This window comes from Epinephelus lanceolatus, chromosome 16, assembly GCF_041903045.1.
Source record: "Epinephelus lanceolatus isolate andai-2023 chromosome 16, ASM4190304v1, whole genome shotgun sequence".
Classification (NCBI taxonomy): Eukaryota; Metazoa; Chordata; class Actinopteri; order Perciformes; family Serranidae; genus Epinephelus; species Epinephelus lanceolatus.
In genome coordinates this window covers 644,350-706,801 of record NC_135749.1, presented here as the reverse complement: position 1 = coordinate 706,801, position 62,452 = coordinate 644,350, and the positions used below count along the sequence as shown (strand labels likewise).

The window sequence follows — 62,452 nt, the reverse complement described above, 5'->3', positions numbered from 1 at the left end:
GTCATACTTCTACTGTTATTATACACATATGACTATTGTCACACATGTATACTGCCAGATATTAATACATACTTTCAACATATTGTACCACAGTAGCCAGAACTATAACTATAATATTATTACTTTCATTAATGTTGTTATAAGCTACTGTCATTACCTGCATCTCTCTCTCTCTCTCTGTCTCTCTCTCTCTCTCTCTCTCTCTCTCTCTCTCTCTCTCTCTCTCTGTCTCTCTCTCTCTGTCTCTCTCTCTGTCTCATTGTGTCATATGGATTACTGTTAATTTATTATGCTGATCTGTTCTGTACGACATCTATTGCACGTCTGTCCGTCCTGGAAGAGGGATCCCTCCTCAGTTGCTCTTCCTGAGGTTTCTACCGTTTTTTTTCCCTGTTAAAGGGTTTTTTGGGGAGTTTTTCCTGATCAGCTGTGAGGGTCTTAAGGACAGAGGGATGTCATATGCTGTAAAGCCCTGTGAGGCAAATTGTGATTTGTGATATTGGGCTTTATAAATAAAATTGATTGATTGATTGATTGATTTATTAATCACATGAAACGGTACTGCTGCTGACTGACTGCTCTATCTCAGCCTGTTGCTATGCGCGCTATATACGTCATCGCACCAGAAGGGCAAGGAAACGAGCATGTGCAGAGAGAACGGAATCGCTGGAATCGGGTAGGAGGTGTATACAGGACAGAAAAATTCTTCCATTCGGGTTCTGAAAAGGAATATTCCACCCCTGTGCAGCCGATAAGATTTTCTTTCAGGTTGGCTGTTTTCATTCGTTGAGGTGTTTACAAGGAGCGCTTCTATTCGGGTATGGCTTCCAACCTGAATGCAAAAGGAAAACATGGCTCCGCGTAAACGCATGTAGTGTGTTCAACGTTAGCTAAGTACGTCATCCAGTGGTCAAGACTACCTAGCTAGTTGCCAAGAGTAGTAATAACAGGCTGACCAAACGTCCTCTTTTGCCCGGACATGTCCACATTTGACGTCCTGTCTGGGGGGTGTTTATAAATTATGATAATGTCCGGTTTTCCTTGTGTGTGTGTGTGTTTGAGTGCATATTTCTGTCCGAACCCGACAGTCATTCTGTTTTGTTATGTCCAAAACCGAACCGAGCCCGACATTATTTAATGACTAAAGCACTGAGTTTGTGTCACACAGTTGTCATGGTTACAGGCTATTTAACAAGCCGGGCGTGCGCTGTGGGTGCTCCGCGGAGAGGGAGACCTCCGTGTTGGGGAGATGGCCGCCACAGAAACTTTAGCCCAATTCCAATCCGATCCCTTACACACTCACTGACTTAGAGGCGCGTTCATGTGAAGTGTGTGAGTGTGTGAGGGCTGTCCCATTGTCAAATCTTGGAGTCAGTGAGTCAGTGAGTGAGCCCTTTATGCCCCCTTACCGTAGGTCAGCATCGATGCGGACTTACGGTAAGGAAATTACCCACAGTTCATAGCGCTGTGACGTCAAATGCAGGGGTTGCCCTCGGAACACCAGAAGTGTTATAAAAAAAAACGAACGCACGGTCAGCAGATATGCAAACGTAATGGAAGGAGAGCGAAAAAAGAAGTTTACTTCTAAGTATCAATGTTGCTATTTACAACTATATGTAGTTTGTAATTATTGTAATTATTGTAGTATGATGTTTCCGTCACATCTGATCCAAGAACATTTTTTGTGTCTACAAACAGGGACAGAACAACAAACCATCACCTTCATCAGACTGAGGATGGAACATGAGGCGCAGTTTACTGGGCACAGGAATGCCTCTAGTCAGGGTTTTGAGTAAGTACTCACCTAGCGAACTTTAGAAATGTCAGTTAATGACAATGTTGCCAAAGGATGAATTAAACACAATTATATATATATAAAGCTTGGAATAGTCGGAAATAGGTAATTTATGCACAGTGGCTCTGAGGTTGCATATTTCCTTGTTATGTTCACATACTATATATTGTTCATTGTTTGTTTATGGATTTATTGATTTATGTAGCCTATGTGTGTAGTGTCTGTGTGATGGCACAACTACACGTGTGTGTGTGTGTGTGTGTGTGTGTGTGTGTGTGTGTGTGTGTGTGTGGTGGGGGTGTGGTGGGGGTGTGGTGGGGGTGTCAGGGGTATAGTAATAATATAATGGAGCCATTATCCTGCTTTTGTCATCAGTCTGGTCATAAAGGCGATGGGTCTCCAAAATGAGGTAACCTCAGCCCAGGCCTCAAAAAAATGGGAGAATTTGAAGAAAAGATAAAGATAAAGGGTAAACAGAGTATTATCTTGTGTTATCTGGTGAATGGGCCCCTGGATCACATGTATTTCTGTATCTGGGTGTTTTCCTTTACACTGGTGGTGAAGCTTCGAGAATTATCTGGCTCCAGTCCTATAAATAACCATTAAGGTTTCATCAGAATATGAAATGTGTGAACTGACCCTTGTCTTTCTTTACACAGGACCTGATATTACCGCGAACAGGGTCAGGGACCGAGTGTGGTGAGAGCACATCCGGAAACTGGCCCTATTGTGAGGAGATGCATAAGGTGATGGGGCAGAAGGACTCCATAAAACCTCTGAACCCCATCGCCACCGCCATTGACACGGATGCTGAAGAGGAGGCAACGGCGCCCGCTGCCTCATCCAGCTCCTCTGCGGGGCCATCCACTGCCCCTTCTTCTGGGCCATCCGCCACGCCAGACCCACTGCCTGGGTCCTCAAAACAAACCCCAACAAAAAGAAAAAATGAGGTCCTGAGTATTTGAAGGATTATGGGGAAAGGCAGGAGAAGAGGCAGAGGGAGCTGGACACCAGGGAGGAGGAGAGGGAGAAGAAAAGAGGCTCAGATGGACACCCTCATAGGGATTCTTGGTAAGTTGGTAGAGAAGCACAAATAGTTATTTGTGCTTCTCTACCAACTTGCCATATTTGTGTTGTTTGTTTCATTATAATTTAATTTTTCAGTGACAATAATGGATGCATTTTATTTTTGTTTAAAACAATATTTCAGTTGTATTAATGTGAAATAAAGAGTGCTTTGCATCCATCTCAGTGCAGTGTCCCTTGAATTGCAAAACAAATGTGTTGAAATGTCATTCTTGAGTATTCAAAAACTTCACAGAATGCAGGTATGTGATAATTCAGAGTTTTATTATACACAAAAAATAAAGTAACAACGTAAACTGAAAAAGGGGATTTCCCACATTCCAACAATAAAGTCAACAATCTTGTTACTTTAAAATCAACATGACTCAAAATAGATCAGCTATTTTAGCTATGTAACCATTACTCAACAAAAAACACATTAACCAAATAAATCAACAACAAAAAAAGAATCAACCCATGGTGTAGTCATGATCTACTAATGCATCATGATGCTGTTGGGGTGCTGACACTTGAGCACACAGCCTGGCTCTGATGTGGTCCACACTGCTTTTCTAAACAATGAAACATTACATTAACAAGGATTTAAGATGGTGCATAAACACACATGAAGTCAGAGGAATACCAGTGGTTATATTCCACACACAAAGAATATATATATATATATATATATATATATATATATATATATATATATATATATGTATATATATATCACTTACAGCACTTTTGATGCTAGTTTAGAAAAAACATGCACATGGTAAAAACACAGTAAATTCATTATTCCAAACTTACCTCTTGCCCATTTTGCAACACAAGTGCTTGGATAAGGATTGACTGATCAGGGAGTCTGTCCCTCACACACCTTGTGCGTGCTGACAATAACAGATAAATGATGAACAACATTTTGTAGAGAGGGATAAGTGCTGTCCCATTCCTGTTTGTAGCATCCGGAGCCCTTTCAGACTCCCACACTCAATCACTTACAGCTGACGTCAGTTAAGTCAGTGAGGGTTCAGGGCTTGAGTCTTTGGGGTTTGTCAGACTCTGAACTTTCCCCCAAGATTTTGGACGAAGGTTGAAATTAGGAGTGACCCTGACTATTATTTAATTTTTGAATGGACAGTTACATTGTTTAAAAAAAATTAACGGACAGTAACATTCTTTTAAATATCTATTTATTTAATGTTTTATTTATTATTTTCTAATGACAGGAACGTGGCGGGCAGCAGGGGGCGCGTCATGACTGACAGGTTTTGGACCAATGAGAGAGCTACATTACGTCACCTCTTAGCGCTGTGGACCAATCGGAGAGCAGCTTTCCGGTATTTTCTCTTGATGTCCCGCCTTTCATTTGACAGTAGAGGGATGGTCAAGTTTCACAGGGAGTACCGGAAACAGTAATGCTGCCTTCACAATAAAAGCACCAGATAATAACGGATACATTAAAATGGAGTGATTTATGTCTCAGTTGCGTCACAAAGAAATAAATGTGACCGAGTTTCCTTTTGAGACGAATCCTTGTTTTCTGTTGACTTTGAAATGTTCCGCTTCTGACACAGAGGAACTTTTATTTTGGAGTCTATGACCGGAAACGCGAGTTACTTCTTCGATATTGACGCTGAGTGTCGCGCAGAGGCTGCCCTCGGTGTGTGACGGGGTACCGTCTCCTGTTCATACGTTTTAATTTCTACCATCTAAAATCATTAACCGTTTCACTCCAACATGGCGGCCGCCCCCCGCCTTTTTCCCGCCGTCACGGTTGCGCTGTTGTTTTGTTTTCCCGCCGCGGTGCGCTCGCGCAGAGATGTGCTCGAGCTCGGCGACGCGGACTTCGACTACCTGGCAACGGGGCACGAGACCATGCTGGTGAAATTCTACGCTCCATGGTAACGAGGTGGGGGGGGGGGGGGGGGGGTGGATAATGGCGGACACCTGTCTTTCATCATCTGTCCTCCAGTCATCCTTCTGCCCCCCCCCCCCCCCCCTTTTCCTTTCCTTTCCTTTCCCTCTGTCCCATACGTCCTTACGTCCTCCTTTCTACTCCATCCATGTTTCCTTACTGCTTGTATTTCTTTCCTTTCCTGCTTCCTTGTCTGCTCTCAGGTGTGGACACTGTAAGAAATTGTCTCCAGAGTTTGAGAAAGCAGCGACAAGACTGAAGGGGACTGTCCAGCTGGCCAAGGTAACGTCCCTCTCACCTGTCTCACCTGTCTCTGTCTCACTTGTCTCTGTGTCATCTGTCTCACCTGTCTCTGTCTCACCTGTCTCTGTCTCACCTGTCTCAGGTGGACTGTACAGCTCACTCAGAGACGTGTGCTCGTTTCGGGGTGTCGGGTTACCCCACGCTGAAGATCTTCAGGAATGGAAGAGACTCCGCCCCCTATGATGGACCTCGCACCGCAGGTATCACACGCAAACACACACACACATACACAAACAAACAAGTAAACAAATAAACAGTCACTGTGTGTGTGTGTGTGTGTGTGTGCGCGCGCGCGCGCAGATGGAATCTATCACTACATGAAGAAGCAGACAGGTCCAGACTCCGCCCACCTGAAGACTGACGAAGACCTCCAGACCTTCATCAGCCACTATGACGCCAGTATCATAGGTACGCTGTGATGATGTCACACATCACATGACCTCAGGTGCCATCAGAAGGTCAGCGGTGGTCTTCTGACTGTGTGTGTGTGTGTGTGTGTGTGTGTCTCAGGTTTGTTCTCAGGTGAGGACAGCCCTCATCTGGCTGAGTTCCTGCGAGCTGCTGGTCTGCTCAGAGAACAGTTCAGGTTCGCTCACACCGTCGACCTGAAGCTCGGAGAGAAGTACGGGGTTAGTTCCGAGTGAGTACACACACACGCACACACACAAGTGATCACATGACCTCCTTCAAAGTGTCACACGTACGTCCCTTTGCAAACGTAATTTTTTGTAGCCTTACGTCATCTGACTTTACGTGACAGTACTTTTGCTAACGTAACTTTACTTGGCCTTACTTCATCTGACTTTACGTGATAGTGTTTTTGCTAGCATATTTTTATGTAGCCTTACGTCATCTGACTTTACATGTCAGTACTTTTGTTAACGTAACTTTATGTAGCCTTACGTCATCTGACTTTACGTGTCAGTACTTTTGCTCACGTAACTTTATGTAGCCTTACTTCTTCTGACTTTACGTGTCAGTACTTTTGCTAACGTAACTTTATGTAGCCTTACGTCATCTGACTTTACGTGTCAGTACTTTTGTTTACGTAACTTTATGTAGCCTTACTTCATCTGATTTTACGTGACAGTACTTTTGCTAACCTAACTTTATGTAGCCTTACTGCATCTGACTTTACGTGACAGTACTTTTGCTAACGTAACTTTATGTAGCCTTACTTCATCTGATTTTACGTGACAGTACTTTTGCTAACCTAACTTTATGTAGCCTTACTGCACCTGACTTTACGTGACAGTACTTTTGCTAATGTAACTTTATGTAGCCTTACTTCATCTGATTTTACGTGACAGTACTTTTGCTAACCTAACTTTATGTAGCCTTACTTCATCTGACTTTACGGGACAGTACTTTTGCTATCGTAACTTTATGTAGCCTTACTTCATCTGATTTTACGTGACAGTACTTTAGCTAACGTAACTTTACTTAGCCTTACTTCTCCTGACTTTACATGTCAGTACTTTTGCTATCGTAACTTTATGTAGCCTTACTTCTTCTGACTTTACATGTCAGTACTTTTGCTAACGTAACTTTATGTAGCCTTACTGCATCTGACTTTACGGGACAGTACTTTTGCTATCGTAACTTTATGTAGCCTTACTTCATCTGATTTTACGTGACAGTACTTTAGCTAACGTAACTTTACTTAGCCTTACTTCATCTGACTTTACGGGACAGTACTTTTGCTAACGTAACTTTACTTAGCCTTACTTCATCTGACTTTACGTGATAGTTGTTTTGCTAGTGACAGTACTTTTGCTAACCTAACTTTGTGTAGCCTTACTGCATCTGACTTTACGTGACAGTACTTTTGCTAATGTAACTTTATGTAGCCTTACTTCATCTGATTTTACGTGACAGTACTTTTGCTAACCTAACTTTATGTAGCCTTACTGCATCTGACTTTACGTGACAGTACTTTTGCTAACGTAACTTTATGTAGCCTTACTTCATCTGATTTTACGTGACAGTACTTTTGCTAACCTAACTTTATGTAGCCTTACTGCACCTGACTTTACGTGACAGTACTTTTGCTAATGTAACTTTATGTAGCCTTACTTCATCTGATTTTACGTGACAGTACTTTTGCTAACCTAACTTTATGTAGCCTTACTGCATCTGACTTTACGGGACGGTACTTTTGCTAACGTAACTTTATGTAGCCTTACTTCATCAGGCTTTACGTGTCAGTACTTTTGCTCATGTAACTTTTTGTAGCCTTACTTCACCTGACTTTACCTGACAGTACTTTTGCTAATGTAACTTTACTTGGCCTTACTTCATCTGACTTCACCTTATAGTGCTTTTGCTAGCGTATTTTTATGTAGCCTAACATTATCTGACTACGTGTCAGTACTTTTGCAAACTTAATGTTACAATGTTTCAGGAGCGTGTTGCTGTTCCGTCCTCCCAGACTGGATAATAAGTTTGAGGACAGTGTGGTCGTCTTCAGAGACTACCTGACCATCGGATCTCTGAGACGCTTCATTAGAGACAACATGTGAGTGTCTCTCAGTGTCCTCAGTCCAGTTTGACAACAGCAGCACCTGGTGGAGATCCGAGGACCTGTCTTTGTCTACCTGTCTGTCCCCAGATATGGACTGTGTCCTCACATGACTGCAGAGAACAGAGACCGTCTGAGAGTCCGAGATCTGCTGACGGCGTACTATGACCTGGACTACCACCACAACGTCCGTGGGTCCAACTACTGGAGGAACAGGTAAACAAATGAAAAGATAAACATATACAGGAAACACATGAACAGGTTAACATATACAGGAAACACATGAACAGGTAAACATATACAGGAAACACATGAACAGGTAAACATATACAGGAAACACATGGACAGGTTAACATATACAGGAAACACATGGACAGGTTAACATATACAGGAGACACATGAACAGGTTAACATATACAGGAAACACACGGACAGGTTAACATATACAGGAAACACACGGACAGGTAAACATAAACAGGAAACACATGGACAGGTTAACATATACAGGAAACACATAGACAGGTAAACATATACAGGAAACACACGGACAGGTAAACATAAACAGGAAACACATGAACAGCACAACATGAAACACGTGGACAGGTAAACATATACAGGAAACACGTGGACAGGTAAACATAAACAGGAAACACATGGACAGGTTAACATATACAGGAAACACACGGACAGGTAAACATATACAGGAAACACACGGACAGGTAAACATATACAGGAAACACACGGACAGGTTAACACGGTCAGTGTCAGTTACTATGGCAACTGACTGTGAACCTAACCTGGTCGGGAGCAGGTTTTCTTCAATGAACCTCGAGTTTCTAGCTGTCTCCTCCCTCTTACGCCACACACGCAGTGTGATTCATTCATTCATTTAGTGTTGCGCGGGTTTCAGCAAGTTCGATCATCTGTCCTCAAGGTAAAGTCGGATCCTGAAGTGTGTTCTTGTTTTAAAATTACTTTTTTCGACCATGGCATGTCCGTTCTTGGAGGACCCTGTGGACGAAGAGGCAGTGTTACTGAGGAGGGAGTTACGCATTCGTCAGGAGATTATTCACAGGCCCAGAACTGACGTATTATCATTTCCAGAACATTTTCTTTTTGAACGGTACCGTTTCACATCACAGTCCATCATTTATATCCATAACCTCATCCGTCGTGACATAACCAACGTCACCAACCGTGGACGTGCACTTTCATCTACCCTGATTCTTTGTGTTGCTCTAGTTTTCTGTATAATATCGGAGATGCAGAAAATATCAGTGCGGCCACTGTCTGCAGAGCCGTAAGAAAAGTGTCCCTAGCTCTGAAACGTACGTCTATTAAACTTTTTTGTTGTGTTCCCTGGACATAAACCTGTGAGGGTCATCAAGGAGGAGTTCCACAGGACTGCAGGTGAATGATGTAGAAATCAGTTCAAATTTATGATTATAAATCATATTCGGTTAATGACATGGTGCTGCAACCTCAGACTGGGATTAGTCATTTTAATTTCTTTTAGGATTTCCCGGTGTGATAGAGTGCACTGATGGAACCCACATTCCCATCATTGCTCCTTCACACAATGAAGGAGACCATGTGAATATGAAGTCCATTCACAGCATTAATGTGCAGGTAGATTGACTGTCTCAAAATGTCAGACTGCATCACACTGCAAAAACTCAAAATCATACCAAGAATATGTGTCTTATTTCTAGTCAAAACAAATCACACCTAAAAGTAACTTGTTTTTAGACCATTTTCACTTGAAAAATAATGAGGTGGGATTGCATCTAAGTGAACTAAATTTTAGCTTTAACACCATTCCACCTGTTTGCATCTGCAGCCTAACATTATTGTGATTGCATAAATGTATAAAATAAATTTAAACTTAGGCTACGCATTGACTCGAGCAGTAATTTTCTCCCACGCTGATTCCGATGACGGCTTTTTTAAGTCGTGGTGCACGCGCTTAACTCAGAGTGTACAAACTCTAAACAGGTAAACATATACAGGAAACACACGGACAGGTAAACATATACAGGAAACACACGGACAGGTTAACATATACAGGAAACACATGGACAGGTTAACATATACAGGAAACACACGGACAGGTAAACATATACAGGAAACACACGGACAGGTAAACATATACAGGAAACACACGGACAGGTAAACATATACAGGAAACACACGGACAGGTAAACATATACAGGAAACACACGGACAGGTTAACATATACAGGAAACACATGGACAGGTTAACATATACAGGAAACACACGGACAGGTAAACATATACAGGAAACACACGGACAGGTAAACATATACAGGAAACACACGGACAGGTAAACATATACAGGAAACACATAGACAGGTAAACATATACAGGAAACACACGGACAGGTAAACATAAACAGGAAACACATGGACAGGTTAACATATACAGGAAACACATAGACAGGTAAACATATACAGGAAACACACGGACAGGTAAACATAAACAGGAAACACATGAACAGGTAAACATATACAGGAAACACATGGACAGGTAAACATATACAGGAAACACATGGACAGGTTAACATATACAGGAAACACATGGACAGGTAAACATATACAGGAAACACATGGACAGGTTAACATATACAGGAAACACATGGACAGGTTAACATATACAGGAAACACATGGACAGGTAAACATAAACAGGAAACACACGGATAGGTAAACATATACAGGAAACACACGGACAGGTAAACATATACAGGAAACACTTGGACAGGTAAACATAAACAGGAAACACACGGACAGGTAAACATATACAGGAAACACACGGACAGGTAAACATAAACGGGAAACACACGGACAGGTAAACATAAACGGGAAACACACGGACAGGTAAACATAAACGGGAAACACATGGACAGGTTAACATATACAGGAAACACATGGACAGGTTAACATATACAGGAAACACGTGGACAGGTTAACATATACAGGAAACACACGGATAGGTAAACATAAACAGGAAACACACGGACAGGTAAACATATACAGGAAACACACGGACAGGTAAACATAAACGGGAAACACACGGACAGGTAAACATATACAGGAAACACACGGACAGGTAAACATAAACGGGAAACACACGGACAGGTAAACATATACAGGAAACACGTGGACAGGTAAACATATACAGGAAACACACGGACAGGTAAACATATACAGGAAACACACGGACAGGTAAACATATACAGGAAACACACGGACAGGTTAACATATACAGGAAACACATGGACAGGTTAACATATACAGGAAACACACGGACAGGTAAACATATACAGGAAACACACGGACAGGTTAACATATACAGGAAACACACGGACAGGTAAACATATACAGGAAACACACGGACAGGTAAACATATACAGGAAACACACGGACAGGTAAACATATACAGGAAACACACGGACAGGTTAACATATACAGGAAACACACGGACAGGTTAACATATACAGGAAACACACGGACAGGTAAACATATACAGGAAACACACGGACAGGTAAACATATACAGGAAACACACGGACAGGTTAACATATACAGGAAACACACGGACAGGTTAACATATACAGGAAACACACGGACAGGTAAACATATACAGGAAACACACGGACAGGTAAACATATACAGGAAACACACGGACAGGTAAACATATACAGGAAACACACGGACAGGTAAACATATACAGGAAACACACGGACAGGTTAACATATACAGGAAACACATGGACAGGTTAACATATACAGGAAACACACGGACAGGTAAACATATACAGGAAACACACGGACAGGTAAACATAAACGGGAAACACACGGACAGGTAAACATATACAGGAAACACGTGGACAGGTAAACATATACAGGAAACACGTGGACAGGTAAACATATACAGGAAACACACGGACAGGTAAACATATACAGGAAACACACGGACAGGTAAACATATACAGGAAACACACGGACAGGTTAACATATACAGGAAACACACGGACAGGTTAACATATACAGGAAACACACGGACAGGTAAACATATACAGGAAACACACGGACAGGTTAACATATACAGGAAACACACGGACAGGTTAACATATACAGGAAACACACGGACAGGTAAACATATACAGGAAACACACGGACAGGTAAACATATACAGGAAACACACGGACAGGTTAACATATACAGGAAACACACGGACAGGTTAACATATACAGGAAACACATGAACAGGTAAACATATACAGGAAACACACGGACAGGTAAACATATACAGGAAACACACGGACAGGTTAACATATACAGGAAACACACGGACAGGTTAACATATACAGGAAACACACGGACAGGTAAACATATACAGGAAACACACGGACAGGTAAACATATACAGGAAACACACGGACAGGTAAACATATACAGGAAACACACGGACAGGTTAACATATACAGGAAACACATGGACAGGTTAACATATACAGGAAACACACGGACAGGTAAACATATACAGGAAACACACGGACAGGTAAACATATACAGGAAACACACGGACAGGTAAACATATACAGGAAACACATAGACAGGTAAACATATACAGGAAACACACGGACAGGTAAACATAAACAGGAAACACATGAACAGGTAAACATAAACAGGAAACACATGGACAGGTAAACGTATACAGGAAACACATGAACAGGTAAACATATACAGGAAACACACGGACAGGTTAACATATACAGGAAACACACGGACAGGTTAACATATACAGGAAACACACGGACAGGTTAACATATACAGGAAACACACGGACAGGTAAACATATACAGGAAACACACGGACAGGTAAACATAAACAGGAAACACATGGACAGGTAAACATATACAGGAAACACACGGACAGGTAAACATATACAGGAAACACACGGACAGGTAAACATAAACAGGAAACACATGGACAGGTTAACATATACAGGAAACACATAGACAGGTAAACATATACAGGAAACACGGACAGGTAAACATAAACAGGAAACACATGAACAGGTAAACATAAACAGGAAACACATGGACAGGTAAACATAAACAGGAAACACATGGACAGGTAAACATATACAGGAAACACATGAACAGGTAAACATATACAGGAAACACATGGACAGGTTAACATATACAGGAAACACATGGACAGGTTAACATATACAGGAAACACATGGACAGGTAAACATATACAGGAAACACAGGAACAGGTTAACATATACAGGAAACACATGGACAGGTTAACATATACAGGAAACACATGGACAGGTTAACATATACAGGAAACACATGGACAGGTAAACATATACAGGAAACACATGGACAGGTTAACATATACAGGAAACACACGAACAGGTAAACATATACAGGAAACACATGGACAGGTTAACATATACAGGAAACACATGGACAGGTAAACATATACAGGAAACACATGGACAAGTAAACATATACAGGAAACACATGGACAGGTTAACATATACAGGAAACACATGGACAGGTAAACATATACAGGAAACACATGGACAAGTAAACATATACAGGAAACACATGGACAGGTTAACATATACAGGAAACACTTGGACAGGTAAACATAAACAGGAAACACACGGACAGGTAAACATATACAGGAAACACACGGACAGGTAAACATAAACGGGAAACACACGGACAGGTAAACATAAACGGGAAACACACGGACAGGTAAACATAAACGGGAAACACATGGACAGGTTAACATATACAGGAAACACATGGACAGGTTAACATATACAGGAAACACGTGGACAGGTTAACATATACAGGAAACACACGGATAGGTAAACATATACAGGAAACACGTGGACAGGTTAACATAAACAGGAAACACACGGACAGGTTAACATATACAGGAAACACATGGACAGGTTAACATATACAGGAAACACGTGGACAGGTTAACATAAACAGGAAACACACGGACAGGTAAACATATACAGGAAACACACGGACAGGTAAACATAAACGGGAAACACACGGACAGGTAAACATATACAGGAAACACGTGGACAGGTAAACATATACAGGAAACACATGGACAGGTAAACATATACAGGAAACACATGGACAGGTAAACGTATACAGGAAACACATGAACAGGTAAACATATACAGGAAACACGTGGACAGGTAAACATATACAGGAAACACGTGGACAGGTTAACATATACAGGAAACACACGGACAGGTAAACATATACAGGAAACACGTGGACAGGTAAACATATACAGGAAACACACGGACAGGTAAACATATACAGGAAACACACGGACAGGTAAACATATACAGGAAACACACGGACAGGTAAACATATACAGGAAACACGTGGACAGGTAAACATATACAGGAAACACACGGACAGGTAAACATATACAGGAAACACACGGACAGGTAAACATGAACAGGAAACACATGGACAGGTAAACATATACAGGAAACACATGGACAGGTAAACATATACAGGAAACACACGGACAGGTAAACATATACAGGAAATACGTGGACAGGTAAACATGAACAGGAAACACATGGACAGGTAAACATATACAGGAAACACATGGACAGGTAAACATATACAGGAAACACACGGACAGGTAAACATATACAGGAAACACGTGGACAGGTAAACATGAACAGGAAACACATGGACAGGTAAACGTATACAGGAAACACATGGACAGGTAAAGACACTTTTTGTGGTTGAGCCCCGCCCCTTCTGTCTTGTTGCCAGGGTGTTGAGAGTGGCGTCAAAATATTCTGGGAGGGGCCTGACATTCTCAGTAGCCAATAAGAAGGACTTCCTGTCTGAGCTGGAGGACGACTTCGGTCTGGGGACGTCGGACGGAGGAGAGCTGCCATTTGTCACTATCCGGACCAAACTGGGCCACAAGTACACCATGAGGGAGGAGTTCACGTATGTAACCAGGCCAAACCAGGCTAAAATAATACACCATGAGGGAGGAGTTCACGTTTGCTTACCTGTATGACATCACACATGTTGAGCCAATCTGGTCACAGTAGTGTGTGTGTGTGTGTGTGTGTGTGTGTGTGTGTCAGGAGGGATGGGCGGTCCTTGGAGAGGTTCCTGGACGAGTTCTTCGCAGGTCATCTGAAACGTTTTGTGAAGTCTGAGCCCATCCCTGAGAGGAACACTGCTGCTGTCAAGGTGAGACTCTGAGCCACGCTCCCTTTAATATCATTAACATTTACACCCTCAGCAGGAAGCAGAGAGGATGATGAGAGTCAAACAGCCGACACCGTGGTCACATAGTCAGTGTCTGTCTTGTCTCTGACCTGTGACCTGTGACCTGTGTTTGCAGGTGGTCGTTGCCGAGTCTTTCGATGAGGTTGTCAATGATCCAAATAAGGACGTCCTGATTCAGTTCTTCTCTCCGTCCTGTCCTCACTGTAAGAAACTGGAGCCGGTCTACAGAGACCTCGCTGACACAGTATGTACATCATCTTCAAGTTAGCTTGCAAACAAGGTAGGCTATGCTAACAAGGAAATGTGTCAGTGAACTAGAATATTAACGAGTTCGCTTGCTAACCAGATTGGCTATGCTAATAAGTATATATTTTAGCCTATTTGAAAGCTTACTTGTTAACATGGTCTTACTAGCTAATGAGCTAATATTCTAGTATATAAGCACGTTCACATGTTAGCATAGCCTACTTAGTTAGCAAGCTAACTAGCTAATATGCTAGTCTATTAGCAAGTTCACTTGTTAGAATAGCCTATATAGTAAGCAAGCTAACTGGCTAATAATCTAGTCTGTTAGCATGTTCACTTGTTAGCATAGCCTACCTAGTTAGCAAGCTAACTGGCTAATATTCTAGTCTATTAGCATGTTCACTTGTTAGCATAGCCTACCTAGTTAGCAAGCTAACTGGCTAATATTCTAGTCTATTAGAATATTTACTTAATAGCATAATCTACTTGGATAGTTTTTTTTAGAGCTATTGTTTGGATTAAAACCTCTGTCTGTCCCTCTGTCCGTCAGCTGTCTTCTGATCCAAACATTGTCATTGCCAAGATGAACGCTGCAGATAACGATGTTCCACTGGGATACGACATCCAGGGGTGAGACATCAGCAACTGCTTCCTCCTGTCTCCGTCTCTCCGTCTCTGTCTCTGAAACTGTCCCTCTGTCCCTTCACAGGTATCCCACCATTTACTTTGCTCCCGTGGGCCGGAAGGACGAGCCAATCAGATACGAGGTTAACAACTTCCTGTCCACAGTCCATCATCTCCGTCTCACTCATTGTGTCACATTACATCTGGTCACATGATGTCCTCCTCTGTGTGTCCTCAGGGGGGTCGAGAGCTCAAAGACTTCCTGAAGTTCCTGAAGAGCAAGGCGAGTCATAGTGTGGTGTCCACTGGGTCCAGGGATGAACTCTGACATGTCCATCCAGGCCGATCAGGTCCAACGGAAGCAGCTGGTCTCCATGACAACGGACATTAAATCTCATCTCCATTGCTACTCAGTCCAAGCTGGTACGTTCTGGTACCACCGGAAGGAGGTGGAGCTACATCACTGCAGACCACTGATTGGTTGGAGAGAGTTGTCACTTTGGTGACATGAGACATCCTGCACGAGCCCACCATTTTGTTTTTGTTTATTTAGTTTTTTATTTATTTTCATCATTTAACAAACATTACGCCGCAAATTTGGGATTTCCCCATAATGTTGGATTTTAGCACATTAGCTAACATTAGCTTCAATTGCAAAACAAATACGGGAGTTTCCCATAATGTAAGCTTTTTAGCCAAGCTAACGTTAGCATCAGTAGCAAAACAAATATTGGATTACCCCATAATGTTAGCTTTTCAGTGCTTGAGCTAACGTTAGCTTCAATGGCAAAACAAATATTGAATTTCCCTGGAATGTTAGCTTTTTAACGCATTAGCTAACATTAGCTTCAGTGGCAAAACATATTGGACATACTCTACGATGACCTAAGAGAAACATTCTTTGACAAAGTATCAACACATGTAGGTCTGTCCCAGGATAAACAAATAATTAAATGGTTATTTGATAATCATATATTTGCAATATCCAATTATATCCATAAAGTGTGGAACAGAAGAAAGCAACAACTTATGCATACAGATAGATCCTGGCTCTAAAGATTGTCCTTTTTATTTTGTTTCATTTATTTTTGTAAATAAAATTTTATGTCGTCTTTACTGTTCTATGTTGGCATGAAGGCACTGGAAAATGTTTTGTTTAAAATGTGTCTGAATAATCCCATGAGGGATGCGCTGTCTTGGGCAGCCAGACACGTAAATAAAATTTCATTCTTCTTTTATTGGATTTCCCAGTAATGTTAGCCTTTAGCGCATTAGCTAACATTAGCTTCAATGGCAAAACATAATGGATTTCCCAGTAATTGTTAGCCTTTAGCGCATTAGCTAACATTAGCTTCAATTGCAAAACAAATATTGGATTTCCCAGTAATGTTAACTTTTAGCGCATTAGCTAACATTAGCTTCAATAGCAAAACAAAGGAGGAGACAAGCTTTTATTTTGTCTTTTTCAAATGGAACTTCCTATCACTGTGCCCAGTGTTCTTTATATTCCTATTTATTTTATATAAAAAAGAAAATACTTTATTGATTTCATCCTGTGTGTAAATTGTTTGTGTTTTCTTATTTATTGATGGAACTGTAGTGGAACATCAAACTGATGCACAAATCTTCTCAGAGCCTTACGGCTGCCAGTTCCCACTGAGGAGGAGCGTTCAATAAAACTCTGACAGCTGGTTTGTGTTTGTCGTCGTGTCCCTGCTACACTCAGCTGGTTGTGACTCGTTAGCATGTCATTGTTGTGTGTGGAGAGATCTGTGTGTGAGTAGAATCTGAAATAAATTCCTTCTAGTAAATACATTTATTTTTATATGTCGTTAGGGAATGTTCATTATCTTTTTTGGGGGGAGGGGTGGTGCAAATATAGGTGAGGCATGTCAAATAATATTTTAAGCACCAGGGTGGACTTATGGTTTTTAATTCTGGCTCAGGGTCGGGGCATACACATTTAAATACTTTTAATTTCAAAGTTTTTCATAGTTTTTCCCAACAATTTTTGATAATTTTGTTTGTTTGTGATGATTTTTTCTGTAAAAACTAAAATGTGTTCTTGTAAAAATTTTTGGTGCGTTCTTTTTTTTTGTTTTTTAATTTTGATTCATTTTCTCTTTCTGATGAATTTGTTTTGTAAGTTTTGGGGCTCTTGGGGGCTTTTTATACATTTTGTTAAAATTTCCTTTAAAAATGTATGTCTATGTTTTTGTGGTGATCTTTTTTCCATTGAACATTTTTGCATTTTTTGAGGGGGGGGGGGGGGGGGGGTTAATGTTTCCTTTAAACAAATTTGGCAATTTTTTTTAAATGTAAATGTGTGGGTTTGGAAGGCAGATCTTCTTTTAAAATGTATTACAGCCAGATACAGTAAAAACACAAAGGCTTCCATCAGGAAAAAAATCATAACTGAATCTGAGCTGAAAATAGTGATATTTCATTAAGATCATTTTATTCTATGTCTCATTTAAAATGTGTCAAAAAATAAATCACCTCCCTCTCATAAATAAACAACGGTCCCTTACATAAAAATCATGTAACAGATGTGATGATGTTACTGGTGACAGTGACACAAAATATGAAATACATCAGTATTTAAATACATGCCAGTTTCCTTTTAAAATGCATTTGTATGCATTTATGAATAGATTTTCAAATTGAATAAATGTATATTTACTTACTTTTCTAAGTTGTTGTTTGTAAGTTATGTTTTAAATCTAAATCCACTGATATCTTGTTTTTATTTCGAACAGAATAATAAAAACTTCTGACGAACAACATGACGGCTGTAAAATCATGGAGAGTGTAAATGAGGTGTTGGTGTTTCCATAGACGTGTCTGTGGGTGTTTCACCATAAAAGGCTGAGCCTGTCTCCGCTCATTTCAGCTCATTGACTCAATTGGCGGACGCGCCTGTCAGTCACAGTGATCCTCTCAGCTGATTGGTTGGGCTGTGGTTGATTTCCCGCCCCTGCCGCTAAGACCTCCCTCTCTCTCCCTCCCAGAACCTTCCAGGCCGAAGCAGTCCGACACGCGCCGTCACGATGATGGGCCAGCAGGTTTTAGTGCTCAGTAAGTACCGAAAATCTTCAATCTTCATCTTGAAACATGTCTGCGTTAACACCGGGGGCTCCGCGGTACCGGGACTCTGCCCGGTTTACAGCGGCCCTGCTGCGACACAAAGCGGACACCGGCAGTTCCCCCAGCCGCGGAGCATGTGCTTCCTCCCACCGTGCGCTAACAGTTAGCATCGTCAGCTCGTGTTCCCAATGAGGCGATATGCTAGGCTAATAAATCCCTTTACTCAGCATAGAGATAGAGTTAGCCTGCTAACATGCTAACAGCGTCAGTATCTTTGTGTTTAATGCTAATTCATTAGCATGTAGCTTTAATGTCACCGCGGTGTTTTAATGAAGAAATAGAGTACAGGTCGTGACCGGATGTGACTCAGCACTTTTTGATTATAATGTAACAGACTGAAGATAAAAACGAGCTAATGTTAATGTTAGCCGGCGGTGCTAATGTTAGCTAACAGCGGATAATGTGTCCGCAGTTTAACGTTCTTTTGTTGAGGCAGCACACACACCCTCACTGATCGATCACATCTCATATCGATGTTATTGATTCAGTGTGTTATCACATATTTCATATTAATGCGTATAAACGCTGCGTGTCCTTTTTCTGAAGCTGCTCGTTCATTGAAGATCAAACTTTGTTAATCCCACACAGAGTGACATGAGAAACAAATGAGACAAAATAAACTCTATTGATTCTCAGAGACGTTCAGCAGCACAGACTGAAATATCAACAATAAAGATGAGATTATAATGAACGGTCCAGCCAGAGCACATTTTATATAACAGCGTCATTTAAAGTGCTGAAGGAGCAGATAATGCATCATAAAAATACAATTTCAAATATTAAATATTGTACAATTACAAATGTAGAATATACCTAAATATAATAGGTGGACGCCACGTGCAGGAGTGACTTGGCGTATCCTTGATACAGTTTGTACCACATCCTCTGTCCACTAGAGGGAGCTGGAGAACGCACTAATGATATGTTTTTATACATCAAATACCCACCACAGCATTTAAGTCTCAGATAAATCAAATGATAAATGTCTGATAAGACGTACTTCCTGTCAACGCACGGTGGCGCTGTGAGTATCAGGAAATGTGGTCATACAGATGTGTTCAGGGCGGGACTAATATGAATCACGTGAAGTTTGGTGGAGATCCGACTTTTTACACCAAAGTTGTAGCAGTTTCATGGCGAGACCTCAAAATTCAACGCTCCGCAGCGGGCGTGCCATTCAACATTGGGATGGTCTTGTTATAACTTTTGGTCACAACGTAGTCACGCTAACATCTGAAGCCAGTCGGATTAAATCTGAAGGACAAGTTTGTAAAAACACAACACATGGGAAACACCAACAATGACCACGAAATTCAAAATGGCCGACTTCATGTTGAGTTTAGGCAATGGGTCCAAGAGAATTTTATTGTGCATTTGGGCATGATGCAGGTATGTGCCGATTTTCATGCATGTTGGTAAAACACATGTGGGGGGGGGGCTGCACTTTAATGGGCGTGGCCAAGTCATTTCGCCACGCCCACCGACGAAACTCACATCACTTGCTATGAAGTCTCGCACCCTATGAAGCCTAGACCTGGACTACACCTCACACCACTATGAAGCCTAGACCTGGACTACACCTCGCACTGAGGTCGGTGCTCGGGCCCTAAATATAATATATAAAATATAAAAAATGTAAAATGCACATAAATGAACAGCGAACACAAAATATATAGAATATTAAAATATAAATATTGAAGTTACATAAGATATAAATATAAGATATAGTTTAAAATATTGATATATAAATAGAAATATGTAAATATATAATATACATAAATAAAAAATTCATAAAAGATATAAAATATACCATTGAGAAAAAAATGTAAAATGTATGAACAAAGTTAAGGACACAGATTTACAATTAAAGAGAAGAGAAAAAAACAAAAGGTCAAATTAATTATTGAATGATTTAAAAACATCCGCATAAACAGTTCAGAGCGGAGGAGCAAAGATAAACTAGATATTTCAGTCAGTCAGCGGTCGTTACAGGGCGGGGCAGGGGGAGGAAAACAGGAAGTGTTCAGAGTCATCAACACACTTCCTCTCCAGGTAACGAGTGTCATTAATAAATGTGTCAACTTCCTGTGTGTGTTTCCTGTGCAGACCAGAACATCAAGAGAGAGTCGGGACGTAAAGTTCAGACAGGAAACATCAATGCTGCCAAGGTCAGTGAGCCAGAGGGGGTGGAGTCTACCTGAGGGTCATGACACACCTGCTGCACACACTGACTGCAGTTTGAGTCGTTGGGTTTCTCCGTAACGTTAGCTTGTTAGCACGTTAGCTTATTGTTTTGCTGTTGGAGCTAACATTAGCTAATGTGCTAAAAAGTTTGCATTGCAGTGTAATCCGATATTTGTTTTGCTATTGAAGCTAACGTTAGCTAATGTGTGTGTTTCAGACCATAGCAGATGTGATCAGGACGTGCCTCGGCCCTCGGGCCATGATGAAGGTGAGATCATCATCATCACACAAACATTCACCCACACCCTGACAGTGTCATTGATTCATTGAGTAATCGTGTGTGTGTGTGTGTGTGTGTGTGTGTGTGTGTGTGTGTGTGTAGATGCTGCTCGACCCCATGGGAGGAATCGTGATGACCAATGATGGAAACGCCATCCTCAGAGAGGTCAGCAGATGTTTATATGTTTACATTAAACATACAGGGCATGCCTGATGATGATGTCATTGCTGAGGACCTGCATCTCCATGGTAACAGATCCAGGTCCAGCATCCAGCAGCCAAGTCCATGATTGAGATCAGCCGCACGCAGGACGAGGAGGTGGGAGACGGGACCACGTCTGTCATCATCCTGGGTGAGTCTGCCGATGACATCATGAGAGGAAGTGATATCAGATCCTTTCAGATTAAAATCGACTATCCTCACAGGGTTCACTGTCCTCACAGTGTGGACATGTAGACTGTCCTCACAGTGTTCACTGTCCTCACAGTGTGGTCATGTAGACTGTCCTCACAGTGTTCATTGTCCTCACAGTGTTCACTGTCCTCACAGTGTGGACATGTAGACTGTCCTCACAGTGTTCATTGTCCTCACAGTGTTCACTGTCCTCACAGTGTGAACATGTAGACTGTCCTCACAGTGTGAACATGTTGACTGTCCTCACAGTGTGGACATGTTGACTGTCCTCACAGTGTGGACATGTTGACTGTCCTCACAGTGTGGACATGTTGACTGTCCTCACAGTGTGGACATGTTGACTGTCCTCACAGTGTGGACATGTTGACTGTCCTCACAGTGTTCACTGTCCTCACAGTGTGAACATGTAGACTGTCCTCACAGTGTGGACATGTTGACTGTCCTCACAGTGTTCACTGTCCTCACAGTGTGGACATGTTGACTGTCCTCACAGTGTGGACATGTTGACTGTCCTCACAGTGTTCACTGTCCTCACAGTGTGAACATGTAGACTGTCCTCACAGTGTGGACATGTTGACTGTCCTCACAGTGTGGACATGTTGACTGTCCTCACAGTGTGGACATGTTGACTGTCCTCACAGTGTGGACATGTTGACTGTCCTCACAGTGTTCACTGTCCTCACAGTGTGAACATGTAGACTGTCCTCACAGTGTGGACATGTTGACTGTCCTCACAGTGTTCACTGTCCTCACAGTGTGGACATGTTGACTGTCCTCACAGTGTGGACATGTAGACTGTCCTCACAGTGTGAACATGTAGACTGTCCTCACAGTGTGGACATGTTGACTGTCCTCACAGTGTGAACATGTAGACTGTCCTCACAGTGTGGACATGTTGACTGTCCTCACAGTGTGAACATGTAGACTGTCCTCACAGTGTGGACATGTTGACTGTCCTCACAGTGTGAACATGTAGACTGTCCTCACAGTGTGGACATGTTGACTGTCCTCACAGTGTTCACTGTCCTCACAGTGTGGACATGTTGACTGTCCTCACAGTGTGAACATGTAGACTGTCCTCACAGTGTGAACATGTAGACTGTCCTCACAGTGTGGACATGTTGACTGTCCTCACAGTGTGGACATGTTGACTGTCCTCACAGTGTGGACATGTTGACTGTCCTCACAGTGTGGACATGTTGACTGTCCTCACAGTGTTCACTGTCCTCACAGTGTGAACATGTAGACTGTCCTCACAGTGTGGACATGTTGACTGTCCTCACAGTGTTCACTGTCCTCACAGTGTGGACATGTTGACTGTCCTCACAGTGTGGACATGTAGACTGTCCTCACAGTGTGAACATGTAGACTGTCCTCACAGTGTGGACATGTTGACTGTCCTCACAGTGTGAACATGTAGACTGTCCTCACAGTGTGGACATGTAGACTGTCCTCACAGTGTGAACATGTAGACTGTCCTCACAGTGTGGACATGTAGACTGTCCTCACAGTGTGGACATGTTGACTGTCCTCACAGTGTGGACATGTTGACTGTCCTCACAGTGTGGACATGTTGACTGTCCTCACAGTGTGGACATGTTGACTGTCCTCACAGTGTGGACATGTAGACTGTCTTCACAGTGTATTTTGTGTGTTAAACAATGTGTGTTGTGTTCTTCTGTAACGTGTGTGCGTACATGCAGCGGGGGAGATGCTGGCGGTAGCAGAGCAGTTCCTGGAGCAGCAGATGCACCCGACGGTGATCATTGGCGCCTACAGACGGGCTCTGGAGGACATGTTGGACACTCTGAAGGACATCAGGTACACACAGAGGCTTTTATTGTGAAAGGGCAGCAGAAGGGAGACGGTGTTAAAATACTGATGATGATGTCACACCCCAGCATCCCTGTGGACACGGTGGACCGCTCCATGATGCTGAAGATCGTCCACTCGGCTATCAACACCAAAGCGGTGAGCCGCTGGTCAGAGCTGGCGTGCAGCATTGCGCTGGACGCCGTCCGCACCGTGGAGCTGGAAGACAATGGACGCAAGGAGATCGACATCAAGAAGTATGCCAAAGTGGAGAAGGTAACCACTTTCTGTCTGTCCAGCACTGATGATCACCATTGGATGCATCTGCTGACACTTCCTGTCACGTGTTGTTGTGGTGTGTTCAGGTTCCTGGCGGGATCATCGAGGACTCGTGTGTCCTGAAAGGCGTGATGGTCAACAAAGATGTGACACACCCGAGGATGAGACGCGTCATCAAAGAGCCACGCATCGTCCTGCTGGACTGTTCCCTGGAGTACAAGAAGGGCGAGAGCCAGGTGAGACACACCTGAATTCATGTAAACAACAGCTAATGATGCTAAAAATGCTAACAACAAATTAGAAACGACTGCTGGACCTGAAGCGGTCTGAGTTGACTGAGGGGTGTCCGACTTTAAAGGGACAGTCCTGCTGTATCAGGGGTGTGTGTAGTGTGTATTACACGTGTGTGTGTGTGTGTGTGTGTGTGTGTGTGTGTGTGTGTGTTTGCAGACAGACATAGAGATCAGTAAGGAGGAGGACTTCGCCCGAATCCTGCAGATGGAGGAAGAATACATCCAGCAGATCTGTGAGGACATCATCCGCCTCAAACCAGACCTGCTGTTCACTGAGAAGGGCATCTCAGGTACACACACACACACACACACACACACACACACACTGTTAGCACATTAGGTAATATTAGAGCCAACAATATTGGATTTCACTCTGGTAACTTTTTAGCATTAGCTGAACACGCATCATCTTCCTCCATTGTCTTAAACAAGGCAACAGAACTTGTTAGCTAGCGCTAGCTAATGTCTGTGGAGCTAGTGTTTTGCCTCCCGCTAAGCCCCGCCCATCAGTAGAAGGGTTAATATTATCCCTCATAACATACCGTGCCCTGACAAAATCATGTCGCTTAAACACAGAGGAAACAAAATGGTGGATTAAAGAAGACAATAAAGATAATCCCTCTCATGTGTCCTTTCAGATTTGGCGCAGCACTACCTGATGAAGGCCAACATCACTGCCATCCGCCGCGTGAGGAAGACCGACAACAACCGCATCGCCAGGTAACCTGCTCACCTGCAGCCAATCAGCTGTCAGCAGACAGCATGTGTCTGTAACCTGTCTCTGTCTTTCAGGGCGTGCGGCGCTCGCATTGTCAGCCGAACCGACGAACTGCGCGAGGAAGACGTTGGTACGGGGGCGGGGCTGTTTGAGGTCAAGAAGATCGGCGATGAGTATTTCACCTTCGTCACTGAGTGTAAAGACCCAAAGGCCTGCACCATCCTGCTGAGAGGAGCCAGCAAGGAGATCCTCGCTGTGAGAACCTTTTCCTTACTTTAATCTTTAATGTTCTTCAAACTCACTTAAGCTGCTTTCACCCACACTTGAGCTGCTTTCACTCACACTTGAGCTGCTGTCACTCACACTTGAGCTGCTGTCAGCCACACTTGAGCTGCTGTCACCCACACTTGAGCTGCTGTCACCCACACTTGAGCTGCGTTCACTCACACTTGAGCTGCTGTCACTCACACTTGAGCTGCTGTCAGCCACACTTGAGCTGCTGTCACCCACACTTGAGCTGCTGTCACTCACACTTGAGCTGCTGTCACTCACACTTGAGCTGCTCTCACCCACACTTGAGCTGCTCTCACCCACACTTGAGCTGCTGTCACCCACACTTGAGCTGCTGTCACTCACACTTGAGCTGCTCTCACCCACACTTGAGCTGCTCTCACTCACACTTGAGCTGCTCTCACCCACACTTGAGCTGCTGTCACTCACACTTGAGCTGCTGTCACCCACACTTGAGCTGCTCTCACTCACACTTGAGCTGCTGTCACTCACACTTGAGCTGCTGTCACCCACACTTGAGCTGCTGTCACTCACACTTGAGCTGCTGTCACTCACACTTGAGCTGCTGTCACCCACACTTGAGCTGCTGTCACCCACACTTGAGCTGCTCTCACTCACACTTGAGCTGCTGTCACTCACACTTGAGCTGCTCTCACCCACACTTGAGCTGCTCTCACTCACACTTGAGCTGCTGTCACTCACACTTGAGCTGCTGTCACCCACACTTGAGCTGCTCTCACCCACACTTGAGCTGCTCTCACCCACACTTGAGCTGCTGTCACCCACACTTGAGCTGCTGTCACCCACACTTGAGCTGCTGTCACCCACACTTGAGCTGCTGTCACTCACACTTGAGCTGCTGTCACTCACACTTGAGCTGCTCTCACCCACACTTGAGCTGCTCTCACCCACACTTGAGCTGCTCTCACCCACACTTGAGCTGCTGTCACTCACACTTGAGCTGCTGTCACCCACACTTGAGCTGCTGTCACCCACACTTGAGCTGCTGTCACTCACACTTGAGCTGCTGTCACTCACACTTGAGCTGCTCTCACCCACACTTGAGCTGCTCTCACCCACACTTGAGCTGCTCTCACCCACACTTGAGCTGCTGTCAGCCACACTTGAGCTACTCTCACCCACACTTCAGCTGCTGTCAGCCACACTTGAGCTGCTCTCACCCACACTTGAGCTGCTCTCACCCACACTTGAGCTGCTCTCACCCACACTTGAGCTGCTCTCACCCACACTTCAGCTGCTTTCACCCGCACTTCAGATCTTTCGTATTTCCCACCTGTGTCTGACACTTGCACTTCCTTCAGTTGAGCGCTTGTGTGTTGCTTTCCTTCAGGAAGTGGAGAGGAACCTTCAGGATGCCATGCAGGTGTGTCGTAATGTCCTGCTGGACCCCTTCCTGTTGCCAGGGGGCGGTGCCACAGAGATGGCGGTGTCTAAGCGTCTGATGGAGCGTTCCCGCGCTCTGACCGGTGTGGAACAGTGGCCATACCGCGCAGTGGCTCAGGCCCTGGAGGTGATCCCCCGAACCCTGATTCAGAACTGTGGAGCCTCCACCATCAGAGTGCTGACATCACTGAGGGTAACACACAACTTTATTTAGTTCATTCTTCTCAAATGCAGTTGTTGTATTAACAGTTTATTAATGATGTCATTTGTGTGTGTGTGTGTGTGTGTGTGTGTGTGTGTGTGTGCGCGCAGGCCAAACACACTCAGGAGAACAGTGTGTGTTGGGGCGTGGACGGGGAAACAGGTTGTCTGTCTGACATGAACACTCTGGGGATCTGGGAGCCGCTTGCCGTCAAAGCTCAGACCTACAAGACCGCTGTCGAGGTCAGAAGCCCCTGCCATCCTGAGGCTGATGATGTCATCGTGACACTGACCGACACACACACTAACCCCTCCTTTCTCTGTCTCTGTTGCCCAGACGGCCATCTTGTTGCTGCGCATTGATGACATTGTCTCTGGTCACAAGAAGAAAGACAAAGATGACCAGATGGGCGGACCAGGTGCCGAGTAGATCCGGATCGATCCGGATCAACGTCAGAGTCACTCCAGTGTGTGTGTGTGTGTGTGTGTGTGTGTGTGTGTGTGTGGACCAGACGACTCTCTGAAACTTCCTGAACCTGTTAATAAAGTTAACGTTGGTTAAATGTCCAGATGTTTGTACTGAAACTTCATTTATAACCATCACAGTATTTACAACGTTTTTAACTTTATTTACAACATCTATATCTTGATTTACGAGGTCTAACTTAATTTACGAGGTCTAACTTTACGAGGTCTATAACTTTATTTACAAGGTCTAACTTTACGAGGTCTATAACTTTATTTACGAGGTCTAACTATGAGGTCTATAACTTTATTTACGAGGTCTAACTTTATGAGGTCTATGACGTTATTTACGAGGTCTAACTTAATTTACAAGGTCTAACTTAATTTATGAGGTCTATAACTTTATTTATGAGGTCTAACTTAATTTACGAGGTCTAACTTTATGAGGTCTATAACTTTATTTACGAGGTCTAACTTTATTTACGAGGTCTAACTTAATTTACGAGGTCTAACTTTATGAGGTCTGTAACTTTATTTACGAGGTCTAACTTTATGAGGTCTATGACGTTATTTACGAGGTCTATAACTTTGTTTATGAGGTCTATAACTTTATCTACAAGGTCTATAACTGAGGTCTGTAACTTTATTTACAAGGTCTATAACTTTGTTTATGAGGTCTATAACTTTATTTACGAGGTCTATAACTTTGTTTATGAGGTCTGTAACTTTATTTACGAGGTCTATAACTTTGTTTATGAGGTCTATAACTTTATTTACAAGGTCTATAACTTTGAGGTCTGTAACTTTATTTACAAGGTCTTTAACTTTGTTTATGAGGTCTGTAACTTCATTTACAAGGTCTATAACTTTGTTTATGAGGTTTATAACTTTATTTACAAGGTCTATAACTTTATTTACAAGGACTATAACGATTTATAAGGTCTGTAACTTTATTTAGATGTATAACTTTATTTTTGACGTCTATAAGTTCATTTATAACCATCAGAGTACTGACATCACTCTGGGTATCACAAATCTTTATAACATCTGTAACTTTATGCCCCTCCTCTAAGTCAAAAAAAAAAGATGATTTGACAAGTCTCCCTCTTTTTTTTTTTGATTGTTTTTTCATTCAGAAATAACGAACAGTCCCTTAATGTGTCAGACACGAAACAGGAAGTAGAATTATTTCTGGAAAAAAAATAAAAATTTAATCTCCTTGCTGAGGTCACTTCAGATTTTATTTATTTATTTATGTTAATCTAAAATTTGTTTCGTCGTGTCTTATTCCGCTTCTTCGCTTTTATGCCGGGATTATTTAAAAAGTAAAAAAATAAATGATAATAATAAAAAGCGGTCAGCTGACAGGAAGGACGGGGGCGAGTCATATGACCCGCGGCGCCGCTTGGTCACAACAAAGATGGTGGCGGCGGTGAAGAAGTGGAGCTACGGAGCTTCTGGACTCATATTATTGTTGTCTGTCTTCAGTTTGAGTCAAAGTGCGTCCAGCGGGGACACAACGTACCGGAGACAGGTGAGAACGCTTTGTGTAACGTGTCCATATTTAAAGGACAGCGCGAGGACACAGACAGAGGGACCGGAAGTGAAACTGTTTTTATTTCAGCTCAGACAGAAAACAATTCACAGGTTATAATTTAAATTCTGGTTTTCGAAAAACTGTTTTTAGATGTTGAATTTCTTCAAACTGTTGTTTTATTATTTTATTAATTTAAATTTAAAGTTTGAATCAGTAGTTTTAACCTAATTTTATCTGTGCTGTTCAGACTATTTTTATTTCATTTTATTTTTATTTTTATAAACTTTAGTTATCAATTTTTTTTTATTTTGCTTTTTCAAAAAAAAAAAAGTTTGTCTCAATGTATTTTTTTGGTCTTGTTAAACTTGATATACAGTAGTTTCAGAGGTGGAAGAAGTACTCAGATATTACACAATGCATTTATATATGTAAAACAAAATGGCGACTATCTCTGTCAAGCCAGTCTGCAGCTGACACAAAAGTGGACAAGGTCCAAAACCTGATCAGATTAAATGGTTAAAACTTTTTGTTATCTATCATTAATAATGTTTGTCGTAGGGCTGCAGCTATCTATTCTCTTAGTAATCGAGTATTCTATCAATTATTCTGGTGATTAATCGAGTAATCAGATAAGAAATACTGTGTGTGTTTACTACATTACTTTAGCTTTATCTTGAAGACAATATATAAAAGAGAAAATAAGAAAAGTCTCTGAAATGAGAGAAATGAGCAAAACGTCAGTCACGCAAATGACCGATTTCATACGCACTCATGCTACGCCGCTATTTCTCATGCTGTCAGGAGTAATCATTGTTGGGAAGTATGGGCCGTTCCATATAGACCTTACCGCTGGTAAGACGATAGGAAAGACAGGAAGCTGTGCAAAATTACGCAGCGACACGTCATGACACGCCTCTTTGAGGAGGTTCTAACAGTAGCGGTCTCGTACGAACTCAGAGGACCACGAGTTTGGAAAGACTGAGGAAAGCAAAGATGGCTGCGCCCTATATTTACCATAAGTGGCTCTGCTCTTTACTATTATTTTTACTGTTTAGCAAATTTGAGTCTTCATGTGAATGACTCGTACACATTACAATGGCTTATGTGAATTTTTTATGATGTGCTGTTGTGCGTGGAATGTCGTATGTGTTGTTTATCCGTTGGTGTTGGTGAAAGTAGCTAGCAGTGATACTAATAATAAAGGCTCTGCTACTGCAATAGCGACAGCTGCTTTCTTGGAGGCATCCATCTTTGTTTATGTTTAGGTTGTAAATGGTACAAATGGAAACGGGGACGCAAACCGCCAATTTAAGCAAGAAGTTACGACATTTTACGACATCATCTTGAGTCTCACCGCTCGTAGCAACGTAAATGGATCACAGCACCAGCTCACTACAAGGTGCGACTTTACAAATGTAACAGCATTCTCAGTGCGTGGTGGTGACGTCACTACTTTCTGAGTCAAATATATTTTCAGCAGTGAAGTTAATTGATTGAACGAGTCACACAGTAGCGTCCATAAAAGTTATACTCTTTTTCCCACGAAAACTCTGAAATGCAGCAAACTTCTTTCCTGTGGAAGTCTGGATAAAAGTAAGGATGGTAGAACTGAGGATCAGTGATGTGACTGACAACAGCGCCACACCGAGGCATGAGATGACAGAGTTGCTGTTGCAACTCATAATGTAATAATGGCTCATAATGTAATAACAGTTCATAATGTAATAACAGTTCATCATGTAATAACAGCTCATAATGCAATAACAGCTCATAATGTAGTAACAGCTCATAATGTAATAACAGCTCATAATGTAATAATGGCTCATAATGTAATAACAGTTCATAATGTAATAACAGTTCATCATGTAATAACAGCTCATAATGCAATAACAGCTCATAATGTAGTAACAGCTCATAATGTAATAACAGCTCATAATGTAATAATGGCTCATAATGTAATAACAGTTCATAATGCAATAACAGTTCATAATGTAATAACAGTTCATAATGTTATAACAGCTCATAATGTAATAACAGCTCATAATGTAGTAACAGCTCATAATGTAATAACAGTTCATCATGTAATAACAGCTCATAATGTAATAACAGCTCATAATGCAATAACAGTTCATAATGTTATAACAGCTCATAATGTTATAACAGCTCATCATGTAATAACAGTTCATAATGTTATAACAGCTCATAATGTAATAACAGTTCATAATGTAGTAACAGTTCATAATGTAATAACAGTTCATAATGTAATAACAGCTCATAATGTAGTAACAGCTATAATGTAATAACAGCTCATAATGTAGAAACAGCTCATAATGTAGTAACAGCTCATAATGTAATAACAGCTTATAATGTAGTAACAACTATAATGTAATAACAGCTCATAATGTAATAACAGCTCATAATGTAGTAACAGCTCATAATGTAGTTACAGTTCATAATGTAATAACAGTTCGTAATGTAATAACAGCTCAATGTAATAACAGCTCATAATGTAGTAACAGCTCATAATGTAATAACAGCTCATAATGTAATAACAGTTCATCATGTAATAACAGCTCATAATGCAATAACAGCTCATAATGTAGTAACAGCTCATAATGTAATAACAGCTCATAATGTAATAATGGCTCATAATGTAATAACAGTTCATAATGTAATAACAGTTCATCATGTAATAACAGCTCATAATGCAATAACAGCTCATAATGTAGTAACAGCTCATAATGTAATAACAGCTCATAATGTAATAATGGCTCATAATGTAATAACAGTTCATAATGCAATAACAGTTCATAATGTAATAACAGTTCATAATGTTGTAACAGCTCATAATGTAATAACAGCTCATAATGTAGTAACAGCTCATAATGTAATAACAGCTCAATGTAATAACAGCTCATAATGTAGTAACAGTTCATAATGTAATAACAGCTCATAATGTAATAACAGCTCATAATGCAATAACAGCTCATAATGTAATAACAGCTCATAATGCAATAACAGCTCATAATGCAATAACAGTTCATAATGTTATAACAGCTCATAATGTTATAACAGCTCATAATGTAATAACAGTTCATAATGTAATAACAGCTCATAATGTAATAACAGTTCATAATGTAATAACAGTTCATAATGTAATAACAGCTCATAATGTAATAACAGTTCATAATGTAATAACAGTTCATAATGTAATAATAGCTCATAATGTAGTAACAGCTATAATGTAGTAACAACTATAATGTAATAACAGCTCATAATGTAGAAACAGCTCATAATGTAATAACAGCTCATAATGTAATAACAGCTCATAATGTAGTAACAACTATAATGTAATAACAGCTCATAATGTAATAACAGCTCATAATGTAGTAACAGCTCATAATGTAGTTACAGTTCATAATGTAATAACAGTTCGTAATGTAATAACAGCTCAATGTAATAACAGCTCATAATGTAATAACAGCTCATAATGTAATAACAGCTCATAATGTAATAACAGCTCATAATGTAGTTACAGTTCATAATGTAATAACAGCTAATAATGTAATAACAGTTCATAATGTAGTTACAGCTCATAATGTAATAACAGTTCATAATGTAATAACAGCTCATAATGTAATAACAGCTCATAATGTAGTAACAGCTCATAATGTAATAACAGTTCATAATGTAATAACAGTTCATAACAGTTCATAATGTGCATAACGTTGATTATGAGCCATTTTTGCATTATAAGTTGCTCGTCCCGTATTGAAAAATAAAACATAGCGTCCTTCACTGATTCAGTACGGGATGCAGTTTGTCCCCTATTTCTGTGGAAAGAGTTTAACGACACATATTGGAGAAATATTAAATCAAGAGGAGAATGTCACATAATGGCAGGTCTGTCACTCAGCGTCGCCATAGTATCGTTGCCATAGTTACGGAGACTCCGCTCAGGACCACTGTTAGCCCGCTCACTGACCCGCTGCCTGACTGATAAAGTTATCTGAAGGTCCCTCTACGCCCGGATATTAAACTTATGGAGCTTATGGATTCATAAAGCCTCACGTGCACTTATATCTCAGTCATTGTGGAGCTGGGCGCACATGCACGAGGTTTGTTTACTCTAACACAGTGAGACACAAACACCCTTCAATCAGTTTGCATATCGATATCTGTGCCCGCTCCAACGCTCAGTAGATCTGTCAGTTAAAAATACAGCAGAGAAGAAGAAGTGCAGTTTTACAGACTGTCTCGCACCAACGTGGTTCTCCGACAGATCAGCTGTCTTTACACATGACCATTACGCACGGCTGTGGCTATTAATAGCGCCCGTGCCACTAATGCATCACATGTACCTGCAAACCATCATGGCAGTGATATTTCAATCTTCACTATAATCGTCAGATTATTGACGATTAATTTATAGCTCTACAGGGGAGGTAACGTGAGCGGCTTGTCTAACAGAAATAAACATTTACAAGAAACTCGGTGCGCTGTATAGTTGTATAGTTGTACTGAATTAAACGAAGCTTCAGGGCAAACCATTTTCCTAATCGAACTATTCGAGTTACTCGAGGAATTGTTTCAGCCCTAGTTTGTCGTTTGATACGGCAGTAGCTCCGTCCATAGGGACTTGGATTGGGAACCGGAGGGTCGCCGGTTCAAGTCCCCACCCGGACCTAAATATGGAGCATGGACTGGTGGCTGGAGAGGTGTCAGTTGACCTCCTGGGTGGTGCTGAGGTGCCCTTGAGCAAGGCACCGAACCCCCCAACCGCATGGGGCGCCTGTCCATGAGCAGCCCACTCTGACATCTCTCCACTTAATACATGTAAAAAGCTCCTGTTTGTGCGTGTGTGTGTGTGTGTGTGTGTGTGTGTGTATATGTATGAAAAGACTGAATTTCCCTCTTGGGGATTAATAATATAAATAAAAGTGAAATTTAAAAAACATAAAGTTTTAACAACAATAATTCAATTCAGTTTTATTTATAAAGCCCAATATCACAAATCACAATTTGCCTCACAGGGCTTTACAGCATACGACATCCCTCTGTCCTTAAGACCCTCACAGCGGACACAATAACAAGACAAGTTGCTGTTAATTAGGAAGTACTCATTTGGGGACGCTGGGACTTAATTATTTTACTTGATTTTTGACGACTGACGGAGGTTAAGTTTTTCTTCTCTCCTTCAGTTGTCGGTACAGTTGAACCCCGGCGCCCCGGCACCACCTCAGGGTTTCGACCTGCTGCACATGAGAGCCGTTGGAGTCAACGACACGCTGCACTTCCTGTTGTGCAGCCTGGGGGCGCCAACACTGCTGCTCGTCCACACGAACACTTCTTCATCTACGGTGAAGGTCAGCACTCATCTTCTTCAGGTGTTCACCTCTGATCCAGGATTGACGGCGCTCTGATGATGTCATGTTTTTTTCTCTCAGGTGAACTGGAGTCAGTTTTCAGATCGTAATGTCAGCAGCAGCCTGAAGGTGGAGCCAGAAAGCAGCATCATCTACAGCACCGCCGTCGTCTTCAGCAGGGTCAGAAACTTCCACCTTAAATCTGCTAATGTCATTCAGTCCACCTTAAAGGGATAGTGCACCCAAAAATGTAAATTCAGCCATTATCTACTCACCCATATGCCGAGGGAGGCTCAGGTGAAGTTTTAGAGTCCTCACATCACTTGCAGAGATCCAAGGGGAGAGGAGGTAGCAACACAACTCCACCTAATGGAGGCTGACGGCGCCCCAGATTCAAACGTCCAAAAACACATAATTGAAACCACAAAATATCTCCATACTGCTCGTCCGTAGTGATCCAAGTGTCCTGAAGCCCCGACATAAAAAGTTGTTTGGAAAAACCTCATTTGAACTCTGTTTTTAGCCTCATTGTAGCCTGTAGCTCTGACTGCCTCTCTGGGCACCGCGCTCACGTGTGGGCGCTTGCGTGAGACCGTGAGACATGGACACTGCCTTCATGTGTGTTCACGTGCTTTCGCTGGTCTCATGCGCAAGTGCACACATGTGAGCATGGTGTACAGAGAGGCTTATGTGTATAATAACAGTAGAAGTATGACTAATGACTAATGATGGCAGCAGCAGCAGGAGGCATCTGGCAGGACCACGGCAGCAGCACAACCACACACGTCACGCTGTCCAGGCACCGCTGTGATATGAGTTAATCTGAGAGACAGTGGAGCACAAAGGCTCCGGAGAAGAAGCCGAGTTAGTGACATCCAGAATGGCCGAGTTAGCAAGATGCAGTAATAGAATACGAGAGAGAGAGAGAGAGAGAGAGAGAGAGAGAGAGAGAGAGAGGGAGCCCGGTGTATTATAGGGGGTTCCCTGGCAGACTAGTAGCAGTCCAACATAAGTAGTGGTATAACAGTAGTTACTTTGTGTAACTACTGATGCTCAGGCTCAACCTTTTTGAAAGGTTGTGGAGAGATGTTTGGATGTCATTCACCAGCATCTTCTACTGTGGCCCTCTTTACAGGTTGGATGGTACTGACTTCTGGTCTATTAACAATGTATAAAATGCTGCACCCTGCTTTCGTCCCCCCAGCCCGCAACATGAATGTTTACTGTTGCCATGGCAGCAGATGCTGTTTCAGTAGCTAACATTAGCTTAGCGCAATCTACATATTAACAATGAACAATACAACTACAATATTACATTTCTAAACAAAAAGAGCTACCAACACCAACAGCTGTTCTATCAAAGACCTTAACCAGGGTGTTGCCACTTGTCATATCTTACAACAGTTAACGTAATCTCACTGAAACGATGTAACCTAACTAAACACGGTGCGGTCAGCACAGACATTACAACTACATTAGTAAGAGTACACTAATAATAAGATGTGAAGTGCTTTGTGACTTTAATCCTACTCGAAAGAATAAATGAAAACTATAAAGGATGAGTTAGCTGATAACTGCCAACTGAAGAAGCAGCCAAGCCACCGTGCCTTTCATACTCAAACAGAAATGTATAGAAAAGTGTGTGCCAGATACATAGAACAAATAAACACACACTAATACTCACTGTATGACATTAACATAAAACAATGAATGCACGTTACTTATCGCTGATTATTATTAAAACAACAACAAAAAACAGCTCATAGAAAGACTGCGTGCTCTTACTTTCACATGCGGAAATGACGTCATCAGCTGGGTGATCACGTGCTATCCGAAGATGGCCGAGTGATACAAGTGCATTTTCGTTCGGACCGGCGGAAAGTTTGTCTCGAAAATCCGTGTGTGTAAAAAGTAAATCTACACGTGTAGAACTGAGATCCACAAATGTTTTTTTGATTCACAAATAAAAACTGAGTTCACAAATGCCTGTTCGAAAGTTGTAAATGTTAGGAAGATATATTCACAAATGCTTTTCATTTATTTGCAAATTAATTTATTGTATTCACAGATATTTTTTGTATTTGTGGAATGTTTTTTATATTTACAGATTCCACATTTACACACAGATTGTCGATCTGTTCACACAACTAATTATGAAACGTGTGCAGATCAAGAAATATTTGTAGATCACCCTCTGTGCATTTACAGGTATTAATGAGACAAATATAACTCCATAAGGATTTTCTATGAGTCTGTGGTGGCCAGTGCTATCCTCTATGCTGTTGTGTGCTGGGGCAGCAGGCTGAGGGTGGCGGACGCCAACAGACTCAACAAATTGATCCACAAGGCCAGTGACGTTGTGGGAACGGAGTGTGACTCTCTGATGGTGGTGTCAGAGAGGAGGATGCTGTCTAAGCTACGAACTGTCTTGGACAATGTCTCACACCCACTCCACCATGTGCTGGTCAGGCACAAGAGTACTTTCAGTGGGAGACTCATACCACCTGAACAACTCAAGATGGCTGACAGCATGAAGTGCTGAGCTACCTCGTGCACCAAACTTTCCTGTTTATGCCATACAACTCTGCCTGATCGGTGTTTAAATCAGCAACTCTCAAACTGGATTTACTTGTCGATGAACCCATTGAGGATCTAGAAGCCTTTATCGACGAGTTATTCTACGGTATGTCCAACAAGAAACCCGATCCCAAACGCACCAGGTCAGAGATGGGTTCAAGCGATATTGAGGATACAACTCTTCAGGACATTCAAAAGTCCTCAACATCCATCAAGGATCAATTACAGAAGCTTGACTTACTGGATAAGTTGGCAAAAGATGTTGAAGATCTAAAACAATCCGTCGAGTTTAACAACTGCTTGATTGAGACTTTAAAGGCTGACAATGCATCCCTCAGGTCTGAGGTAAATACCTTGAAACGCCTGACAAATGATCTCCTTGATGATAATGCCAGGATGGCAAACGACATACTGGATTTACAGTGCAGAAGCATGAGGGATAATGTTATAATACATGGAATGCCTGAAGTTAAGGGGAAAACTTACCAGAAGACTGAGGAGCTTGTAATGAGCTTCTTAGTTGACAACCTGAGAATGAAGACGGAGGAAGCTACATCCATCCGTCCATCGCCTCGGAAAACCCAACGTCAAACAGCAAAAGCCCCGTCCTATCTTGGCTAAAGTTTGTGACTCCAAGATGAAATCTGCCGTCATGTCCAAAGGTAAGGAGCTGAAAGGGTCTCACTACTCCATCAGCGATCAGTTTCCACCAGAGATCCTCAGGCGACGAAGGCTGCTTTACCCAATCATGGCGGAGACGAGGAAGAGTAAGAAAAAACGCTCGTCTCACCGTTGATAAACTCCTCATTGATGGTAAGATCTTCAGGGACCCCAAGGTAACTTACTTACTTTGTGGAGGCTCAGGCGAGGGAAACATCACGCCTGAAACTTAAGCTTGGATGCCGAGTCTCCTGCATGTTTTTCCTGCTCATGTTTTCAAACACTGGCACATGTCGATGACATTGTTGCGACCATCGTCGCTATGACAACGCAGCAACGCTGCCTTCTGTACCACTGGTCTCTCAACTGTATATCCAGACTCACCACGCCGATATTATCTCATGTCTTACTAGTACTATTATTAATTTTTAGTTATTTCTCTCAGCCCTGCTTGGTGACTGTTAAACATTTGGCATGGGAATTGCCTAGTGGTTTTTGATTTGTTCACTTTTTAGGCCCATTGATTGGTGTGCCCTGGCTCATGATGGCTGTGGCTGCAGGGCCTGTTTTTGTTTTTGTTCTTTGTGTGTTGTCTTTATTGTTGTCTGTTTTGTGTGTATGCATCTCATACATCTCTTCTATGAAATTAGTACAGTCGTCTGCAATGTTTTCAGTTAGCCTGCTGCTAGAGACACAGTCTTTTTCTATTAGTGATGGTAGCCTGTCTCCACTAATTCCTGTCTTCAAAAATGGATCATTGTAAAGGTTTAAAAATTATACATCTTAACATCAGAAGTCTCTTGCCCAAAATTGACTTACTCCGTGCATGGGTGGTGCAGCATAATCTACACATTATAACGATATCTGAAACATGGCTCAGCAACAGAATTCAAGACAGTAAAATTAATCTTGCAAATTATGTATTTTATAGATCCGATAGGGGCTCCAGAGGCGGTGGCTTGGTTACATATGTTTCATCTAACTTAGTGTCTGAGTTCATTCTACCTGTAACTGAACCATTATACTTCGAAAACCTATTTGTTAAAATTAGTCTTCATCAAAATAAATATCTAACCATTGGAAATGTCTATAGACCCCCCTCTGTCCCCGTTGAGTCTTCCACCTGTTTAATTTCCACCATAAATTCTATTACCTGCAAAAATTAAATGATCATCTTAGGGGATTTTAATAAAAACTGGTTAGACAGGTCCTCTGCTAAAGACAGAAATAATTTTGAGAGTCTGCATATGACACAACTTATTAATGAACCTACCCGTAGCATTCCATCAACTCAGACCTTACTTGATTGGATCCTTGTCACGCACCCAGACAGATGTAATGCTGGTGTACTACCTGACTGCTTCAGTGACCACTCCATAATATTCTGTTTGGAAAATAAAAACTCCAAAACTGCCACCTAAACTAATTAAAATTAGACAAGATAAGAAACTTGACACAGAACAATTTATTAATGATGTATTAGGTATTAACTGGGATAGATATCAGCTGATCCCCAATGTTCAGGATGCTTGGGACTTTTTACACTCAGAGCTTACAAATGTCATAGATATACATGCTCCCTGGAAAATATCTAAGGTCAAAGGAAGACACCTACCTTGGATTAATTGTGATCTTATTAGTCTTTTTCGTCAGAGAGATAAGGCGTGGGCGAATTTCAGGATGTCCAGGTCAAATGCCAACTGGGAGGCCTATAGGCATTTAAGAAATCTCTCCAAGACCTTAACCCGCAATGCAAAATCTGATTATTATAGGAACTCTATCTCTAATAATTTCAAAGACCGTAAAAGGTTTTGGAGCAATATTAAAACAATTTTAATACAAATAATAAACATCATATTAACCAAATTAGAGATGGTAACACTATTATCCATGACTCTTGTGCTATTGCCCAGGTCTTCAGTCGGCATTTCTCCTCTGTTCTCTCTGGTCATATTCCTGATGAATCTCATTACAACCACTGTCATAATGAACTCTCTCGGCATATTAGTTTTTCCTTTAAGAAAATTACACCTACAGATGTCCTATCTGCTATGAAAGAGCTAAATTCAAGCAGTGGCACTGGTCTTGATGGGATTGAAGCCAGATATATTAAACTTGCTTCTCAGGTGCTTATGTTCCCACTCGCTGACCTTTTCAATCTGTCCTTATCTACCTGTGAGGTACCAGCTATCTGGAAGCAGGCATGCGTCACTCCTCTCTTTAAAGGCGGCGACAATCTCGATCCAAATAACTATAGACCCATATCCATTATCTGCTCTACTGTCAAAGTCTTTGAGAAAATCATTTTTAACCAGTTATTCCAACATTTTAAGACTAATAATATCCTATCCCCTTTTCAGTCTGGTTTTAGACCCAATCATTCAACTTCTACTGCTCTATTGAAATTTACCAATGATGTGTTCTCTGCTTGTGATGCCGGTAATCTCACAGGTGCCATCTTTCTCGATCTTACAAAAGCTTTTGATTTAGTTGATCATTATTTACTTCTTGACAAGTTGTATGCTGTGGGGTTATCCAAAAATGCATTATTATGGTTTAACTCTTACCTTCACAATAGAAAGCAGTGTGTTGTTCTTCAAGGTCATAAATCTGAATTTTATGTTCAGCAAAGAGGTGTCCCCCAAGGTTCGACCCTGGGTCCACTTTTATTTTCCATTTTTATTAACGATCTTCCGGCAGTCTGCTCCTACTCCTTTGTTCAATTATATGCAGACGACACAGTCATCTACAGCTCCAAACCCAACCTTCTACAAATTCATACAGCTCTTCAATCTGATTTCAGTACTGTACAGGACTGGCTCCTGTCTAATAAATTATTATTAAATAAAGCCAAATCTTTTACTATGGTTTTTGGCACAAAACAGAACATTACAGTAAAATCCAACAATTTAAACATAATATGTAAAGATGGCTCATCTCTGCATAAAGTTGATAAATTTAAATACCTAGGTCTGTGGCTGGATTGCGAGTTATCATTCAGAATACATATTGATTCTGTTCTTCATAAAGTGAACTATGGAATTAGTGTTCTGTATCGTTCTAGGAACTGTTTCACCCTCAACATCCGAAAGAAACTAGCCTCTCAACTCATTCTTCCTTTTTTTGATTATGCTGATGTTGTGTACATGAATGCCTCCAAGACTAATCTCCTGTCTCTTAATACAGCCTATAATAAGCTTTGTAGATTTGTTGTTGGTTGTCCCTTCACCACTCATCACTGTTCCATGTATAGTTCACTTAACTGGTCATCACTTGAAACAAGAAGACGTATTCACTGGTTTCAACTGATTTTTAAAGGCATACATTTTGACTATCCACATTAACTAAACCAATATCTAGTCCTGGGGCCTGTTTCACAAAACCAGGATAAGGGATTAAGCCGGGATATCTTGGTTATCCTGGATCAACTTATCCTTGATCCAGTTTCACAAAAGCAGGATAGGGGGAAGTGGGATATGTTTTGACATAAGTTACCATGGAGATTTATTCTGTGGAGCTAGCCTGCTCCAGACCAGGCTAAGTTCCAGGATTTATTTAATCTCATCCCTTATCTCAGTTAGCAGCTACCACAAATGGAAACTAATATTTATTCCACTTCACACTACACATTCTTATCACATTCAACGAGACCCACTGTCATTATTTAAACATTTGTGATCATTAATTGCAGTCATTTTAGATAAATGATTTTAGTAGAAAATTTAGTTAGACTATCTCTCTCATATATATATATATATATATATATATATATATATATATATATATATATATATATATATATATATACACTGTAAATAAATGATTAAAAAAATACACACCATACAGTAACATGATGACGTGATGTTCCTTTATTGAATAGGATAAATCAAAGCAAGTAATCCATCAGTTCCTTTCAAAAGTGACGTCACACAGTGCTCTACAAGATAGAAAGCACTGAATCAAAGCATATTATTCATCACAAGAATAAATACACATTCTCAAAGGTCTGTATATAAAACACCCTGCATGTCTGCACACTGGAATAAATGCAGGACAAATCCATACTTAACAAATGAACAAATGTCAGGCCTGTATACGCACAGTACACAGCACAATAAGCCAAATTAATATAAAATAACACAAATTCCTCTGCTATTGCAGGCCATATTCAACTTAAATGTGCAGAATGCATTTTAACTGAAATAATTCAAAACGTATTGGTCCCTGATCAGCCGACCACTGTCGTCACCCGGGAAGATGGCCGGATTGTCCCAGTCCACATCTGATGGCACTCTGGGGGCCCTCTCCTTCCTCAGGCAGGCCACATTGTGGAGGACAGCACAGGCCACAGTAATATCGCATGCTCTGTGTGGACTGACCCTCAGATGGTGCAGACACTGGAAGCGTGCCTTCAGGAGGCCAAAGGTCATCTCGATCCGAGCCCTTGTCCTGGCATTGGCATCGTTATATGCCCGCTGTGCTTCCTGAGGGTCTGCGTAGGGTGTGAGGCAAAAAGGCTCGCAGGCATAGCCTCTGTCCCCCAGCAGCACACCAGAGAATTCACCTGTGAATACAAAATGTCATCATCACAGCCTTATCAATAGAGGGACATTCTTGACATAGCCTTGATTTTAAAAGTGGTTATTAATTGAGGTCATGTGGCTCACCTTGTGACAGGCGCCGATAGACTGCAGAGGACCGAAAGATTCGTGAGTCATGGACTGAGCCAGGCCACTTTGCCACAACATTGCTGATCAGGTAGTCAGCATTGCAGACCATCTGAAATTATAAGATGTAGACTATTAAACCATTCAATGCACATCACAAGCAATGTACAATGTTCATTAATGTCATAAAGTCATGTTCACCTGAACATTAATGCTGTGAAAGGATTTCCTGTTCACAAAATCTCCCTCATGGGCACCTGAGGGGGATTTTATTCTGATATGGGTGCAGTCAAGTGCACCAATGACATTGGGGAAACCTGCAACACAAAGCAATAAGTATCCTACTATGACTTAACACTTGTCCTGTAATTTGTACTTACAGTACTCTTACCTGCAATCCTATAAAAATCCTCTTTGATGTCACTGAGTCTTCTGTGTCCAGGGAAGGAGATGAAGACACCTGATAGTGATTTGAGGGCTAGACAGACACTACGCACCACACGGCAAATTGTGGCCTTGGCCAGGTTTTCAGCATCCCCCACTGAGTACAGGAAGCCCCCACTTGCAAAGAAGCGCAAGGCCACACACACCATTTGCTCAACACTCAGCGCATGGCTCCGTGCTGTGTGGTGTTGGATCCTGGGACCCAGCAGTCTGCACAGATATCGGATGCCATCTGCAGAAAACCTATATCTTTCGTGTAGGTGGTCATCAGGGAAGGCCAATGGGTTCGCCCTGTCCCTGAAGACCCTCTCCCGCCTGAAGGCTCTCCTGAGCACAAGAGCTTCTCCATCCACAACCTCTTGCAGGAATGGACACGCCATTGTTTGAGCAGGAAGGAACACACCATTTTGGGCCTTCATATAGGCTATTGGATCGCTAGATTTAATGAGGAACACCTTTGCACTCTCACAAGCTACAAATGGTTATCTAATTATCAGGATACCTATTGCCTTAAAGAATAGATAATTGATTAAAATGCTCCCTGTTTGACCTTCACACTGCTCAACTTCTGCCATAAAGTGTTTTGATATCTGGGAAATAGCATTTCAGGTACATTATGTGCATTTCTTTTTGTCTTAATACAGCCAGTCTTTGGTGTGTGACTTCTAACCAATCAAAGCACTTGGGGCTACCATAGAGATGACACTAGGCATTATGTCAGACTGTGGAATACAATCTGCAATCCCACCTAACTGTGCACAAATTAAACAAGCAAACACCACAGAAGGTCTTTTGATCTTTTATTTAAGATTCTTCTTCTTGAAGCTGGGTGAGGAAAGGAGAATAATAATTAATAGATTGTCTGTGTTACAGTCAGCATACAGTGTACACTGAAGGTGAAACTCACCTCCCGCTCAAGTTTTTTTATTTCAAGGTTCAGTTTCCTCAGTTTCCTCCTTTTAATTTCGGACTCCACGGAGAGGTCTGCCATCTGTCTTCTTTTGTATTCAATGTCCATATCGGCCAGTTGTATTTGCCGTTTCAGATGTGTGGCATACAGCTGTCTGATAGCTTGTGAGTTCTGTAAACACATAATAATCAGCACAGCAGGAATTTTGCATGATGGGAATGTACTTCCATAAATACTCACTATGTTGCAAGGCTGGCTTTCATCCTGTAGAGCATCTGGGTCCTGTTACAGAAATGACATTTTGTGTGGGCTCCAGATGATGATGACTTCTCACCATTGTAGACTGAATGAGTACTTTCATTTGACATGATACCTCAAACCTTCTTGAATCAAGAGACACAGTCTCCTCATCGACTTCATCTGCTGCTCCTGCTGCTCCACTGGTGCCTTCACCCTATCACATTTAAAAGGGATTCATATTAAAGCAAGCAGATGAGACATGCCAGGCTTACAGTATGACTTTGATGGAGGACTCACTGGATCATCATCCTCTGGTATTGGTGACGCCACTGTTGGAGGCTCCAACAGTGAGATGGTGTTTCCAGATACTGCAAGGTAAAACAGAGTCAGATAGTCCAAATGGATTCAATATGAATGGTTGGTTATGTCCCATGTAAAGATGGAAGAATGTACCTTTAATGAAGAGGGAGGCATCTTCCTGGGAGGGATTTATATTTGAGTCTGTCCCCCCAGGGATCCCCTCTAACACAGGCCTGCCTCTGTTAAGTTCCAGGGCTCTGTCCTCTGCAGGGGTGAGGTCAGCTGGTGGTCACCCACCACCCGTGCCTTGCTTGTGGGTTTTTTTTTTAACAGCTATAAGTACAGACAATATGTGAGTAGGCACCCTCTGGGTACAATGTACGCACGTGCATAGTATTTGTCAGGTCACTTACCATTCTGCAGGATGTTCTTATATTTGATCTTGACTTGTTGCCAAGTTCGTTTGGGCCCAGTCATGTTTAATCTAAGAATAATAAATTAATTAAGACAAAATAAATAACACACACACACACACATAGATAGTGAATGAAATAACTGAGGAGCAAATATGTAGTTGCATTTACATAATTTCACATCTACAGTCCATTTCACTCGCAGTTTCATAATCAGAGTATAACTACGTTTTTGGGAATGTTAATTAACTATTTGGATTGTAATTGTGATGGATTCAGCAGGGTAGTGAGTGTGTGTTTGTGCAATACATACGCATTCAGGCGGTCTGCAATACTTTGCCATGCTTTCTCTCTTTGTTTGATGGCGGTGGCAGTGTTTCCTTTCTTTTTAATTTGTTCTTTTACCTCTTCGTAGGCCTCCATAATTATGTCCTGCTCCGATGGGGAGAAGTATGCTGCACGTGATGCCATGGTGAATCAGTGAATCTGTGATCAATTACAGGGTCTATTTAAGGAGCCATGTGCTGCAACTTATCCAGGATTAGTTTCACCTGGCTTGATGAATCCGTGTCTACTTATCCTGGCTTGGCGTTTGTGGAACCAATTAAGCCTGAACTCTGTTGTTTTGGATTGGTTGAGCCAGGCTTACTTACTTATCCTGGATGTCTGAATCCTACTTTTGTGAAACGGACCCCAGTATTCATCAAGATATCAACTTAGACTTTCAGCACAATTGGAACGAGAGCTTTTAGATTTATGGCCCCATCACACTGGAATAACTTACCACCACATATTCGTTCCCTGACATCCTTTCACATGTTCAAAAGCAGTTTGTCTTCTTATTTTAAGTTGAACTGCACATGCCTCAGGTGATGTATATTATTTATTTCTTTTTATTTATTTATTTATTTTTTTTAAATAATCTCTGTTTTACATTTTACGATTCATTATCTTGGAAATGTAATGGCATTCCACTCGCTTTGCTTTTTTTTTCTCTCTCTCTTTCTCTTTTCTTAGGCTACTCTATTATAGTTATCTGTGCACTTATTTCTCCAATGTGCTATTGTGACTTGTTTTACTTGTTGTGTGTTACCTGTATTGTTGGGTGTTATCCTTGTATTGCCCTGTCTTTAGTGTAACTGGCCTGTTTTGGGCGCTTATTTGTGAAATGTTTCTTGTATTGTTTTGTAATTTCATTTGTTTTTCATTGTTGTATCGGACCCCCTTGAAAACGAGATGATGCATCTCAAGGGGTTTATCCTTAATAAACTTTGAACAACAAATGTACCACTGAGCGCCACAGGAAATCATTCCTGCCATCAAACTGTACAACTCCTCCCTCTGAGTGGCCCTGAGACTATTTCACCCACTGTCAACATGTGCAATAATTTAATTTAACTTGTGCAATAACTCCATTTCACCCTGACTGTATATATTCTGTGTATTAGCTATTTAGGATCTTGTTTAGGTTACAGTATATATATTTATTTATTAATTTATTTTTTATTTTTTGTTAATAATCTTGTTACATTTCATAGATTCTCACTTATCTTTCTGCTCTTGTAAGGAGCACCTGTGACGCAAGCAATTTCCCGTCTGGGATCAATAAAGTATTTCTGATTCTGATTCTGATAACTCTCGTTCTGTGATGCAGATAATGTGTGTATATTTTATTCTGGAGGAAATTCAGACTCTTACTTTGAAAACAAACTGCTTCTTGTTTCCTGCTTCCTCAGCTGTTGGAGTATGATGACGTCAACAACACCGCTGACCCGACCTCTGACCTTTTCCCTCCGTATGAGCTGCAGAACTTCACCTGGTCTCCTCTCAACCTGTCGGGTCCGACTGCTGTGCTCTGTGGAGCCGCCACCGCCTTCACCGCTGGATCGCTCTGCCTGCAGGTCAGTCACCTGTCATTGCCATGGTGACGCCAGGGTCACCCTACTGTTTACGTTTATTATTCAGCGTTAATTTCTTCTTCTTTGTTTTTGTTTTCCAGCTGTCGGTGTTTGAGTCAGATGGGCGTGGTCAGTCATGGCCTCGCCTCCTCCACACAGCTAACTCCTCCCAGTTGTGGGTGTGGCTTGATGGCGTGTTGCCACGAGCGAGTCATTCCAGGTTCCTGTTGGAGCTGCAGGCGGTGGGCAGGGCTTATCCTCCGAGCAGAGTGGAGGTTCATCGATCGATTGATGATGAGTTCACGCCGTCAATATTCAAGGTCAATATTCTCCACCTGTTAACCATGGTGACCTTTGACCTCCCCACCTGTTGACCATGGTGACCTTTGACCTCCCCACCTGTTACCCATGGTGACCTTTGACCTCCCCACCTGTCAATCATGGTGACCTTTGACTTCCCCACCTGTTACCCATGGTGACCTTTGAACTCCCTACCTTTTGACCATGGTGACCTTTGACCTCCCCACCTGTTGACCATGGTGACCTTTGACCTCCCCACCTGTTACCCATGGTGACCTTTGACCTCCCCACCTGTCAATCATGGTGACCTTTGACTTCCCCACCTGTTACCCATGGTGACCTTTGAACTCCCTACCTTTTGACCATGGTGACCTTTGACCTCTCCACCTGTTACCCTTGGTGAACTTTGACCTCTCCACCTGTCAACCATTGTGACCTTTGACCTCTCCACCTGTTGACCGTGGTGACCTTTGACCTCTCCACCTCTTAACCATGGTGATCTTTGCCCTCTCAGGTGTCTCAGTGGGTGTCCTCAGTGAACAGCAGCTCAGAAGTTCTGGGGTTCCTTCAGTGGAAGCCGGTAGCGTACCGGCGGCCCCACCCGGCTCTGGAGGACGCCACGCCTTGCCGTCACTCTGACCCGCGGCCTCAGAGCAGCGAGGGGACAGCGGCAGCGTCCGGTCTGATCCGAGCGTTCTACACAGAACCACAAACGTTTGGACTCAACATGAGCTTCGGCCTCGCAGGAGACCCGTTCTACAACAGCACCAACTTCCTGCGCTGGTCCGAGTTTATTTTATCATAACGATTTTATTTGTACAAATTTTGATGATCATAATGAATGTTTCTTCTTTGTGCGTTTCTTCCCGCAGGACGGTGTTGGTCGGCACCGGCTCTCCTCCTGTCGACTCCTTCTCCCCGATGGTTCTTGCCATTATGGCAGCCGGTCTGGGAACTCCCATGATCCTCCTGCTGGTGGGCGGAGTCTTCGTCTGCATCCGAAAGAGGTTGACGGCCTCTGCGACAGCCTATGAGCCGATCAACTGATGGTTGCGGCAGGTGAAAAGATGACAGAGACGTTTTTAAAAACTCACTGTGTGGACATACGGACAGGTGACACCACAGTCCAGCCAGCCAATCAGGACACAGGATAATTGTTTTAACCTTTTGATCTCTTCCTGTTTTTAACGGGACGTCCGTCAGAAATTTGTTTGATGTTTTTTAAATAAAAATTAGAACTGATGATCTTAAATGTGGATATGATGGTTTTTTATTGTCAATAAATCTCCAGTCTCACTTCTTGTCTCACTTCTTGTCTGTGTCTCTCGTCTCCTTTGAAGATGTTTTAGCAGGAGTGAAACATTTGTGTCGAGTTTCAGAAACACGAAGTTGGTAGAAGGACTGAGTTTGGAAACAGGAAGTGCATCTTTAACCTGTTTGACAAACAGGAAGTGAAATCAGTGAATTCAATAAGTGCAGGTACAGTGAGATCTCTTTCGATGTCAAAAGAGTTGTTTGTTTTTCTACGTGAACACATGTTTTGACATACTCATTACTTTTTCCACATATGACGTTTTGCGTCGACTTATTTCGATATACTCTGACATTTTCGACATACGTATTAACATTTTTCGACATACTATCCAATGACGTTTTTTGAGATACGATGATTTTTTCCACATAATGTACTGACATTTTCCGACATTTTATACTAACTTTTTTCGACATACTGCACTATGAAGTTATTTCACAAACTATAGTATGACTTTTTTGACATACTATGACGTTTTCGACATACCTTGAGGCTTTTTTCAATGTATTATGACTTTACCGATATACTGTATTATCACTTTTTCCGACATACTATCCAGTGACGTTTTTCAACATACTGTGTTAAGACTTTTCGACAACTATGACTTTTTCGACATACTGTACTATGACTTTTTTTTACGTACTGTAGTGACTTTTTTTGACATACTTTATTATGACTTTCGACATGATTTACTATGCCGTTTTTATTACTTTTTTCGACATGACGTTTTTCGACATACCGTATTATGACTTTTTCAACATACTGTACTATGAAGTTTTTTTGACATCTATTATAACGTTTTTCGACATTCTGTACTGACATTTTTTGATGTACTGTAGTGACTTTTTTGACATAATATACTATGACGTTTTTCGACGTACTGTCTTATTACTATTTGTCGACATAAGACGTTTTTCAACATACTGTGTTATGACATTTTTCGACATATTTTATGACTTTTCAACATACTGTGTTTTGGCTTTTTACGACATACTATACTGACGTTTTTCAACATTCTTTATTATGACATTTTTCGACAAACTAGACTATGACCTTTTTCGACATACTATACTATTACGTTTTTCGACATACTGTACTATGACATTTTTTGACATACTATATTATGACTTTTTCAACATAATATACTGACATTTTTTGACGTCTTATTACTTTTTTCGACATAAGACGTTTTTCAACATGCTGTATTATCACTTTTTTTGACATACTATACTGACTTTTTTGACATACTGTATTATGACATTTTTCGACATGACTTTCTGACATACTATACTATTATGTTTTTCAACATACTATATTATGACTTTTTCCAGCAAACTATACTGACATTTTTCAACATTCTTTATTATGACATTTTTCGACAAACTATACTATCACCTTTTTCGACATACTGTACTGACGTTTTTTGACATACTATACTATTATGTTTTTTGACATGCTGTCTTATTACTTTTTCCGACATATAACCTTTTTACGACACTGTAATATAACGTTTTTCGACATGCTGTATTATGACGTTTTTCGACATGGATTATGACTTTGTTTTCGACATTCTGTACTATGAAATTTCTTGATGTACTGTTGTGACTTTTTGACACAATATGCTATGACATTTTTCGACGTATTGTCTTATTACTTTTTTCGACATAAGACGTTTTTCAACATACTGTGTTATGACATTTTTCGACATTTTTATGACTTTTTTCGACATACTGTGTTAAGACTTTTTCGACATACTGTATTATGGCTTTTTACGACATGCTTATACTGATGTTTTTTGACATTCTTTATGACATTTTTGGACAAACTACACTATGACGTTGCTCAACATACTGTACAGCTGTTTTTCGACATACTGTATTATGACGATTTCGACATTCTATACTATGACGTTTTTTTTATAAACTACTATGGCATTTTTCGACATAGTGTCTTATGACTTTTTTCGACATACTATAAAATGACGTTTTTCGACATACTATACTATGACGTTTTTCAACATACTGTACTATGAAGTTTTTTAACATACTATACTATGAAGGTTTTGGACATACGATACTATGACGTTTTTCGATATACTGTATTATGACATTTTTCGACATACTATACTATTACGTTTTTGGACATACTATACTATGATGTTTTTGGACATGCTGTATTATGACTTTTTCAACATACTATACTATGACGTTTTTCAACATACTGTATTATGACGTTTTTGGACATACTATACTATGACGTTTTTCGACATACTATACTATAACTTTTTTGGACATACTTTACTATGATGTTTTTCGACATACTTTATTAAGACGTTTTTCAACATACTATACTATGACGTTCGACATACTATACTATGACGTTTTTGGACATGCTGTATTTTGACTTTTTTCAACATGCTATACTATGACATTTTTCGACATACTGTATTATCACTTTTTTCGACATACTATACAATGATGTTTGTTGACATACTTTATTAAGACTTTTTTCAACATACTATACTACGACGTTTTTGGACATGCTATATTTTGACTTTTTTTGACATACTATACTATGATGTTTTTCGACATCCTATACTATGATGTTTTTTGATAAACTACTATGGCGTTTTTCGACATAGTGTCTTATGACTTTTTTCGACATACTATACTATAACTTTTTTGGACATACTTTACCATGACGTTTTTGGACATACTATACTATGACGTTTTTCGACATACTATACTATAACTTTTTTGGACATACTTTACTATGATGTTTTTTGACATACTTTATTAAGACGTTTTTCAACATACTATACTATGACGTTCGACATACTATACTATGACGTTTTTGGACATGCTGTATTTTGACTTTTTTCAACATGCTATACTATGACATTTTTCGACATACAGTATTATCACTTTTTTCGACATACTATACTATGACGTTTTTGGACATGCTATATTTTGACTTTTTTTGACACACTATACTATGACGTTTGTCGACATACTTTATTAAGACTTTTTTCAACATACTATACTACGACGTTTTTGGACATGCTATATTTTTACTTTTTTTGACATACTATACTATGATGTTTTTCGACATCCTATACTATGACGTTTTTTGATAAACTACTATGGCGTTTTTCGACATAGTGTCTTATGACTTTTTTCGACATACTATAACTTTTTTGGACATACTTTACCATGACGTTTTTGGACATACTATACTATGATGTTTTTGGACATGCTATATTATGACTTTTTCAACATACTGTACTATGACGTTTTTCGACATACTATACTATGTTGTTTTTGGAAATGCTGTATTTTGACTTTTTTCAACATACTATACTATGACGTTTTTCGACATACTATACTATGAAGTTTTTGGACATACTATGACGTTTTTGGACATACTATACAATGACGTTTTTCGACATACTTTATTAAGACTTTTTCCAACATGCTATACTATGACGTTTTTCGAAATGCTGTATTATGACTTTTTTCGACATACTATACTATGACGTTTTTGGACATACTATACTATGACATTCTTCAACATACTTTATTAAGACTTTTTTCAACATACTATACTATAACTTTTTTGGACATACTATACTATGACATTTTTGGACATGCTGTATTATGACTTTTTTTAACATACGATATGACGTTTTTCGACATGCTGTATTATGACTTTTTTGGACATACCATACTATGACGTTTTTGGTCATACTTTACTATGATGTTGTTGGACATACCATACTATGACGTTTTTGGTCGTACTTTACTATGATGTTGTTGGACATACCATACTATGACGTTTTTGGACATACTTTACTATGATGTTTTTGGACATACCATACTATGACGTTTTTGGACATACTTTACTATGATGTTTTTGGACATACCATACTATGACGTTTTTGGACATACCATACTATGACGTTTTTGGACATACTATACTATGATGTTTTTGGACATACTATACTATGACGTTTTTGGACATGCTGTATTATGACTTTTAACATACGATACTATGACGTTTTTCGACATGCTGTATTATGACTTTTTTGGACATACCATACTATGACGTTTTTGGACATACTATACTATGCTGTTTTTGGACATACCATACTATGACGTTTTTGGACATACTATACTGTGATGTTTTTGGACATGCTGTATTATGACTTTTAACATACGATACCATGACGTTTTTCGAAATGCTGTATTATGACTTTTTTCAACATACGATACTATGACGTTTTTTGACATGCTGTATTATGACTTTTTTGAACATACCATACTATGATGTTTTTGGACATATTTTACTATGATGTTTTTGGACATACCATACTATGACGTTTTTGGACATGCTGTATTATGACTTTTAACATACCATACTATGATGTTTTTGGTCATACTTTACTATGATGTTGTTGGACATACCATACTATGACGTTTTTGGACATACTTTACTATGATGTTTTTGGACATACCATACTATGACGTTTTTGGACATACTTTACTATGATGTTTTTGGACATACTATACTATGACGTTTTTGGACATGCTGTATTATGACTTTTAACATACGATACTATGACGTTTTTCGACATGCTGTATTATGACTTTTTTGGACATACCATACTATGACGTTTTTGGACATACTATACTATGCTGTTTTTGGACATACCATACTATGACGTTTTTGGACATACTATACTATGATGTTTTTGGACATACTATACTATGCTGTTTTTGGACATACCATACTATGACGTTTTTGGACATACTATACTATGATGTTTTTGGACATACTATACTATGACGTTTTTGGACATGCTGTATTATGACTTTTAACATACGATACTATGACGTTTTTCGACATGCTGTATTATGACTTTTTTGGACATACCATACTATGACGTTTTTGGACATACTATACTATGATGTTTTTGGACATACTATACTGTGATGTTTTTGGACATGCTGTATTATGACTTTTAACATACGATACCATGACGTTTTTCGAAATGCTGTATTATGACTTTTTTCAACATACGATACTATGACGTTTTTTGACATGCTGTATTATGACTTTTTTGAACATACCATACTATGATGTTTTTGGACATATTTTACTATGATGTTTTTGGACATACCATACTATGACGTTTTTGGACATGCTGTATTATGACTTTTAACATACGATACCATGACGTTTTTCGAAATGCTGGATTATGACTTTTTTCAACATACGATACTATGACGTTTTTCGACATGCTGTATTATGACTTTTTTGGACATACCATACTGTGACGTTTTTGGACATACTATACTATGACGTTTTTGGACATGCTGTATTATGACTTTTAACATACGATACCATGACGTTTTTCGAAATGCTATATTATGACTTTTTTCAACATACGATACTATGACGTTTTTTGACATGCTGTATTATGACTTTTTTGGACATACCATACTATGACGTTTTTGGACATACTTTATTGAGACTTTTTTCAACATACTATACCATAACTTTTTCGGACATACTTTACGATGACGTTTTTCGACATACTATACTATGACGTTTTTGAACATGCTGTATTATGACTTTTTCGACATACTATACTATGACATTTTTCAACATACTGTATTATGATGTTTTTGGACATACCATACTATGACGTTTTTGGACATACTATACTATGACGTTTTTCGACATACTTTATTGAGACTTTTTTCAACATACTATACCATAACTTTTTTGGACATACTTTACGATGACGTTTTTCGACATACTATACTATGATGTTTTTGAACATGCTGTATTATGACTTTTTCGACATACTATACTATGACATTTTTCAACATACTGTATTATGACGTTTTTCAACATACTATACAATGACGTTTTTGAACATGCTGTATTATGACTTTTTCGACATACTATACAATAACGTTTTTCAACATACTGTATTATGACGTTTTTCAACATACTATACTATGACGTTTTTGGATATGCTGTATTATGACTTTTTCGACATACTATACTATGACGTTTTTCAACATACTGTATTATGACGTTTTTCGACATACTATACTATGACGTTTGTCGACATACTTTATTAAGACTTTTTTCAACATACTTTACTATGATGTTTTTGGACATACTATACTATGACCTTTGTCGACATACTTTAAGACTTTTTTCAACATACTATACTATGACGTTCGACATACTTTACTATGATGTTTTTGGACATACTGTATTATGACTTTTTTCGACATACTATACTGTGACGTTTTTTGATAAACTACTATGACTTTTCTCAACATACTGTATTATGACTTTTTTCGACATACTATACTGTGATGTTTCTCGACATGCTGTAGTATGACTTTTTCGACATACTATACTGTGACGTTTTTGGACATGCTGTATTATGACTTTCGACATACTATACTATGACGTTTTTCAACATACTGTATTATGGCGTTTTTCGACATACTATACTATGACGTTTTTCAACATACTGTATTATGGCGTTTTTCGACATACTATACTGTGACATTTTTGGACATGCTGTATTATGACTTTCGACATACTATACTATGACGTTTTTCAACATACTGTATTATGGCGTTTTTCAACATACTATGACATTTTTCGACATACTATACTATTACGTTTTTGGACATACTGCATTTTGACTTTTTCGACATACTTTATTAAGACTTTTTTCAACATACTTTACTATGATGTTTTTGGACATGCTGTATAATGACTTTTTCAACATACCGTGTTAAGACTTTTTTTGACATGACGTTTTTCGACATACTATACTATGACATTTTTTCAACATACTGTATTATGACTTTTTTCGACATACTATACAATGACGTTTTTTGACATAACATCCAATGTTTTTCGACATATCAACTACGACATTTTTTGACATACTATATTATTACTTTTTTTGCATATTGTACTATGCCGTTTTTCAATGCTATACTATGACATTTTTCGACATACCACAATATGACTTTTTTCAATATAATATACTATGTCATTTTTCAACATACTATACCATTACTGTGTCTGAAATCACATACGTCCGTGAGTACACTTCAATGTAGTATACTATGTGCACTTTGTACTTATTGGCGTAGTGCGCGAATTTCGACAGGGTAGTGCTGTTTCAAAACAAACGCAGCCGTTGTGCACTCACTGGAATTGACGACCGCAAATTAGCTAGTTAGCAAACTAGCATTAGCGTCATCGTTTGCAGTACCAAATCTTTACAGACTGCAAATTAACCCAATAAACATACTGCTGGCTTTTACCCAACAACAGTACAGTGGTGCTTAGTGCAAAAAACACATGTATTTGTACAATGCAGCAACGCTCACGATCACAGTCCTCGGCCGCCATTTCCTTTTGAAAAGTGGTCCCTCCCCTTCCGCTATGTAGCCAAGATGTGTCCACATGAGTACCATCCGGTTACTCATAGTACACTGTACTTTTCCATACTTCTCAGTGTGAACAAACTTATGCACTCAAAATATTAAGTGTAAGTACAGAAGTACGAGATCTGACACACAGCACATGACTTTTTCCTAAATACTATGACATTTGTATCCATTTTTTCGACATACTATATGACTTTTTTTCGCCATACTACACTATGACTTATTCGATATGCTATACTATGTTTTTCGACACACTATACTTTTTTCGACATACTATACTATGCCGTTTCTCAATATTACAGACATGCATACTGTAACATTTTCAACATGCTATACTATGACGTTTTTCAACATGCTATGGTAGCTACTAAGCTACGTTCACATATAGTTTAACTATGTATATTTCATCTTTAAAGTCAGTTTTTAATGAAAATTCATCAGTTGTGTATTTTTTTGAAAACTGTTTCTCATCAGTTTATTGAGTCAAAAACTTCACAGAAAAACAAAATTAAACATGTTTAACAGTCCGACCCTAGAATTGATAATAAAATATCTGAGGAAAGGAGGTGGCGTAACGTTCAAAGACACTTCAACATTTGATCATATGTTGCTGAATCAAACATTTAGCAAGAAAATACGGAGGGAAAACACAAGATCTGTCTTTCATCATCGTCTTCAGCAGGGACAGCGTCAATCTCAAACGCCATGTCCATTTTAACACCTGCTACATTTTGTCAGACCAATCAGAAAAGTTTTAGATTAAATAAATTTGAGGATGACGCAAACAGTCCAGTTCTCTGCAGGGTCCTCTTCAGTCCTGATCCCTGATGGATCTCCGAGTGCGGATCAACTTATCCAGTCCTTAAAAAACTGCAGCAGGATAAAAACAAGGTCCAGATCTGGGTTCGGGTCCAGGTGCGTCTGGTTACCTAGATGGACTCGATCTGGCGGCGGACCTTCTCGGAGGCCAGGCGGTCGAGCCAGCGTTGACGGACGACCACCAGGATAGCAAAGATGGCCGTCAGAGCCAACATGGCTGCCTCGAACTTCCAGAAGAGATGTTCTTCCATCACTGCGGAGCGACAGCTAGACAGGAAGGAGTGGGGGGGGCAGTAAAGAAAACCGTTAACAACCGCGCAGTAAATAAACATCATAAAGTGCAGTAAATAAACATCATAAAGTGCAGTAAATAAACTCAGTAAAGTGCAGTAAATAAATTCAGTAAAGTGCAGTAAATAAACGCAGCAAAGTGCGGTAAATAAACTCAGTAAAGTGCGGTAAATAACGCAGTAAAGTGCGGTAAATAAACGCAGTAAAGATCAGTAAATAAACACAGTAAAGTGCGGTAAATAAACGCAGTTAAGTGCGGTAAATAAACTCAGTAAAGTGCAGTAAATAAACGCAGTAAAGTGCGGTAAATAAACGCAGTAAAGTGCGGTAAATAGACGTAGGAAAGTGCACTAAATAAACTCAGTAAAGTGCGGTAAATAAATGCAGTAAAGTGCGGTAAATAAACTCAGTAAAGTGCGGTTAAAAAAAACGTAGGAAAGTGCACTAAATAAATTCAGTAAAGTGCAATAACTAAACTCAGTAAAGTGCGGTAAATAAACTCAGTAAAGTGCAGTAAATAAACGCAGAAAAGATCAGTAAATAAACGCAGTAAAGATCAGTAAATAAACACAGGAAAGTGCGGTAAATAAACGCAGTAAAGTGCGGTAAATAAACGCAGTAAAGTGCAGTAAATAAACTCAGTGAAGTGCAGTAAATAAACTCAGTAAAGTGTGGTAAATAAACGTAGGAAGGTGCACTAAATAAATTCAGTAAAGTGCGGTAAATAAATTCAGTAAAGTGCGGTAAATAAATTCAGTAAAGTGCGGTAAATAAATTTAGTAAAGTGAAGTAAATTCTGACCTCTTGTACTCATCTCTGTTGGTTTTGGTGCAGTTGACTCTCTCCACGTATCCCGTCAGCGTGCACGATGACCACGACCTCTGAAACACGAAAACATCATCAGAACCACTGCGGTTGTCATGGTAACAACACCGTAACAACACCATTTACAAAACAACCCCCAGTGGGTCTTTAAACATCCTTACGGTCTGGAAGGCATTACACGGCGAACACTCCACCGTCACCACAAACTCCTCCAGCAGCCAGCAGGGGGCAACCACCTGTTTCACTGCTGCAAGGGAAGAAGAAGAAGGTCAAAGGTTAAATTAATTTTTTATTTTCCCCTGGAGTGCTTGCTGCTGATCAGTTAGTACCTGTAGTTTTTTCTTCGCTCAGCAGGGCAGCGCCAAACACCCTGAAATACAACACATCAACACGTCAAACATCAGACTGACCCCTGACCTCGGCGTAGACTGACCTATGATCTCAGCATACTGACTGACCTGAGGGAGACGAGGCCCCAGAACAGAGCGTGGAGGACAAGTACTCGAGGCCTACAACACGCCACAGGGATCCGACAGTCGCTCTCCATCAGCCTGCTCCTCCACCAGGACGACACCAGAGCCACCCTGACACTGTGAGACTGGTTACTGACTGTTTATGACCAGTTACTGTTTCTGGCTGTTTCTGATTCTGACTGTTTCTGATTCTGACTCTGTTGCTGATTCTGTTTCTGATTCTGACTCTGTTTCTGATTCTGACTGTTACAGTTTCTGACTGTAAATGTTTCAGACTGCTACTGTCTGCTCTCTGATTCACAGCTGTCCATCCACCAGTCTACATGGTGATCTTACAGGAAGTGTTTTAAGGCTCCAGGCTGCTGAAACCTGAAAGATGAAACAGACCAATCAGTATGTGTACATTAACACATGTGCATATATGTCACATTTATGTTTAGTTGACATTTGGTTAATGTTTGGATTATGTCGGGTTAATGTCAGGTAAACGTAAAGTTAACATTTATTTAACATCAGGTTAATGCTCGTTTAACATTAGGCTGATGTTTGGATAACACCAGTTTAACATCAGGTTAGCATTTGATTAATGTCAGGTATTTGTTGTTGACCTGATGATGACGTCACAGCGCTGAGACGAAGTGTTTGATGGACTTCAGACGACCAGCTGTGATTTTAAAACTTACTGATCAGCTGATTGTAAAGGACAGTATGTAAACATGTGTGTGTGGTCCTGTACAACAGAGGTGGGTGTCATGTAGGAACAGTCATTAAGCTGAGTCAGGTTCACCTGCCAACAGGTAAAATAAACAGTTGTGGATGTCACTAACTCGGCTTCTTCTCCGGAGCCTTTGTGCTCCACTGTCTCTCAGATTAACTCATATCACAGCGGTGCCTGGACAGCGTGACGTGTGTGGTTGTGCTGCTGCCGTGGTCCTGCCAGATGCCTCCTGCTGCTGCTGCCATCATTAGTCATTAGTCATACTTCTACTGTTATTATACACATATGATTATTGTCACATATGTATACTGCCAGATATTAATACATACTTTCAACATATTGTACCACAGTAGCCAGAACTATAACTATAATATTATTACTTTAAATAATGTTGTTGTAAGCTACTGTTATTACCTGCATCTCTCTCTGTCTCTCTCTGTCTCTCTCTCTCTCTCTCTCTCTCTCTGTCTCATTGTGTCATACGGATTACTGTTAATTTATTATGCTGATCTGTTCTGTACGACATCTATTGCACGTCTGTCCGTCCTGGAAGAGGGATCCCTCCTCAGTTGCTCTTCCTGAGGTTTCTACCGTTTTTTTTCCCCGTTAAAGGGGTTTTTTGGGGAGTTTTTCCTGATCAGCTGTGAGGGTCATAAGGACAGAGGGATGTTGTATGCTGTAAAGCCCTGTGAGGCAAATTGTGATTTGTGATATTGGGCTTTATAAATAAAATTGATTGATTGATTGTAGGTTTAAAGGTTTGTAACATCAGAAACTTTGACACAGAAGAGGTCGACTGATTTTGGCAAAAAAAAAAAAAAAGAATAAACGAAATGAAATCAAATGTTTGATAAAGACCTCGTAGATAAATTAGACCTTCGGATTATTTACTGAATTTTAAAGCCCAATATTTATTAACCTGAATTTAAGACATTTAAAGAGACCCACAACAAAGATAGCAGGCGTTAGCAGGGCAGCTAACAAGCTAACAGAGCTAATCACGCGATTGTTGACTTTTTACCAAATGTAATAGTTACTGACGTCACACTGACGGTGTGACGTCAGTAACTATTAAATGTGAAATATGACCTATTAATCTAAGGGTAATTGATGACGTTTAGCGTCTCGCGGAGGTGAAACGCTCCAGCTGTTTACCTGCTAATGCTAACAGTTAGCCTGTTAACGCTGCGTTTACCAACTGATGCATGATTAGCTGACGTTAGCTAGCTTTTAGCTCCGCAGGGGCCTGAACACTCACCGTAAACAGCCGCCATTTAAAGATCACCGCTGCCGGCTGGAACAGAGAGGAAGAGGAGACCGGTAACAATAACGGACACAAACTGACCGGTGAATGTACCGATGAGCGGAGAGCTGACTGATCTACCGACAGTGACCGAGTATGTCCGCAGATTCGACACCAAGAGCTAGCGTAGCATCATACTTCCGGGATAGCTTTTTCATAATAAAAGCGTTCCTTAGAAAATTGTTTCGTTCAGTTAGGTGTGAGTGATTAGGGGGCGGTATCAGGGCAACAGAGATTTAAATAAAAATTATCAGGACGCCACTGTTCCTCTGCAGGCCGCCATCTTCTCAAACATGAATGAATCAACTTTATTTTGAAGGCCAAAGTGCGTCACTTTCTGTTTCCTGCGACTGCTAACGCAGCCTTGAGATGTAAACGCAAACTGTGGCGTTGACTGCTACTACGGAACGCCGAAGGGACCAAAATGTCTAATTCGACGTCCGTCTTAAGACGTCAGATTTAAGATGACAGAAAATGCCGTGCTAACACGTCAGTTTAATTGGGTGCTACCACTTCGTGTATTTCTGAGGGGGGGCCCTTCTGAGGGCCTAAAGACAAGAATCTTTGCAAGAGAGAAAACACTCAGCCTCACGTTACCTGGAAGCCTTTGAACTGAGATTAATAAGAAATAATATTAATTAACGGTGACATTATGAACAGTGTGCATTTTTAGTAGGTCACTGGTTAGTGTGACACCAGTGGTGATTGCTCTAAGACTGCAAGGGAAGCTCAGCTTTCCCTAAAATGTCAAAAAATAAGTGGTCAAATATGTACGGTTGTGTTTACATTTCATTGACAAATTATGCGTTAGAACGCGTTCAACTTTTGTTCAGCATCAGCTACTTATCACAGGTCACTGACGCGACTTTCTTCTCATTCATTCCCGTAGCGTCACAGTGCATTAAACAGTGGAAGCTCAGCGTCCAAAGACTTCAATGGGGAAGCATAGAGTGGGTTGTTCTACTGCAGCGAAACTAGACAGTCATTGGATAAATGCTCAGTTTTGTCCCGCCCATCGGACGCTCAGCGTCTCTGGGGGTCTGTGGGGCAGTGGGCTGGCCTCGGCTGGCCTGGACGCTGGGCTTCTGCATGATGATTGGATGATCTGTCTGAGGCTGAATCCTTTTTTGATTGACAGCGAAATGAGCGAATCAGCGGTCTTGAAATATAAAACACCTCCGGAGCATTTTTCAAGTTTCATTCTGTTGTTCCGAGTTGATCTGGAGACTTTTCCAATCTTCTTAGTGACTTTTTGTTTGTTAAAAACGACTAGCGACAAATCTAGAATCTTTTTTTGTTGTTACTGGAGACTGTACTCGTGTTTGGAGACTCTGACTTCTGTCGCTCTGCAGTTACTGTCCCCAACGAGCAGTGGGTGCTGCTGTGAGCACCTCCACCGTCCCAAAGCACTCACAGGCGGTCACACTAGCCTCGCGCAGCAGCCCCAGAGGGTCGAATTTACGTATAAATAAACGGACACATTTTATGATGTAGGCCGAAAATGAGCTTCCCCTCCTTGAAAGACCAGCAGCCGCCACTGTGTGACACATAGGGTATTTATGTAGTGACATTATTTTATGCATATGATATCGATTGTGTTTCTTTACAGACACCATACAGATGCCCCCACACACACACACACATACTCAATGTAAAGCATAACTGATTTGAGTAAAAGCACGAGAGCAGATCTGGGTATATAAACGGTTGGTTCTAGTGAAGAGCAGCAACACCACCGTTTGTTTTCATTTATTCTTTCAGAATAAGACCATCCCTCGGTGTGACTTGTGGGTGCAACAGTTATCCTACTTGTTGAGAAAACAATAAGTGATGATGTCATCATCTAGGCTACCTGTAACAAAGGGCCCACGAGGCGGGCAGCACTGTGTGTGTGAGGATCATGTTCTTTTATTTCTCTAGTGCCTTCAACACCATAGCCTACAGCCCACACTGGGGAGACAAACTATAATCAGTGCAGGTGCCCCCCCCCCCTGGTGAATTGGATTACAGATGACTTGACTGGCAGACCACAGTACAATAGGCTTCACGACTGTCAGAGAAACTAGGCAGTAACACTTGAGCACCCCAAGGGACTGTGCTGTCTTCCTCACCATGATAAAAGTTGAATACATTCAGTAAATGTACGACCACAGTTGTTGACAAAGTTTCTGGATGCCATTCCTTGCTCTCCTCAGACATCACCAGCACACCCCCTTCATAGAAATGGACTGTCCCAAATACTAATCATAAGACACGTCACAGGTACGTAGGCAAAATGTACCCTCTACCAAGAGACCACATGACCACAACGAAGAAACACGTACAGCCCAACGCAACCTCTACATCAAAAGTGGGTGGAGCATGGAAGCCTTACATCAAAAGGGGGTGGGTATATTAATGCCAACCAATGGCAATGGACCAAACATCTTACGATGATAAAAACTGACCTTTTAACACGACATTTTCTGTCGTCTTAAGAGGTACACATTTGACGTCTTAAGACGGACGTTGAATTAGATGTTTTGGTCCATAGCCATCTTGGTACAGTGCTGCTCGCTCCTACGGCGCATTACGTCTACAGAGGAATCACGTGTTTGCACTATTAAAGTGAT

General features: G+C 40.7%; 4 protein-coding genes across 4 annotated transcripts; 3 read left to right on the top strand and 1 right to left on the bottom strand.

The window, feature by feature from the left end:
- Positions 1-4,486: 4,486 nt before the first annotated feature.
- Positions 4,487-17,498, top strand: LOC117263071 (protein disulfide-isomerase A3-like). The gene is made up of 13 exons (XM_078175784.1): positions 4,487-4,767; positions 4,985-5,063; positions 5,167-5,284; positions 5,385-5,492; positions 5,595-5,724; positions 7,489-7,602; positions 7,696-7,821; positions 14,463-14,645; positions 14,789-14,897; positions 15,052-15,180; positions 15,733-15,812; positions 15,892-15,949; positions 16,045-17,498. The coding sequence occupies exons 1-13, from the start codon at positions 4,604-4,606 to the stop codon at positions 16,132-16,134; spliced, it is 1,488 nt and encodes a 495-aa protein (XP_078031910.1). The 5' UTR covers positions 4,487-4,603; the 3' UTR covers positions 16,135-17,498.
- A 1,257-nt stretch (positions 17,499-18,755) lies between these two features.
- cct3 (chaperonin containing TCP1, subunit 3 (gamma)) lies at positions 18,756-27,396 on the top strand. The gene is made up of 14 exons (XM_033637804.2): positions 18,756-18,884; positions 21,060-21,121; positions 21,355-21,405; positions 21,520-21,582; positions 21,673-21,769; positions 23,535-23,652; positions 23,733-23,919; positions 24,009-24,158; positions 24,373-24,505; positions 24,854-24,935; positions 25,008-25,188; positions 26,576-26,821; positions 26,941-27,072; positions 27,167-27,396. The coding sequence occupies exons 1-14, from the start codon at positions 18,857-18,859 to the stop codon at positions 27,257-27,259; spliced, it is 1,623 nt and encodes a 540-aa protein (XP_033493695.1). The 5' UTR covers positions 18,756-18,856; the 3' UTR covers positions 27,260-27,396.
- Positions 27,397-28,675: 1,279 nt separating this feature from the next.
- Positions 28,676-47,902, top strand: glmp (glycosylated lysosomal membrane protein). The gene is made up of 7 exons (XM_033637807.2): positions 28,676-28,828; positions 34,033-34,197; positions 34,279-34,377; positions 46,145-46,309; positions 46,408-46,626; positions 47,121-47,389; positions 47,479-47,902. Exons 1-7 carry the CDS (start codon positions 28,715-28,717, stop codon positions 47,651-47,653), a joined length of 1,206 nt encoding a protein of 401 aa, XP_033493698.1. The 5' UTR covers positions 28,676-28,714; the 3' UTR covers positions 47,654-47,902.
- Positions 47,903-55,859: 7,957 nt separating this feature from the next.
- Positions 55,860-59,976, bottom strand: jtb (jumping translocation breakpoint). Its single transcript, XM_033637815.2, has 6 exons — positions 59,796-59,976; positions 57,805-58,188; positions 57,676-57,716; positions 57,508-57,593; positions 57,323-57,402; positions 55,860-56,497 (listed from the first exon to the last, which is right to left on the bottom strand). The coding sequence occupies exons 2-6, from the start codon at positions 57,891-57,893 to the stop codon at positions 56,341-56,343; spliced, it is 453 nt and encodes a 150-aa protein (XP_033493706.1). The 5' UTR covers positions 57,894-58,188; positions 59,796-59,976; the 3' UTR covers positions 55,860-56,340.
- Positions 59,977-62,452: the final 2,476 nt, after the last annotated feature.

Bases quoted from the DNA above. Each gene is read 5' to 3' on its own strand.
- LOC117263071 (XM_078175784.1), top strand. From the start codon at position 4,604: ATGGCGGCCGCCCCCCGCCTTTTTCCCGCCGTCACGGTTGCGCTGTTG. The intron at 5,285-5,384 runs GTATCACACGCA...GCGCGCGCGCAG, and splicing joins TGATGGACCTCGCACCGCAG to ATGGAATCTATCACTACATG. The intron at 5,725-7,488 runs GTGAGTACACAC...ACAATGTTTCAG, and splicing joins AAGTACGGGGTTAGTTCCGA to GAGCGTGTTGCTGTTCCGTC.
- cct3 (XM_033637804.2), top strand. From the start codon at position 18,857: ATGATGGGCCAGCAGGTTTTAGTGCTCA. The intron at 21,122-21,354 runs GTCAGTGAGCCA...TGTGTGTTTCAG, and splicing joins GAAACATCAATGCTGCCAAG to ACCATAGCAGATGTGATCAG. The intron at 23,920-24,008 runs GTAACCACTTTC...TGGTGTGTTCAG, and splicing joins AGTATGCCAAAGTGGAGAAG to GTTCCTGGCGGGATCATCGA.
- glmp (XM_033637807.2), top strand. From the start codon at position 28,715: ATGGTGGCGGCGGTGAAGAAGTGGAGCTACGGAGCTTCTGGACTCATA. The intron at 34,198-34,278 runs GTCAGCACTCAT...TTTTTCTCTCAG, and splicing joins CTTCTTCATCTACGGTGAAG to GTGAACTGGAGTCAGTTTTC. The intron at 47,390-47,478 runs GTCCGAGTTTAT...TTCTTCCCGCAG, and splicing joins AGCACCAACTTCCTGCGCTG to GACGGTGTTGGTCGGCACCG.
- jtb (XM_033637815.2), bottom strand. From the start codon at position 57,893: ATGGAGAGCGACTGTCGGATCCCTGTGGCGTGTTGTAGGCCTCGAGTA. The intron at 57,403-57,507 runs GTAAGGATGTTT...TTCGTGTTTCAG, and splicing joins CGTGTAATGCCTTCCAGACC to AGGTCGTGGTCATCGTGCAC. The intron at 56,498-57,322 runs GTCAGAATTTAC...CTTCCTGTCTAG, and splicing joins AACAGAGATGAGTACAAGAG to CTGTCGCTCCGCAGTGATGG.